Consider the following 51291-nt stretch of genomic DNA (forward strand, 5'->3'; position numbering starts at 1 on the left):
CACACACAGATGTTTGAGATTGAGAAAGAGATTCTTATGTATTTAACAATACATGACTTTTAGTAGATGTTTAGGAAGTGTAATATAGCACCAGAAACTTCTGGGAAAGTTCACCATCAAACTCAAGTTTACCCGCTGTTGTGACACAAAGAATTAAGTGATCATAAAAGGGAGGTCAGGAACAATGAGAAATACACTATCTCCTGCCCCTTTTTTCTTCTTGAAGGAGTTGTGTTTTCCGGGATTCCCAGCATCTTTCCTGAGGACTAGTAAGTAAAAGGGCACACAGACTTTCACTTTTGCCTTACTATCTACTGTCTCAATATGTGTAAGCTACTTCTAATGACTATTAGTAATCTTGTTCATTGGACAACGGTTACCTTGAAGGAGGGAGGAAATAAATAATCAGTCCTTTTCAGGATACTGGAGTACTGTCACAGAGTGTTTGTATTCACTTTTCCAGCCTGATGTCCTAAAAGCCAAACACGAGTTTCATTAACAATTGTTCCCTTTCGTGTACCAGGATTCTCAATTCCATAATTGGTCGAATCAATACTAACTCAGAGAAGGCTTGCTTGTTCTAGAAAACCTCACTTCTTCAGGACCAGGACAAAATGATGCTAAGAGCTATAACCAGAGGCTCTTTCTGGCTGTTTTGGGCTGGCACAGCACAGGTTTTTCAATATTCATGATAGACTTTGATAGTGTTATGACCACTTCATACCTCTAAACCTCAGTATCTTCATATGAGCCATAGGGACACTGACAGACTATCTCACATGGCTGTGGGAATTAAATAAAATGAGGCAGGTATAGTGTTTAAAGCCTGGTACATACTAAGACCTCATTAAAAATGAGCTTCTGAGGCAGTTTTAAGGACTCTCCTGCTGCCTCCAATCTCCTTCTTGTGGCATCTAATTCTCTCTGCACATCTATGCCTTGCTTTTCTCACTGCTGACTGGCCAACTTTATCCCCATATGTTTTACTTAAAATTTAGGAAGGCACTAATGTGATTGATTAAGCTAATTGCTATCTTTTTACCGAGCGAAGTCCCTGCAAATCATCTGTCAGCTAAGGGTACTCACAAAGGGAAAATAATATGAGAACTCTTTTATTACATGATACTTTATTCCTGGACCATTAAGAAATATCAAGCAGTTATTACTAACATTTCCATAGTCTCCTCTATTAATTAGTCTTGCATATTCAAGACTGAAATTAGGATTATGACATGCATATTTGTGTTATTTTACTTATTTATTTTTTCAACTTTTATTTATTTTTAAGTTTTATTAAAGGTTTATTTATTCAAGTAATCTACACCCAGTGTGGGGCTCAAACTCATAGCTCCAATATCAAGAGTCACATGCTCTTCCAACTGACGATGCCAGGCATTCTTTACTTTAAATTTTTGTTTTAATTTCAGTTAACATACAGTATTATATTAGTTTCAGGGGTACAACACAGTAATTTAACAGTTCCCTGTACTCATCACAAGTGTATTACTTAATTCCTATCACCAATTTAACCCATCTCCCCCACCTACTTCCACTCTGGTAACCATCGGATTGTTCTCTATAATTAAGAATTTAGTTCTTGCTTTGACTCTCTCTCTCATTTTTCCACTTTGCTTTTTTGTTTTGTTTCTTAAATTCCCCATATGAGTGAAATCATATGGCATTTGTCTTTCTCTGTCTGACTTATATGCTCCCTAGATTCATCCATGTCATTGCAAATGGCAAGATTTCATTCTTTTTTATGGTTGAATAATATTCCACATATATACTAATCTTCTTTATCCATTCATCAATCAGTGGATACTTGGGTAGCTTCCATATTTGGCTATTGTAAATAATGTTGTATAAACATAGGAGTGTATGTATCCCTTTGAATTAGAGTTTTTGTATTTTTTTGGATAAATACCCAGTAGTGCTATTGCTGGATTGAAAGGTAGATCTATTTTTAATTTTTGAGAAATGTCCACACTGTCTTCCCTAGTGGCTTTACCAGTTTGCTTCCCACCAACAGTGCATGAGGGTTCCTTTTTCTCTACATCCTCATCTACACCTGTTGTTTCTTGTGTTGTTGGTTTTAGTTATTTTAATATGTGTGAGGTGATATCTCATTGTAGTTTTGATCTGCATTTCCCTGATGATAGTGATGGTGGGCATCTTTTCATGTGTCTGTTTGGCCATCTGTATTTCTTCTTTGGAGAAATGTCTGCTCATGTCTTCTGCCCATTTTTTTAATTGGATTTAATGTTTCTTGAGTATTGAGTTATATAAGTTCCATATAAATTTTTCATACTAGCCCTTTATTGGATATATCATTTACAAATCTCTTCTCTCATGCCATAGGTTGCCTTTTAGTTTTGTTGATTATTTCATTTGCTGTTAGCTTTTTATTTTGATGTAGTCCCAATAGTTTATTTTTCCTTTTGTTTCCCTCTCTACTTGTGTTATTTTAAAGCTAGGCTGAGAAAAATCCTCTTTCTACTGAGTTGTGTCTGATTTCAGGCTACAGTTAGAATGCTCTTAGATATCGAGGCTAAAACAGTCCAACTGAAACCAAGGGCACCAACCTTTTCATGAACTGTAACATAGATTCTCTCTAGAAGGAGCAGAACCATTGAAGGGAAATCATGTCAGACTCTGCTTCCTCACTGTGTGCACTTCTAATTAACTGCAGAATTCTTTCCACTCCAAATGGCCCCAAGCACCCAAAGACAATAGTGATCCAAACTAGCTTTTAATTTTTTATAAGTCACGTTAGTGAAGTTCTTGTTATGTCATGTGAACTTCTATACAGCTGTTTGCCAGAGATGTTTAAAGACAGCCCTGTTACTTTTTGGGTGGTTAATACCTGAGGCAAAATCAAGGAAAGAAACATGAAAGTTCTTGTACTACTTGAGATTAATTATCTGTGTGGTGAGGCTTAAGTATCAGTTTATATACAGTTCTGATCTGTTCATCTCTCCATCTACATGGGTGTAACTTGAACTGAAGGTATGTTATTGTTGATGGAGTTGTGGGGACAAATTTCTATGAGTACTATGGATGAGCACAATTTTATTTACTTACTTATTTTAGACTGTATTTTTGTACAACAGGACAGCCAAGAAATAAACCAGGAGCCAGAGAAACTTCACATATGTGAGAAAATCTAAAGCATCTTCATATTAGGGTCAGGACGATTCCCCTTTCTCTGAAAGCAAAACACCTAAATCTCAATTGTCCTAATGTACCAAATGTCTTTATGGAGCATATTTAAGAGAATTATAGGAACAAATGACAGTTCGTTTACTTGCCATTATTGCTCTTATTTTTTACATGAGATACACATTAATTTTTTTGTGGCATTATTAATTTTAAAGGTGAAATTGCTACATTTTAGCTTTATTATTGAGACAGGAGTTAATACAAAGCTGAGTAACTGTGCAATTAATAACTCAATTTGAGAGAATTTATTAGGTTGGAGGATAATTATGAAACCCATGGATATTTTCATAAAACACATAAAGATTACATGTAGTTTCCTATAGAAAACTGTAAATATTATTAGGAATGTTCTAAGTCAACTATAGAGAAAGTGTTAACCAAATAAGCACAGAAATGTCTAGTTGTTCTCTTCTTGAACTAAACCAGAAGAGGAAGCTATGTGGGCACATATCGTCTCTACTTGCTCCCACCCCACAGATAACAATTTGTAGATAATAATATGATATGCAAATAGAAACTAATATGAGTGATAGTGATTATTTTCCATCCCTCACTGAAACAGTCAATATAGGGTAAAATGGCTCAAATATTGACTTTGTGAAGAAACAGTGATCACAGAACAGATGTTATTAGGATTATACTGAGTGTTGAGAGATTTTAAGGATTCTCCTCAGAGTATGTTGCTTTTATAGCAGTATGTATCATGCCATTTGAGTTGGATTTTAAACATACAGTTTAAATATTGAGAATTGTTTTTTGTCTGGATATGGGTCATAAGAATGTCTCTGATTTGAATGAGAGATGGATGAATGCCATAGCTTAGGATGCCTATTTTAGAGTTGTTCATGCTATTTTTTATGTTTCTTTCAGGTGAACACAGTAACTTCCAATTTTCTAAAAAAAAAAAAAAGATTTACTTATTTATTTTAGAGAGGGAGGGAGAAACTCAAGCTGACTGTGCTGAACATGGAGCCCGGGACACCACGGGCTCACAATCTGAGCGAAAACCAAGGAGTAAGATGCTTCACTGACTGCACCACGCAGGCACTCCAATAACTTCCAATATAAGTAAGTGGAGGGTCAGACATAATTTAGGTGAAATCCCACTGCTCATCTCTGTGGACCCTGGTATCACCAAAATATGAGTGTTCAGATGAAGTGGCTGGGGAAAATAAACGTGCCAAATAGCGCACAGGTCTCAGGAGGGACAGGGGCACATAATTAAATTTGTTCCTGTGGCCTCCAGAAATCTTAGTCAACTGATCTCTAGTGTTAACTTTTTGACTTTCTCTTTCAAGAACTCAAACCTCAGAAAAACTAAAGATTCTCCCATTAGTGCTGATTTCTTCAGTAAAATACATATGGTTTTCCATTGTAAAAGAGGCTGCCCAGCATGGAATTGGGTGGAAGGATAAGTAAAGGCAGGGACACTATTAGGTATGTCTTTCTGGTCCTTCCCGAGTGTTATGAAACAGTCATTTGGATAGAAATAGTGACAGGTGAGCCTAGCAGAAAAACTCAAAATAATACATACAAACACATAGTACCCAGAATCCATTATTTTTCTACTGTGCGTGAGAAAGATACAAAAGAAGTCTCAGTCTCAGGACGTCTGTGTGACAGTTGGTTAAATGTCTGACTCTTGATTTCGGCTCAGGACATGATCTCAGGGGCGTGAGACTGAGATCTGTGTTGGGCTCTGTGCTCAGCATGGAATCCGCTGGAGATTTTCTCTCTCCCTCTCGGCCTCTCTCTATGCTTGCTTTCTCTCTCTCATTCTTTCTCTCTCATAAATAAATAAATAAATAAAATCTTTTTTTTTTTTAAGATTTTATTTATTTGACAGAGAGATATCACAAGTAGACAGAGAGGCAAGGAGAGAGAGAGAGAGAGAGAGGAGGAAGCAGGCTCCCTGCTGAGCAGAGAGCCCGATGCGGGACTCGACCCCAGAACCCTGAAGTCATGACCTGAGCCGAAGGCAGAGGCTTAACCCACTGAACTACCCAGGCGCCCCTAAATAAATAAAATCTTCAAAAAAAAAAAAAAAGAAGTCACAAGTTCTGTTTGTATTAAAAACAAAACAAGAAGCACAAACCCTATACCCTCAGGAACAAATAAAAAAATAAAGTACATGGGAAACACAGAAATTAGTAGAGATTTTCCTACATATGTGTCCCAGCTTCCAGGACAATGAAGACTATCTAGTCCAAAAACCCTGCAGCTAAGCTTAAATGATGGTCTATATCACAAAAGGAAAGTCCCTCTAGGGTGGCTGCACACATATTTTAATTCTCTGAACAGAAAAGGTGCCAAGGACAGACAACTGCTTGACAATGCTAGATGTTATCACCTGATAATGTTTTTGAGCACCCTCTGTGCATGAAGCTCTACTAGGACTTTAGCAAAGGTCAGCTTTTCAGAGACTTTTGCAGGGCAGGGATTTACAGAATTTACATTCTAGAAAGTACACATTGACTAGGTAGTAATATACCTAACTCCTCCCTGCTCAACTCTCCTTCCCCTTCTTGCTTTTGCTTTCTCCAGCATGTCCCCCAACCAGCACATGGTTTTCCCCAGATGATTCCAGTTCCCAAGCCAATCCTCACCAAGGTAGGGCTTACAGAAGCGCTATGCAGTGGTGGAGGGAGGTTTTGCAAATGCAAATTGCACTTCCAGACCTTGGATCTGAAGCCCGGACTGGAGCCTTAGTTACCAACAAACTCTCTGATATTCCCCGCCCCCAAACACAGGCACGTACTCGTCTTCTTGAGCCTTCTTCTTGACCATTAGATCCAGCTGCTTATCTTCAAGCCCTGGGGCCTCACCTGAACTCCATCTCAGCTTGCAGTGCTACTGCTCAAGAGCCCATTTCCTGTTGAAACCTGTCTGGCTTCCCTACTCCTGACCACAGAGCACAGGGAACTTCCCCGTCTCTACATGACCAGGTGCTTGATCTTTACATTTTGGGTGGGATTTATCACATTTTACCTTATATCATAGCTACACAAATTTTAGAATGTCAGTTTCTTTTTTTTTAAAATTTTTTATTTTTTATAAACATATATTTTTATCCCCAGGGGTACAGGTCTGTGAATCGCCAGGTTTACACATTTCAAAGCACTCACGAAAGCACATACCCTCCCCAATGTCCATAACCCCACCCCCCTTTTCCCAACCCCCCTCCCCTAGCAACCCTCAGTTTGTTTTGTGAGATTAAGAGTCACTTATGGTTTGTCTCCCTCCCAATCCCATCTTGTTTCATTGATTCTTCTCCTACCCACTTAAGCCCCCATGTTGCATCACCACTTCCTCATATCAGGGAGATCATATGATAGTTGTCTTTCTCTGCTTGACTTATTTCGCTAAGCATGATATGCTCTAGTTCCATCCATGTTGTCGCAAATGGCAAGATTTCATTTCTTTTGATGGCTGCATACTATTCCATTGTGTATATATACCACATCTTCTTGATCCATTCATCTGTTGATGGGACATCTAGGTTCTTTCCATAGTTTGGCTATTGTGAACATTGCTGCTATAAACATTAGGGTGCACGGGCCCCTTTGGATCACTACGTTTGTATCGTTAGGGTAAATACCCAGTAGTGCAATTGCTGGATCATAGGGCAGTTCTATTTTCAACATTTTGAGGAACCTCCATGCTGTTTTCCAGAGCGTTTGCACCAGCTTGCATTCCCACCAACAGTGTAGGAGGGTTCCCCTTTCTCCGCATCCTCGCCAGCATCTGTCATTTCCTGACTTGTTGATTTTAGCCATTCTAACTGGTGTGAGGTGATATCTCATTGTGGTTTTGATTTGTATTTCCCTGATGCCGAGTGATATGGAGCACTTTTTCATGTGTCTGTTGGCCATCTGGATGTCTTCTTTGCAGAAATGTCTGTTCATGTCCTCTGCCCATTTCTTGATTGGATTATTTGTTCTTTGGGTGTTGAGTTTGCTAACTTCTTTATAGATTTTGGACACTAGTCCTTTATCTGATATGTCATTTGCAAATATCTTCTCCCATTCTTTCAGTTGTCTTTTGATTTTGTTAACTGTTTCCTTTGCTGTGCAAAAGCTTTTGATCTTGATAAAATCCCAATAGTTCATTTTTGCCCTTGCTTCCCTTGCCTTTGGCGATGTTCCTAGGAAGATGTTGCTGCGGCTGAGGTCGAAGAGGTTGCTGCCTGTGTTCTCATCAAGGATTTTGATGGATTCCTTTCGCACATTGAGGTCCTTCATCCATTTTGAGTCTATTTTTGTGTGTGGTGTAAGGAAATGGTCCAATTTCATTTTTCTGCATGTGGCTGTCCAATTTTCCCAACATCATTTATTGAAGAGGCTGTCTTTTTTCCATTGGACATTCTTTCCTGCTTTGTCAAAGATTAGTTGACCATAGAGCTGAGGGTCTATTTCTGGGCTCTCTATTCTGTTCCATTGATCTATGTTTCTGTTTTTGTGCCAGTACCATGCTGTCTTGATGATGACAGCTTTGTAATAGAGCTTGAAGTCCGGAATTGTGATGCCACCAACTTTGGCTTTCTTTTTCAATATCCCTTTGGCTATTCGAGGTCTTTTCTGGTTCCATATAAATTTTAGAATTATTTGTTCCATTTCTTTGAAAAAGATGGATGGTACTTTGATAGGAATTGCATTAAATGTGTAGATTGCTTTAGGTAGCATAGACATTTTCACAATATTTATTCTTCCAATCCAGGAGCATGGAACATTTTTCCATTTCTTTGTGTCTTTCTCAATTTCTTTCATGAGTAGTTTATAGTTTTCTGAGTATAGATTCTGTGCCTCTTTGGTTAGGTTTATTCCTAGGTATCTTACGGTTTTGGGTGCGATTGTAAATGGGATTGACTCCTTAATTTCTCTTTCTTCTGTCTTGTTGTTGGTGTAGAGAAATGCAACTGATTTCTGTGCATTGATTTTATATCCTGACACTTTACTGAATTCCTGTACAAGTTCTAGCAGTTTTGGAGTGGAGTCTTTTGGGTTTTCCACATATAGTATCATATCATCTGCGAAGAGTGATAGTTTGACTTCTTCTTTGCCGATTTGGATGCCTTTAATTTCCTTTTGTTGTCTGATTGCTGAGGCTAGGACTTCGAGTACTATGTTGAATAGCAGTGGTGATAATGGACATCCCTGCCGTGTACCTGACCTTAGCGAAAAAGCTTTCAGTTTTTCTCCATTGAGAACGATATTCGCGGTGGATTTTTCATAGATGGCTTTGTTGATATTGAGGTATGTGCCCTCTATCCCTACACTTTGAAGAGTTTTGATCAGGAAGGGATGCTGTACTTTGTCAAATGCTTTTTCAGCATCTATTGAGAGTATCATATGCTTCTTGTTATTTCTTTTATTGATGTGTTGTATCACATTGATTGATTTGCAGATGTTGAACCAACCTTGCAGCCCTGGAATAAATCCCACTTGGTCGTGGTGAATAATCCTTTTAATGTACTGTTGAATCCTATTGGCTAGTATTTTGGTGAGAATTTTCGCATCTGTGTTCATCAAGGATATTGGTCTATAGCTCTCTTTTTTGATGGGATCCTTGTCTGGTTTTGGGATCAAGGTGATGCTGGCCTCATAAAATGAGTTTGGAAGTTTTCCTTCCATTTCTATTTTTTGGAACAGTTTCAGGAGAATAGGAATTAGTTCTTCTTTAAATGTTTGGTAGAATTCCCCCGGGAAGCCGTCTGGCCCTGGGCTTTTGTTTGTTTGGAGATTTTTAATGACTGTTTCAATCTCCTTACTGGTTATGGGTCTGTTCAGGCTTTCTATTTCTTCCTGGTTCAGTTGTGGTAGTTTATATGTTTCTAGGAATGCATCCATTTCTTCCAGATTGTCAAATTTGTTGGCGTAGAGTTGCTCATAGTATGTTCTTGTAATAGTTTGTATTTCTTTGGTGTTAGTTGTGATCTCTCCTCTTTCATTCATGATTTTATTTATTTGGATCCTTTTTATTTTCTTTTTGATAAGTCTGGCCAGGGGTTTATCAATTTTATTAATTCTTTCAAAGAACCAGCTCCTAGTTTCGTTGATTTGTTCCATTGTTTTTTTGGTTTCTATTTCATTGATTTCTGCTCTGATCTTTATGATTTCTCTTCTCCTGCTGGGCTTAGGGTTTCTTTCTTATTCTTTCTCCAGCTCCTTTAGGTGTAGGGTTAGGTTGTGTACCTGAGAACTTTCTTGTTTCTTGAGAAAGGCTTGTACCGCTATATATTTTCCTCTCAGGACTGCCTTTGTTGTGTCCCACAGATTTTGAACTGTTTTAATGTACTGTTGAATCCTATCGGGTAGTATTTTGGTGAGAATTTTCGCATCTGTGTTATCATTTGTTTCCATGATTTTTTTCAATTCTTCTTTAATTTCCCGGTTGACCCATTCATTCTTTAGAAGGATGCTGTTTAGTCTCCATGTATTTGGGTTCTTTCCAAACTTCCTCTTGTGGTTGAGTTCTAGCTTCAGAGCATTGTGGTCTGAAAATATGCAGGGAATGATCCCAATCTTTTGATACCAGTTGAGTCCTGATTTAGGACCGAGGATGTGATCTATTCTGGAGAATGTTCCATGTGCACTAGAGAAGAATGTGTATTCTGTTGCTTTGGGATGAAATGTTCTGAATATATTTGTGATGTCCATCTGGTCCAGTGTGTCGTTTAAGGCCTTTATTTCCTTGCTGATCTTTTGCTTGGATGATCTGTCCATTTCAGTGAGGGGAGTGTTAAAGTCCCCTACTATTATTGTATTATTGTTGATGCGTTTCTTTGATTTTGTTATTATTTGGTTGATATAGTTGGCTGCTCCCACCTTGGGGGCATAGATATTTAAAATTGTTAGATCTTCTTGTTGGACTGACCCTTTGAGTATGATATAGTGTCCTTCCTCATCTTTTATTATAGTCTTTGGCTTAAAATCTAATTGCTCTGATATAAGGATTGCCACTTCTGCTTTCTTCTGATGTCCATTAGCATGGTAAATTCTTTTCCACCCCCTCACTTTAAATCTGAAGGTGTCTTTGGGCTTAAAATGAGTTTCTTGGAGGCAACATATAAATGGGTTTTGTTTTTATACCCATTATGATACCCTGTGTCTTTTGATTGGGGCATTTAGCCCATTAACATTCAGGGTAACTATTGAGAGATATGAATTTAGTGCCATTGTATTGCCTGTAAGGTGACTGTTACTGTATATTGTCTCTGTTCCTTACTGATCTACCACTTGTAGGCTCTCTCTTTGCTTAGAGGACCCCTTTCAATATTTCCTGTAGAGCTGGTTTGGTGTTTGCAAATTCTTTCAGTTTTTGTTTGTCCTGGAAGCTTTTAATCTCTCCTTCTATTTTCAATGATAGCCTAGCTGGATATAGTATTCTTGGCTGCATGTTTTTCTCATTTAGTGCTCTGAAAATATCATGCCAGCTCTTTCTGGCCTGCCAGGTCTCTGTGGATAAGTCAGCTGCCAATCTAATATTTTTACCATTGTATGTTACAGACTTCTTTTCCCGGGCTGCTTTCAGGATTTTCTCTTTGTCACTAAGGCTTGTAAATTTTACTATTAGGTGACAGGGTGTGGGCCTATTCTTATTGATTTTGAGGGGCGTTCTCTGAACCTCCTGAATTTTGATGCTCGTTCCCATTGCCATATTGGGGAAATTCTCCCCAATAATTCTCTCCAGTATACCTTCTGCTCCCCTCTCTCTTTCTTCTTCTTCTGGAATCCCAATTATTCTAATGTTGTTTCGTCTTATGGTGTCGCTTATCTCTCGAATTCTCCCCTTGTGGTCCAGTAGCTGTTTGTCCCTCTTTTGCTCAGCTTCTTTATTCTCTGTCATTTGGTCTTCTATATCGCTAATTCTTTCTTCTGCCTCATTTATCCTAGCAGTGAGAGCCTCCATTTTTGATTGCACCTCATTAATAGCTTTTTTGATTTCAACTTGGTTAGATTTGAGTTCTTTTATTTCTCCAGAAAGGGCTTTTATATCTCCCAAGAGGGTTTCTCTAATATCTTCCATGCCTTTTTCGAGCCCGGCTAGAACCTTGAGAATTGTCATTCTGAACTCTAGATCTGACATATTACCAATGTCTGTATTGATTAGGTCCCTAGCCTTCGGTACTGCCTCTTGTTCTTTTTTTTGTGGTGAATTTTTCCGCCTTGTCATTTTGTCCAGATAAGAGTATATGAAGGAGCAAATAAAATACTAAAAGGGTGGCAATAACCCCAGGAAAATATGCTTTAACCAAATCAGAAGAGATCCTAAATTGTGAGGGGGGAGAAAAGGGATAAAAAGAGGTTCAAAAAGAAAGAAAGAAAAAAAAGAAAAAAAAAAGAAAGAAAAGAAAAGAATTAAAAGAAAGAAAATGAATAAAGAAAAACATAAAAAAGAAAAAATATATATATTAGATAAACTAGTTAAAAACGTTAAAAAAAGGAAAGAGTAGAATTTAAAAAAAATTTTAGCAGAAGAAGAGAAAAAAATGAAAAAAAAAAATCAACTGCAAGACTACAAAAATTACAGGGAGAAAGCCATGAGTTCCGTGCTTTGCTTTCTCCTCCTCTGGAATTCTGCTGCTCTCCTTGGTATTGAAACTGCACTCCTTGGTAGGTGAACTTGGTCTTGCCTGGATTTCTTGTTGATCTTCTAGGGGAGGGGCCTGGTGTAGTGATTCTCAAGTGTCTTTGCCCCAGGCAGAATTGCACCGCCCTTACCAGTGGCCGGGCTGAGTAATTGCTTGGGTTTGCTTTCAGGAGCTTTTGTTCCCTGAGCGCTTTCCGTAGAGTTCCAGAGGACGGGAATACAAATGGCGGCCTCCTGGTCTCCGGCCCGGAGGAGCCCAGAGCCTGGTGCCCCACTACTTAGTGCGCCCTCAGAGAACAGCGCCCAGTAACTCCCGTCTGCCTGACCTCCGGCCGCGCTCTGAGCTCACCGAGCCTGCGACCGGTTCAAGGTAACCCTGAGCTGTGAGCTTACTGTTGGCTCTGTCTCTGTAGCCGGTTTTCCTGTTCCAATACCCGCAAGCTCTACGACACTCAGACACCCCCATCCTTCTGTGACCCTGCGGGACCTGAGGCCATGCTGACCCCACGTGGGCTTCGCCCTGGTTTGGCCTCTGGAGCAATGTCCCTCAGCGGAACAGACTTTTAAAAGACCTGATTTTGTGCTCCGTTGCTCCACCGCTTGCCGAGAGCCAGCCCCTCCCCCTGGGGTCTATCTTCCCGTCGCTTTGGATTCACTTCTCCGCCAGTCCTACCTTTAAGAAAGTTGTTGTTTTTCTGTTTCCAGAATTGCTGTTCTTCTCTTCGATCTGCTGATGGATTTGCAGGTGTTTGCAATCTTTAGATAAGCTATCTAGCTGATCTCCTGCTAGCTGAAGTAGTCTCAGCCTGCTTCTTCTCCACCATCTTGACTCACCAGCACCCCTAGAATGTCAGTTTCTTAATGGCAATACCTTTTCATCTTTGATTTCTACACAGTTCCATAAAGGAAAGAGCTAAAGTTCTCCAAGTCTTCTCTGGCCTAATCTGTGTCTTGCATGAGTAGAGCTGCAAAAAATATTTGCCAACTAAATGACTCTTGTATTCCAGAGTTCCTTCAGCTTGTAGCTGTCAAGCCTTGCTAGTGACTATGAAAAAGTAGTCGATCCTACACACAGTTGTTTTAAGGAAAGCACACTGTGGAAATGAAACTTTGTATCTCCAAATTCTCCAACCAGTGGCCATCTTGGAGGATTTAACAAGAGTGGGTAGGTGACTGAAATGAATGTTCATCCTGATGCTTTATTAGAACTTTTGCAAGAAAACATGAAGACACTGTAAAATTCAGTGTGGTATTTAGATATTCATTCACTTATTCATCCACTCACAGGTTACTTGCAAAAAAATAATTATTTGTCAGATGGTATTGTATAATATATTAGTCACTAGTTCAGCACTTTGATTCAACCTATGCTCCAGTTATTTTCCTAGAATGCCTCTTGAACTTCAACATGAATACAGATCACCTCGAGGGGCTGGGTTCTGGTGAGAATGCAAATTCTTATTCCACTGGATCAGACGGAACTTGAGATTCTGCATTTCTGATAAATTCCTGGGTGATGCTGGTCCTGTTGGTCCACAGATCACATTACCAAGAAGGAAGGCTTTAGAAGACCGTGTTCTGTTCTGAATTTGCTTGAGTCTAACAGAAAGACTTGTGCATAAATTAGGTTCTTCCTTCCTGGGACCTGGGAAAAGGTGCCTCATCTCTTTGAGCATCTATAAAAATGGGACGATAATATTCACTACACCTCTTTTAAATGAGTTGTTAAGATCATTTGAAATGCATGTGAATGCATTCTATAGATAAAAGCATCATGATTTATATGGATAACGATTTATATAGATAAAAGCATCATGATTTATATGGATCATGATTTATATGGGTAACACTTGAAATGTGAAGTCCTGAGTAATGGAAACTTCATATGGGAAAAAGATATTATAACAAATATTTCACTGGTCTGACTTCTTGACTGACCAGAGAGTTGAGTGGCTTCTGACATGGGGGGAGTGGTGCTTGGGCAAAAGACATGTTAAAGATGGCTTTTGGAAGGTTTTGCTATGTGTTGAAACTGGACCACTTTCTTACACCATACATAGATATAAGTCCGAATGTATTAAAGACTAAAACGTAAGACCAGAAAACATTAAAGTCCTAAAAGAAAACATAAACAATAATCTCTTGGACATTAGTCTCAGCAACATTTTTCTGGATATGTCTTCTCAGGCAAGGGGGAAAAAAAGCAAAAATAAACTTGGGATTGCATCAAAGTAAAATACTGTACAGTGAAGGAAACCATCAACAAAACAAAAAGGCAACCTATTGAATGGGAAAAGATATGTGCAAATAATATATCTAAAAAGTGTTAATATCCAAAATATATAAGAACTCATATAACTCAATAACAAAAAACCCTAATAATCCAATTAAGAAAGAAGTAGAGAACCTGAATAGAAATTTTTCCAAAGAATGCATACAAATGACTAATACACACACGAAAAGATGTTCAACACCACTCATCATCAGGGAACTGAAAATCAAAATCATAGTGAAATAATCACCTCATACAGTCAGAATGGCTAGTATTGAAAAGACAAGAAATAACAAGTGTTGCTGAGGATGTTGAGGAAATGGGACCCTTGTTCACTGTTTGTGAGAATGTAAATTGGTGCAACCACTGTGGAGAACAGTACAGAGATTCTTCAAAAATTTTTAAATAGAAATACCATGTGATCCAATAATCCCATCACTGGGTATTTACCCAAAGAAAAAACACTAATTTGAAAAGGAATATGCATCCTTATGTTTATTGCAGGCTTATTACAATAGCCAAGATATAGAAGGTGTCCATCAATAGATGAATGGATAAAGAAGATGAGGTATGTGTATACACACACACACACACACACACACACACACTTGAATACTACTTACCATTTAAAGAGAATGAAATCTTGCCATTCCCGGCAACATGAAAGGATGAGACCTACAGGGTATCATGCTAAGTGAAATAAGTCAGATAAACACAAAAACAGTAAATAGACTCATAAATATGGAGAACAAACTAGTAGTTGCCAGAGGGAAAGGAGGGGGTGGGCAACATAAGTGAGGGTATTAAGAGGTAGAAATTTCCAGTTATAAAATAAGTCACGGACAAAAAGTACAGCATAGGGAATACAGTCACTAATATTCTAATAATATTGTATGGGGACAGATGGTCACTACCTTTATCATGGTGAGCACTGCATAATGCATAGAATTGCTGAATCACTATGATGTACACCCAAAACTAATATAACATTTTATATCAACTATAATTTAAAAAAAAAAGACTTGAGATAGATGTTAACTAGACTCACTGTGATGATCTTTTTAGAATATCTACAAATACCAAATGTTGTACACCTGAAACTAATAAATAATGTTATATGTTGATTATATTGCAATTTTTAAAAAGGCTGCTATTTCTTGTAACGAGCACCAAAACAAAACAACAAAAAAGAATACTTTCCTGTCTGTTGAGTGGGGATGATTTCTCCTTGACCACCAGTAAATGGAATGTCAATAAAGAAGGGAATTCCACAGAAGGCTTTGGTGTTGAATGCTGAGTTTACATTTTTATCTCAACTGACTTGCAAATCAACCCTGGGCATCGATCTTATTTATTCCCTTTGTAAAGGTTAGGACCCATGAGCTCCATGAAAGCAAGGCCTGTATTATTTAGCTCATTGGTATATCCTCAGTAGTAGCACAATGTTGAAACAGGCTAGGCATCCTAAACCATTTGCTTAATGAATGAATCAGACTCAGAGATGAGGTATTTTGCTTAAGGTCACACCCAGTTAAGTGGTAGAGCAAGGCATTGTCCCAGATCCATTTGGCTTCTAAACCAAATAAATGGCTTGATGCCAGGAGTTTCTCATTCAGCAGGTTTAGGCTGAGCCCAATTATTTGTATTTTTATTAAGCACCCCATTGGACCCTTCGACTCACTCAATATTGAACATGTATTTATTAAGCAAGTAACATATGTCACTCATATTCTGGGTGTTGGGACTCCATCAGCAAACAAACAGACAAGAATCCCTGTCCCTGCAGAGCTTAAGTGCTAATGGCACATCAGGCCAGTTTGAGAAACTTTGCATTGCACCATGATGACAATGGGTTCTGTATATTCAGTTAAAATTGGCATTCAAGGGAGATTCCATTCATCCTTTCACCCATGTTTGTTATGGGAGCTAAGAGCATCCTGGGCAGATGAACTATAAAAGGTCCTCTTTTGACAAGGAGTCAGGACTTTTTGTGCGGGGAAATCTTTTATCTTGTGGGCTTGTTTGGCACCCCCTCATCCTCTTTGGGGCACCTGAAAATATCATGTCCCCCTTTCCTTTTGAGGAGCACTGGAGGCGCTGAAGAGGCAATGTACTGCTGGTTGGGGAAAGCCCCAGATGAGGATCTGCTCATCATTAGAAGGCCTTTCAGAATCTAGAGAGGACTTTCTGAGTCCCCCTTCTGAAGATCAGGCTCTATTCAATTACGTGGAGATACTATATCAAGACAATATTGTATTTTAATGATCTGTAAAGCTCCCATGTATCCCCATTTTAGATGTTTGAACTATTGCATTGAAAGGTCTTGATTGCTATCATTGAACATGCATTGCCTCCCCCCACTTGAAAATGTGAATAGGAAATTCAAGCAGGTGAAGGAAAGGGGCAATGACTCCCTTCGTTTTAAGTGTATGCTACTTTAAAAACCTGTAGTTACTTATTCACTTAAATGAGTAACCTGCATAATTGTCATATTTTTAGTCCTTAAAAATCTGTTTTTGCAATGGAAATCTTCATGCAATCAGTATAATCAATTGCAAAATTAATAAACTGGGGCGATCTTTAACACAGCTTTTTCTGCTTTGAGAAATGAGAGGAAAACTACCTCCATGTGTGGTTTAGACCTGAAAGACTTTTAGTAACAAATTCTGAATTGCATGGCCTTACTTTGAAGTTGCTGATGACGCTCATTTTTCTGTCATTTTCTTAAATGTTTTCTGTGCCAAATTCAGCATTTAAAAAGGACAGAAGGCAGCAACTGAGGGAACCTCATTAAGGGGTGGGGGCTGGGGGCACTTGGGGGTTTCTGAAAAGAACTTTGCATAAAATTTCTCTATTATTTAATCTCTATTTTAGAAAAATAGCAAAGCTAGTTCCCTGTTCACAGAGACACGCAGATATGTGGAAAATCAACCGTTCATCTCAAGATTTTCATCTTATTAGATAGGAGATATGCTTCAAACATTATATCAGGAACAAAATGTTAATGCAGGTGCTCTACAACAACACAGAAAGTTCAGATGGCTAAAGCCTGTGACTTCCTATTTTAATTTTACAAAGTATTTAGTGGCAGTTTGTGCTGGGTGGGGAGCAATTCATACTGCTCTGAGAAATGCATTTAGTTGCTGAAAATGTCTCTGTTTAAACAGTCACAATGTAACCACAGCCAAAATGTCTTTCGTAGGTAATATCCAATTCATGTGATTGGCAATGTCACCAGAGAGAAGGCCAGGGATATGTTTTTAGCTCTTCTTGGGTATTGTTTTATGAATATTTAATTTCTTTTTTTATTGCATGATATAAATATGTTCCTTACTGAATGCTCCTTAGTCTTGTTCCTCTGAGTTTTGCTATTCAGCTCTCATGTGATATTGGAATGCCTCCCCCTCAATAAGTCTAGATCGCTTGAAACCATCCTAGAGAAGCAAAATCCAGTTCTTCCTGATAATCCACATGGAGTCTGAAATCAAAATCTGCACTAACTTTTATTTAGTTATTTTTAAAAAAGATTTTATCTATCCATTGAAAGAGGGAGCAAGAGCAAGCAATCTAGCACATACAAATGGGGTGAGGGACAGAGGGAGAGGGAGAGACAAATCCCAAGCAGACTGCGCTGAGCCTAAAGCCTTATGTGGGGCTGGATCCCACGACCCCGAGATCATGACCTGTGCCAAAATCAGGAGTCTGAGCTACCCAGGTGCCCCTGCATTAAATTTTGGACATCTACATCTACAGTATACATGAACCTGGTCAAATTACATAACATATTTTTAAAGGCCTTCTTTAATTTAAGTCACTGACGATGGTGTCCAAATGGAGAGCGCTATCAGGTCACTTTTAAAAACAGTTTTGTTTACTTTTAGCCACTCTCTGAGAATAATAAAACCAAACAGTAGAGTATCTGTTCTTAATGAGGCCCATTTTGTTTTACATAGCACAGAACTGCCTTCAGTTTAATTCTATTAATGAAAAAAAGGGTGGTATGTGGTGCATAATGGCAAATTCAGAGTTAGTTTGCTATGGATAACAAATCAAAATTGGTTAAATCTAGAAGAGAGTTGGTTTTGTGCTCACTTTGGCAGCACAAATACTAGAAGAGAGTTGGTTTTCATTTTGCTTGTTTTGGGAAAGAAAGAAAAAGCATAATAATACAAACCTGCAGCTCTTTGTTAATATTGATATTATAAAAGTGCTAATTACCTAAGTAGAAATTCGCAATAAATATATATGTGGTTATAATATATTTTGTATAGTTGAAATCTAATTTGAATTGTTTTTCTATCAAATGCCAATTAAGAAACACAGCAAATTAACAGACAGCACCATTTAAAATACAGCCTTGTGGATTTTTAAAAAATATGTTCATACTATTGGAAATGCAAAAGTAAAAATAACTTTTTTACATTATAGTTTATTTCTTTAATTTCTTTGAAGGCATAATTGTTTTTTCATGAACAGCAAAGACACAGGACATAGTAAATTATAGTGCTATGTAAAGACAGATATCCTCATTAACAACTAGCTGCTATAAAAATAAATTATACCATATGACTCAGGGAAGTTGTTAATAATTCTACTTTGTTTACATTATGCTTCGAAAGCAACATAGTTTAATGAGATCAGATACTAAGCTAACAGTATAGCTTGGAGTCAAATGTTTTCAAGCTCTGCCAAAACCGTAGGTAGATTAGATGTGGGTAGTTTTTACTGATAGTGTTTTCAAAAGAGGAAATGAATAAGGCCTTGCTTGGTACAGAAGTTATGCATTCATTACCTACGAAAGAGTATTAAGTACATACAAATTACCGAGGTGCTTAGAAAGGGCACAAACAACATAAGTGGGGAAAGTTCAAGAACCATGGAGGTATTTGTATTTAAGAACTATGCATAATAATAAAATTAATAATAAAAACCTACAAAAATCACATAATAACAAGTGACCAAGTATCCAAAAAATCATATGGTCATGTTGCAAAGCAGGTGAGCAGTGTATGGAATTCCAATTTTCTACAACATAAAATTTCTTCATACTCCCTAAACTCTTTGCATGGATTAGTTAAAATGAAGTGGGCCATACTCAGATTTTCACTTTTCATGATTCCAAAAAACATTAAACTTCTTAACCTTGGAGTTGCCTACTTGATTTTTAAAATAAATGTGATATTCAAGTAGATAACATTTGTTCTCATCCACCCTTTATTAAGGACATGCCAGAGCAATTTCTCATTGTCTTCATGAAAAATGCAAAAGTAAAAGTTACTGTGATTTTAGTTGCCACAAGCCTGGATGTCTCTAACATATAACATTTAACGAGTACAATCACCCTTGTATAGCAGGATATGTAAACAGCAGATTCTTTTAGTCGGTTTGATTTTTAAAATTGACTTGGTATTATTTTTACCCTATCCCCCTTGGCTTTGAAAGGGACCAAAAAAAAAAAAAAAAAAAAAAAAAAAGAAAGAAAGAAAGAAAGAAAGAAAAGAAGGCAGCAATCCCAAACACCCACTTTGCCAAATTAGTTGAGAAGGCAAGATGTATGAAATACAGAAATTACCTGTTTTGCACCAGTAGAACATATCAGCTGTATGCACATAGCTGCCATGTTAAGCATTTGCACTTTTTCTAAGGGAAAGGTACAGCATGTGTCAGTACATTCAGCTTTAGGTAAAAATAAGTATGTTTCAAAATAAATAAGACAAGGGCAATGAGAAAAAAATTCTGTAGAGCTTATTGCTAACTAGTGAGGAGATAATGGTGATGCTATATTGTTCCTACATCTAGAAAGTGACAGAATTTCTAGGGGTGGAAGGCGTGTACATAGTATAATTTAAACCAGATCTAGATCCAGAAAAGCATTGCCTGCCTTGAAGATGACACTGTCAGATGAATATAAGCTGGCAAAATCTGGTGTTATAAGAGGTGTGTGTATATTATTAAGCCATATTATCTCCAAGTTTTTCTATGAAACTAGTTCAAGTTAAAGGAACAAAAGGAAGTGAGTATTATGGTGGCCAATCTAGAAATTCCTATCTTGCTAGTGATTATAAAAGTCTCAGAGAATTAAATTCATAGGCTGTTTCTTCTATGTTATAAAGAACAGGGTCTGTTTATTGCTGCATAACAAATCACCCTGGTAGTTAATAGCTTAAAGCAACAACAATCGTACTATTGTCTCATAGTTTCTGTAGGTCACAAACTTGGAATGGGCTCAGTTAGGTGATCTAGCTTGGGATTTTTTTAGATGGTTATAGTAGCTAATGGTTTGGAGCTGCTGGGAGCAGGCCAGCATCTCTCCTTATCTCTTTCTCTATCTCTCTATCTTTCTATCTGTCATCTTCATACAGTGTCAGGACTCCTCTAAGTTATCCCTCCTGGTGGGCTAGTTTGGGATACCTTACAGTAGGGTGGCCTCAGGCCTGTCTGATCACATATAATGGTGGCTCAGGATTCAGTCTAAGCGTTCCAACAAGACAAGTGGGAGATATAACATCTTCTCCAACCTACACTTGGTAGTCACTCAGATTTACTTTATTGACTATATTTTATTGGTTATAAGGTAAGAGAATAATTAGATTCCACTTCTGAATATGGGAGTGGCAAGGTTTAGAAGATTTTGTGGGATCAGAGATACGGAGATGGCTATCTTTGGAAAATATTGCCACAGTGTCTTTTACTATGAAATGGTTATCTTTGCTAAATTGGTGATATTGTGAGTAAAAATATAGCCTTTGCTAGTAGATGACTGAAGATGAATTATTATGGTAAAAAATAAAAATAAAAGAAATCTACTAGTGTCTAGATATATTATGTGTTTTACATATATACATATCTATATATACATATACATATTATTTATGATACTCCATTCCATGGGAATTCCAGTAGTTTCCCACACCATTTCTAGGTCTCTGTTATCTCTTCAGACTCAGGCCTGCCAGAGGGTCTGGAATTGTATCTTTAGTTGATACAGATTCACTTCTATTACAAAGATCCAGAAATAGTGCGAGTAACAAGGTGAAGGCCATTTGGCTCAGGTAGGTGAGGAATACCTACCAATATTGAATTGACAGGGGAGATGGGCTATTTTATGCTAGTCTGGTAATCTCTCTTGGTGTCAATTTCTCCCTCTATGAAATAGGGAAGAGCTCTCCTGACTTGTCTCACAGAACAATGGTGAAGCTAAATTAAGAAAAATATTTGGGAAACATTTCAAACACATGGGTCTGTCTGGATGCCAACTGGGATATCTGGATTGGCTTGTCCACATGTCTATCGCAGGGCTTTTGTCTTTGGAAGATGAGACCACAGACCTATCACCCAGGCAGTTGCTTTGAATGTTTTTTTTTTTTTCTCTAGTGAGGATTAATTTCCCCTAAGCCACCCACATTCCTCCATGGTCTTCCTCTCCGACAGTGGAATGTACTTGCTTGGTGGTTGGCAGGGTAGCTAAACCCCTCCTAAGAGAAATAAAATACACTGAATTTTATGACTTTGGTCTATTAACAGCAAATTTTAACCAAATGAGAAAAAGGATCACAAAGGTCTGTAAAACCTTCTAGTCAAAAGCTTAACGAAACCTGATATAAACACTTGAGAATCTACAGTACATAGGCACTCCCATACTTGAAAGCAGAAACAAGAATGTGGAAGTGTAAAGTTTTCATCTGCAGGCATCAGCAGCTTACCTTAAAAAGGTAACCCAAAAGGACAAGGATTGTTTCACTACTTGGGGTCAGAGAAAATTCATCCTCTGTAAAAGGGTTTGGTGGTGTCCAGTGAAAGGGCCAGCTCACTGATTTCATAGTACTATGGAAAATTTGAGTTGGAAGCCATCTCTTCAAAATCATTAGTCTTGACAAACTGAAGCTCTTTTGAACATGATCTTTTGAGATAAACATCTCTCCCAAATCTACGGGATACATAAAGTATATTTATTGCAAGGCCTCAGAGGCCAGTTGTGGGTTGTGGTCAGGATGTTGTAAGGATAGGACAGGCATTTCTTCTTGATGTTTAGATGAAGATGACCATTTATCTTTGACACTCTCACCTATCTTCCCATTCTTAATAAAGAATTCTTTTGAAGATACGGGGAAGGTGTCAAACTCCAATTGATCTTTAAAAAGCAGATTAGAAATACAGCAATTAACTGGATAAGGAGATAAGAAATGTTTCTAACAATCAAGTCAAATTATTTACTTGCAAGAGGCTCACCTGTATGGCAAGCACAGCTTGATGCTTTTGTAAAGTCCTCTAACTCTCTTCTAAAAGAAGCCGTATTTAAGCAATCATCCATTTATACCATTTATACCGGCAGATAACTGCACACCAAGCAACACTTTGTACTTCTCTGAGAAAATTTGAAAGAAACAGATTTTCCTAAAATGGGATTTCAGTGATATTTTGGGTTAAACACTGTGCTTCTATTGTTTCTGTACTTTACAGTCTTTACTACCAGTGAGAAAGACAAGCAATGATTCCAGAGACTCATAAGGCAGATCATATAGATGGTATTTCACACTCTTGCATATCCCTAGTAAACATCTATTGGGCTAATTAGTCTTGGAAAGAATTTCAACTCTGTGTACTACATTGTTGAAAGCTAGGCATAAGAACAAGGAAGCCACCCCTTGAATAAATAATATTCCATGGAGTCTAGATGCATCAAGGAGACATAATCTCAGACTGAAAGACTGAGTTGCTCTGGATAGAAAATTGATCTAAAATTTAGGATTTTGAAACTAAAAACCTGTCTGCCTTTACTTAGCGATTGTTTGCTGTGGTTTTTCAATGTGAGCTCTGTATAAACAGATTAACTTTGTTTTCTAAGTGTTTCCAAAGAGCTTGGAAACTAAGAATTAAGTACTGCTTCTCATTCCTCCAAAACTGGCAAACTCTTCCCTAAGCTCAACACCTGTTGTTTGAAAATCTACCACACAGTGGTCTTCATCCTCTATGCCAACAGATGTGAAGATGCCCAGAGGTTTCTCAGATGTTTGAGCTACTGAGTTTCGTGGGGGCACCAGGAAGGGGAGGGGAAATGGTTCTGGAATTCCAAAGGTCACTACTGGATTGAAATAATGAAAATTGCCCACATGTTGAAAAAAATTCAGATGTGATTACTGGAAAATCTGGCAATCAGACCAAGAACTAACTGTGCCTAAAGTTACATTTATACTTTGAAAAAGAGAGAGGGAAAGGGAGAGAGAGAGAGAGAGAGAGAGAGAGAAAGAGAGAAAAGGAAGGTGTGCCAGGGTGAGAGAGAAATAATTACTATGGTCTTTAGCCTTCCAGCTACCACAATCAACAAGTTCAAATATAAAATGGAAGAAATACATACTTCTACCAAAGGGGATCAAGTGTGAATTATCACCTACCCAAGCACTCACTTCTGAAAACAAGTCTAAGAATTTATTTTAAGTGATTGAAGAAAGTTGGAGTTAGAGCAATTATTTTTATAACAAAGGAAGACTATGATACATATTTAAATTATCTTTCAAGGCACTTACTGTGTCTGATAATCATTTCCTTACAAATATTTTGTTCTAAGGACAGCTTTTTTTTCTAAAATCCCCCCTCTTTTCCTTCAAAGATGCTAGAAATCTGTGTGGTGATGGGAACATGATTGCATGTGTAAAAAGATGCACTTTCTGCATAAAATAAACTGAACAAATACATGTCATGAATCTGCTTTGTAATCTTTTTACTCTGGGTTATTTAGTAGGTGGCCTAGAGGCATCACAGTGTAGTACTCACGGGTAGAGCCCATCCGGTTTGGAGGCTCAGTCACAGGGTGGCCCCAGCTAGCTGTCTGATCTTGGGTAAGTTTTCCTGTATTTATTTATTTCTTCACCTAGTAAGCAAATATAAGCATGCGCAAAGTGACAGTCTCTGCATATACCTTGTAGTTACAGTGATTGACATCTCCTCCATTCCCCCCAAGAACTTTTAGGGAATTTCAATACAGTAAGCTCTGTTCCAGAACAGAAGCCTGGTCTGTAGGCTCCTACAAGGGTTCACTAAGTGAGTACCGAGGGCGGGCTGGGATGAGGAGGGAAAGTCAGGGACTACTCATCAGATGTGAAGACGGAGAGACTCAAGTAGGAGTTAGCTAGTGAAGAGCCAGGAGACATTGTGGAAAGAGAGTTTTGGTGAAAGACAACAGTACATGTGAAGACCCCAAGGTACTTGATCTGCAAATACTTTCTGGGTGGCCTTCTAGGTCAATATATGTATGGGTTTGAAGAAGAGAGATGGAAAGTTTTTTCTAGAACTAGAATTTTTGGAGGCAAATTGCAAAGGTGAGAAACTTATGACTAGTTTCTGTTGTAGTTATCGGTTTATTCTCATTTAGCTTTCCTCTTTTTAGTTCAAAACCGTCATGGGAAAGTACACAGGTGAAAGCCTAATAAGGCTTTGTTTAGAGTGACAAGTGGGAACTTCTCAGATTACACCAGCACCCCTGAAGCTGTAAGGATGCACACATAAGCTTCTCCATGTCTGATACATCTTCCAAAATAAACACATATTTAGGAGTGATGCTTCTAAAATTTTAATTTGCATAAAAATCACCTGGGATTTTGTTAGAATACAGATTCTGATTCTGTAGTTCTGGGTGGGCCTGAGATTCTCTAATGCTCCTAGTGATGCTGATCCCTCTGATTTGGGGACCTCACTTTAAATGGCAAGATCTTAAAATACTTAAGGAAGGGCCAATGGACATCAATGTCCTGTAAGTTTCAGTATTTTGAATAATGTACCTTAAAAATATATTCTCTCATTCTCCTTCCCTCTCTGTCTCTGTGTCTGTCTCTATCTGTCTGTCTGTCTCTCTCTCTCTCACACACACAAATATACACACGGGTGAGTATACTTTATGTTCATTCTGCTGATGATACATTAATGTACAACAACTGACCAACTAATAGAGTATGTAATAACTATTCTTATTATTACTACTGTCTACAAATAAGTTAGACATATCTTGTCCACCATCACCCTTTCTAATATTTGTGCACATTTTTTTGGTTATGTTTGAGTGTGACGATGAAATGTCAAAGCAGAACACTTAAATATATGCTGCCTTCAAAATCTAAGAAAGTCCACTTGGTGTTGAGCCTTTCTCTTCATGAGGGGAGGATCAAGGTGTATCAGTATGTTTTTTCTTTAAAAGAAATATCCTGAAATGATCTGTGCAGTGGACTCATAGAAACTACCCTATGGGATAGAACCTTGAACTTCCATAGGTTTATTTCCCTCTCTCTGGGACATATGTCTCACTAAAGCATTTGAGGTGCTTGCTTTTCCCCACTCATAAGATCCATTTAGCATAATGTCATCAGATACTGGGCTGGGGTGGTGTTCTGTGGGATACCAATTCAGTCAAGGCCCCTGCAATAATGATTTAGAGATAGCTATGAATTTAAAGCTATCACCCTTGCCTGTGTTTGTCTAAATATCCCACCCTAACCATCAGAGCCCCACTCCTTCCCAACTAGTCTCCCATCTTAGTGAACGAGACCTGGTAGACTGGTTTATTTAAATGAAATAGCAATTTCCATTCTTATAATCAAGCCTTGGCCTGATTCTCAGCCATGTATGCCCTGTCCCTACATGAGATAAGATAATAAGGCACCATAGAAGCTTTCTGGTTCTCCACCAATGCTTTGGGTTGGAAAATCAAGACTTTATGCTTATCTTCTTCTTTACATACACTTTCCAGAGCAGTCCTAAGTAGTCACTCCACCTCATCATCTTGGTAATCACTACTGTCACTTTAGCAATTAAGTGCCACAGCCACTATCTGCCAGTTCCTTGATCTCTACCTTCACTCAATGCCATCACTGGTGATAATCTGAGTGACCATGATGCTACTGTATGCTATGGATTCCCAATGCTTTCTATCCCTCTGACCTTGACATAACACTCTTCACATAGGACCAACTCAAACTCAGAATCCAATTTTGATGCTCTATTTGACATGCTGCATACCTAGTACCCATTACAGCCTCACTTAAAACCAGCAGCAAGCATGACATACTCCAAAGGTCTAATGATAATTTAAAGCAGGACTAACCCAGTTGTCTTCAGAGATGCCTATCAATATGTGCTGGCTCAAAATAACCTATACTTTTATTAACTATATAGTGTTCTCTTGTGCAAGTTATTTTTATAAATCGTCTAGAATTCACTTTTGTGTATCATATAGATTTTTTTGCCATAGAATAAGCCAGTTTGCTATCAACCTTCCTAAAAATCCATTACATCTCTACTGATTTGTAATGCCACCTTTAACATATATCAAATTCTCATATATGCAGATGTCTGTTTCTAGACTCTGTATTTTAATCCATTGGAATATTTATCTGTTGCTTTTATTATGCTGGCTGTGTAGTGTGCCTGAATATCTGGTAGGTGATTCATCCATGTACATGTCAGATTCAGTTTATTAAGTCCTTCAAATAATCCAGCATGCTTAACTACCAATAGATGATTTTAAACTGTCACCTAGGGAAGGTGAGTCTGGAGTTTTGCTAAACAAGGAGTACAAGTCAAAGATAAGCTGAATTACTCATTTGTCACATGTGATTTTCCTTCTCTACCCTTTTCTACACAGGGTTCTATCTCTCCTCTCAATAAACATTGACTATGGGCTGAATTATTCCCCATCTCCAACAAATTCACATGTTGAATTCCTAATCCTCAGGCCCTCAAAATGTGTTATATATGGAGATAGGATCCTTAAAAAGGTAATTAAGTTAAAATGATATCATTAAGGTGGGGTTTAATCATATTATGGTATCCTTATGAGAAGAGTAATTTTTATTTTTATTTTTAATTTTTTTAAAGATTTTATTTGTTTATTTGACACAGAGAGATCTCAAGTAGCAGAGAGAAAGAGAGAGGAAAGCAGGCTCCCTGCTGAGCAGAGATTCCTATGCAGGGCTTGATCCCAGGACCCTGAGATGACGACCCGAGCTGAAGGTGGTGGCCTAACCCACTGAGCCACCCAGACGCCCCTAATTTTTATTTTTTTAAAAGTTTTTATTTATATATTTGAGAGAGAGATAGGTTGAGCAGGGGGAGGGACAGAGGGAGAGAGAGAAGCAGACTTCCCCACTGAGCACTGAGCCCAACTCAGGGCTGGATCCCCAAACCTTGGGATCATGACCTGAGCCCAAGGCAGAGGCTCAGCCAATTGAGCCAGCAAGGCACCCCAGAAGAGTAACTTTATACACAGAGATGTACAGAAGGAAGACCACATGAAGACACCAGGAGATGTCAGCCTTCTTTGAGCAGAGGAAAGAGACCTCAAAAGAAACCAACGCTGCTGACACCTTCATCTTAGACTTTTAGTCTCAAGAACTGTGAGAAAATAAATTTCTGTTTTTTAATTCAGTTAGTCTATGGTACTTTGTTATGGCAGCCCGAGCAAACTAATGTAATTAGATATTGAAAGAATACTGATTTAAAGGAGTGTAACCAATGTTAGTTAGCCTGGTTCTCTAGCCCTGTCTAAATCTATGGCTCTAGTTTTGGCCTTTTCCCCCTGAGAAACAGACGTGTTCTCAACTGTATTTTTGCCAATCCTCCATATCTATCTGGTACCTGGAGGTCAAATGCTCCAAATCTAGGTCATGATATTTTTCTTTAATTCTGCTAATCTCTGGGGTCCCTGTCTTACACAGGCTATAGAGAAGCCTAGGAGTCACTCTAGACTTCTGCTCCCACCCTTCGATGCATCCTTTTGAATACATCTTAAGAGAGTTAGTTTATCCAGGTTATTTCAAATCTTGGAAGTGTTTCTTTTCCCAGCCCCTTTTCATCCCAATTACCACAGTGCTGGGTTAGGCCTTCATTATTTTTTGATATTGCTCTCCCCAAATCCATTCTCTCCGTATCTCAATGGAGATGTCCCAATTAACCCTTTCATGAGTCCATTATTTAAGTGAAAAAAGTTCTAAATTCCTTAGCAAGGCATTCAAGACCTTTTATAATCTGGACCAATTTACCAGGTACACTTATTACCACATCTTCCTCTTGCCAAGTACCTTTTATTCCTGCCACACCAATCTATTTATACTTCCTCCAATATAAAACATAGTCTCACAGCTTCATGTTTTTGGTCGTGTTAACCTCTGCCTTCAATGCCTTTCACACCCTATTTTATTGTTAAAACTCCACACATTCTTGAGACCCATATAAATTGGCATTTTCTTCAGGAAACTGTCCTTGGTACTCCCAGTTGTGATTGACAGTTTCATGCTTCACACTCCCAGTTGTGCTTTATGAATCCCACTTCTTTCATATTTATCACATTTTATTTTAGTTTGGAATCCTTTTCCTTCTCCAAGAGGTGGTTAGCTCTGTGAAGACAGGGGCAATATTTTGCCCACTTTTCTATACCCACAAAATATATAGTGTAAATCTTTACACATTATAGGTGATCCTCAAACATCTGAATGAATAAAGAGAGTTTGCCAGGTATCAGTCTATAAGAGTTTTGAATTTGGAAACATGTCGCCATTTAATTAATTTTAATCCACTTATTTTGTGGAAAATATGGCTTACTCATTCACAGACCCCAAATATTAAAGGGCTCATTTCTTTTTTGGCTTTAAAGTACCTCTTAGAAAATATTATGAAAAATGAAGTGCAAATTAATCAGAGAAGGGAAAATTAAATTTTTCTTGAAATGTCCTCAGAATTAAAATTCAGAGAAACCATTCAGAGGGCAAAAATGTGATTGCACTTGCCAAAATCTAAGATATTTTTAGTAATATTTTATGGTGACTGCCAATCTTCTTAGGGCTCAGACACAGACTATGGAAGTAGTAGGACCACTTTTTTTCTGAATTTAGAGGAAGAGCTATTTGGAAGTGAAAGTGGCCTTACAATTTGAGAGACTATTTAGCAAAGCATATAGCATTTGAGAAGTGGCTAGCACTAAACAGACTGAAACCTTTCATTATCTTTACCCTTTTCTACAATTATTTTTGAAAGCAAGTCTCATATAAGTACCATTTACTGCTTGGATAAGATACTGTGGAGTCATGGTCTAACCCATTAAACACTCTCAAGTTGTGGGATCCTTATGCATTAGATTTTGTTGTTGTATTTTTATGTTTTGCTTTCATTTCTGACCCTACCTCATATTAGAGTCCAATTAGGGTTGGAGAAAACAGGGGCTGGTTTAATTTAATTATCTTTTATATTAAATTTTATAGTAATATATTAGTTCTATATTAAAATTAGCTTTTATATTAAAAAATATTTGTTTTTTAAAGGACTCCCAGTGATGCCTGTACAGCCCTGGATCTTCAGAGACCAAGATTTGAAGAATGCTGACTTAATAACTTAATTCAATTTTAGGGAGGAAACATAATATTTATTTTGCTCTGACAGCATGAGGTTTGAATATCTCTACTCCTGAGTAGAGGCAACTCTTCTCTATGTTTCTTGAATCTCAACAAGGAGAATCTCTTCTGGTGGTGCTTAAATGAAGTCCAACCAGGAAATTTCATAGAAGAAGGCAAAATATTTGACACACTCTACTTACTCAGGTATAATGCTCTCTGAAGATGTGGATTCCATTTCTTCATCTGAGTTTACATAAACTGTAGAATGAATAAGGAAAATCTTGATGAGAGAAAATTCAAATAATGCTATAATCTCAGAGGATCCTTATAACAGCCCTGTAGGGTAGATATTATTGGGTAAAACCATGTGAAACTGCCATTTGTCTAAATTAAAAATAGTTGCCACCTGCAATTTCACATGATTTAAACTTTATTATTAATATCTCCATTTCACAGATGAAAAAAGCCTGATGTATAGAGGACAAGTTATGTACTGAAAATTACAGAGCTGTTAAGTTGCAAAGCCAGACCCAAGACCTAGAAACCTAAGTATGTCTGCCTCCAGAGCCTTGTTCTTTTCTTCCAGGCTGTACTGCCAGGTCAGGAATGCAATTAGATTAAGAGAGAAAGGTGCATACCTCACCCTCTGGCCCCACTTACTGACACAGCAGAGAGATGGGTAGCATTTCTTGGTTGTAGTTATATTTATGAGTCATAAAGACAGATCCATACTTGTGCAAGTATATACATTCTAGTCACCTCCCCTATGAGCTTTAAACAATGGTGTTACAGCTCTTGATCCATGGGGATGAAATTGCTTAAGATATGGACCGCGATGGTTTTGAAATATGTAATGTTTTAAGTCACCAAGGCAGTGACTGGCTGAAAGGCTCTCATACTGGTCTGGTGTTGCCTCATATGTTTTTCCTTTTTTGTTACAAACTGCTTAAGCACAGCTACCCTTTTTCCTTTGAGACTCCTCGGTCAGCCTAAATAAATGATTACTGACCTTTAGGACAATGGTATCAGGCTGGAAATGGTGGTGGCCCAACTATAGACAAAAATATTGCTGCCCAGGTAGAGCAATTCAATGAAAAAGTTTTATGCACATACTCTTGCTTTGAGTAAGGTCCACTATATATTTCATTTCACTAGTTTTGCTTTCCTTTTTGGAGGGTTGCTTTTAATTCCTTTCTCTTTTAGTTTGGCAGCTTTGTAGCTACATTCAATCCTCTCCACTCTTGCCCCAGGCCTACCAGACTAAGGGCAATTGACTTATGCATCAAAAGTCTGATAGTATATAGAAGGTCATTCATTGAGAACTAAGGGGCTTGTTTAAATAGTGGTGGTCATGCAAATTAGTGTGATTGCTGGCCCAGGTCCTGAAAGAAATTAAGTTGAAATGAATAGAAACCAAGCTATGAGAAAGTTTGATTTTAAATAAGTTTTGAAAGTATACATTTTTATCCTGGTGCCAGATTTTTTTTTCATGTCACTATCATGAATTCTACCAGTTGGATGAAATTAAGAAATGTGTATAATAGGGCTATAGAGATTGGTTGGGGATGAGTTTCTGGTAATAGCATTGTTGCAGGGAGATAGAAGTTTTCAGTTGCATCTTCACTTTTTCTTTTTTGGACAACATGAATCGATTTTGAGATATAGCTTTATTTTATTTTTTAATGCTCCCCTATCTGCTTCCCTCATCCCATAATGAAGCCTGAGACCAAGTGAAGGAACAACAGATGGAAGCTTTCCCAGGGGCCAGGATTCCTTTGATATTGAGTCTCTGTGCAGAGTTTTATTTAGTATGACCAGAGTTTTCTTTTCTTCTTTTAATTGAGATACATTTTAAAAAATTGTTTTAAGATTTATTTTATTTATTTTAGAGAGAGCTAGAAATCAGGAGGAGGAGCAGGGGGAAAAGGAGAGAAAGAACCCTTGAGCAGACTCCCACTGAGGAGAGAGCCAGACCCGGGGCTCAATCCCAGGACCCTGAGATCATGACCTGAACCAAAATCAAGAGTCAGACACTTAATCGACTGAGCCATCCAGGCACCCTTAATTGAAATATATCAGCATATGGGGGGAATAACAGAAGGGGAAGGAGAAAGAGGGGGAAAGAATCTCAAGCACACTCCAAGCATGGAGTCTGACATGAGGCTCAGTCCTACAACCCTGAGATCACAACATGAGCAGAAACCAGAGTTAGACACCCAACCAACTGAGCCACCCAGGTGCCACCCCCCCCCCCAACCATTATTTCTTTTTCTGTGGAGGGAATAATTACAATCTAGTCTCTCCTTAAGTTTGATGATGATAATACAATATTGTTGCCTATTTTCACTACACTATACTTGGATCTCCAGGACTTACTTATCTATTACTTGTAAGTTGTGAGTAGAATTATTTTTAAAGGTGCTATGGATTGTTTCCCTTCAAACTGGCCTTTCTCTGTCTTTGGCTGTCCTGCCCCACCTCTTCCAACAATGGGCACCTTGGGCAATTGATAGGGCGAAGCTCGAGAAGTTCTGGATTTGTGCTGTGAATAACAGGAAGTGGTGCAAGATACCTTTGGTTAATTTCTCTGAAGTTCCACCCCTCCATTGATGTCCTTGTCCTATTTCTACTTGACAGTCACTGCCCAGTGTCTCAAAGAGATGGTAACTTGATTTAGTGTGACTTCCCTATATCCCAGAGTCATGGCATTATTAAACTCTCATGATCCTACTTCTACTTACATAAAACCTTTATTCTCACATTGAAGATGAAATTTATAAATAACATCAGGACAATATCTATATTGAATCAGATATAGAGGGTGTGAAAAAAAGACACAAAGTTCTTACAGGATACACGTCTTCCTTAGATTGATTCTTAAATTCTGAAATGAATACAGAAGAGTGTATATAATATAAATGTATAGTAAAAAATCACAAAATGAACAGCAATGTATGTTTACCCTGCTTGAGAATTAGAACAATATCTTTGAATTTTCTTATGTCTTGAGTTCTTTCTCAATCCTACCATCTCTTGCCTTTCAGAGGCAATCACTAACCTGAATATCATGTCATTAATTTCCTTGCTTTTCCTTACAGTTCTACCACATATGTATGTATCCTTAAATAAGAAATCACTTAATTTTGTGAGCTTCTGAACTCTATGTAGGCTGAATCCTATAAATATGTATGCTCCCATGACTAGCTTTTTTTTCTTGCTTAACATTGTGGTTTTGAGATTAATTCATGTTGTTGAATATAGCTGAGTTTCATATATTTTTATTGTTATACAGGGTTTAACTGTTTGACTTCAATTTTTATAGTCATTCTCCTGTTGATGGATATCTGAGTTGTTAAATTGCATATTAATACTACATTAAGATATTACATAGAAATACCTAAACCAGATATTTCTGAATTGCTTAGTCAGATTTCCTTTCTGCCTGAGATGCCTATATGCAATTCCTAGTCGAGACTTTTCAACGACAATCTCTTAAAATTCTTGATAATCATCATCAACAAAAAACTTCATCATACATTTGGCAATAGAGGCTTTCTAACCATTTTTACAACAATGTTATTTTAAGGATCTGTTACCTATCATTTTCTTTCATTAACAAATGTAATATTGGAGTTCTTGTTATTTTGTGGCAGTTACAGAGGGATTTCTAACTTAGCTGAGCTTTTCCCTAATTTGTAGATTGTTCAGGTATTATCATAGCTGTCACTCTGAAAGGATACTAGTGATGTATTGTTAAAAGACACATCAGCCACAGACATACAGAAATATCCTCTGAAAAGAGTTGAAAAAGTGTCCCCCTCAAAATCCACCGTGCCCATCAGGGATCTCATTATGTGAACTTTTTTGGAAACAGGATCTTTGTAGATGCAATTAGCTAAGATGACATCCTGGATTATTGGGCTTTAGTAAAACCAATAACTGGTGTCCTGATGAGAAGAGAGGATACAGAGAGACAAGCAGACACACAAAGAAAGTCATGCGGTTACAGACACAGAGATCAGAGTGATGCAGCTACAAGCCAAAGCATGCTAAGGATTGCCAGGAGTCACCAGAAGCCAAGAAGAGGCAAAGAAGGACTCTTCCCTAGAGGCTTCTGAGGGAACATGACCCTGCCAACACTTTGATTTCAGACTTCTAGGCTCCAGAACTATGAGAGAATAAATTTCTGTTGTTTTAAGCCATCTAGTTTGTGGTAATTTTTAAAAAAGATTTCATTTATTTACCTATTTTAATGAGAGAGTTAGAGAGTGCAGGTGTGTCTGGGGCAGAAGACAGGGGAGAGGGACAAGTAGACTCCACACTGAGTATGGAGCCAAATGTGGGTCTCAATCTCACCACCCTGAGACCACAGCCTGAGGAGAAACCAAGAGTTGGCTGCCCAACCAACTGAGCCACCCAGCCGTCCCTGTGATAATTTATGGAAGCCCTGGGAAACTAAAACACCCTCTGTGAATGGAGATGCACTTTACGGAGTTTTGTCTTCTAGGAGACCTACCTTGGATTCCTGGCTTCCTTACACTCAAGAAGCTGCATCTTTGTGTGCCATGCTCCTTGGGCACCAGGATTCTGACTTCCAACAGCTCCAACAGTTTGAACTGCTGTCTGCAGTGGTCTGTCTGCAGTTGGCTAACAGAATGGATGTCAGGTTGTAGAGCTCATTTTGGGCTGTACTCAGTGAGTCTAGGCAGTGCTGAGGGCAGAATGACATTTATTGGGCCCATTTCCTGCAAGGACTGTGAGGCCACCTCTCACTGAGCCTGAGGAGTCCTCCTTGGAGCTCTGGAAAAGGCTGTATTCTCCTGGATGTGATTAGCTTGCTGGGAGTTCTGGCTGCCCCGGGTCCAGCTGATCACCCTCAGGGCTGACAGGATCCTCACACTGGTTAGGATGCTCAGCTGTCATCCAGGAAGCCTCAGATTTAACTGTACAACAAAAATGGCCTCCAGTGTGTTTTCTTTGTTTTCTTGTTTCTGGACTCTGAAGAAACCCCTTACTTCTTAACAGCTTTGCTATGGATTTTAAACATTTTAAATATTTTATTCAACATATTAACTTGTTTTCTAAGAACACCTAGTCTGTCATTTAGGGGGAAACAGAACAAAGCTGACTTTTCTTTTATTACAATCTAGGTGTTCATGTGTTGTTGTCCCCAGTTGTAGTATGTTGGTATACCCTGCTTGTGAAATCTGCTTGTGGAAGCATAGGAGGCTTATACCCTTGACTTATCATAACCTTATAATGACCACATTTTCAGAATTTTAAATTAGAATATATGATCTGAGAAATATGACTATGTATTTATGACAAAAGGATAGAATCTTTGAAATTTAAACTCTTATGGAACACTTATATGTACTTGTCGGCCATACAATAATTGCTCAATAAATGCCAGCTATCCCTGTTACTATTACTGTTGTTGTTGTCACTGTGCCAGAATAGCTTTAGGTGAAACTTGTAGGAAAAAATAGGTTAGTCTGTCATCTCCTCCTTCTTTTGTCATGTGGCATCCCCTCTCTCTTAGGTCACTGAGCCTCCCAGTGAGATCTAATTCCTGGTACTATCCTTCTCACAATGACCAGGGTTTGTACTTTCATCTTTCTCCTCCCTTTCATCCTATCCTGGTTAAAATATAACTGGACATGCCTCATGGCCACTTTTCTTCTGAACTAATTTGAAATCAATAAGAGCCCAGCCTACTTAATGCTAACTGACCATGCAGTACTTAAATTTAACAGTGGTCTTGAGTGTTCCAATTAAGGGAGTGTTTAACATGACAGTTATAGTGAAGGAATAATGCATTTGCAGGCAGGAAAACTTGGTATCATGGAGGCATAATCCATAGACGATGAGCAAAGATGAGACAGGCTATGAAAAGATGAATATCTGTTATTATTTCCATTTTACAGATGAGAAAACTGTTGCTTAAAAGGACATGTTTAATTTGTCTTAGGCTACACAGATATTCAGTAAGAAGGATGTGCATAAGTTCTCTCTAAATACAAAGCCTCAGCTCTTACACGCAAAGCTAGTGAGCATAAATTAGTGAGTAAGATGTGCATGGGAACTCAGTACAATAGGAGAAAAAAACAGAAGTTAAGACAGAGAGCTTTGAGCAATAGAAAACGGGCTTCCAGAAATTCAGAGGGTGTTTAAGAAGCTGTTTATTAATATGCTATTAGCAAATAATATCTTACTATGTAAAGGCACCTGTGAAACTCAAGAATGATACAAAAGAGGCCCAGTGTCACCATTGCCACCCTGAGCCTAGCCACAGGGTCCTGGAATAATTTAGTTGTCCCTGCAAGGAGGTATTAATGGTTACCTAAGGATCACATTCTACTGAAGAAACCTATGTATTGTAATCTGTTAGCTGCTCATGTTCATTCTTTAATTCAATCGTCACCTATGTAGGTAAGCCAGCATACTAGATACTATTAGGAATCCAAAGACAATAGAATTGATTTAAGCCTACTAGCAGACTATATAGTACATAAATCAGATAAGTATCTGGTAATTTTGTTTATACTTTACCCATGACATCATTCTGTGTACTAATTTCTTTGAACATAAATTTCCTTTAAAAGGAAATCTTTTCCATTGTTGTTAAAGCAGACATCTAGATCTGGCTGTATCTGATCATAATGTCTAAGTTTGGGATAACTCATGAATTAATTTACCAGTCACAAAGATATCTGTAACTGGGAATGCCCCAGCTTTAAGCATAATCAGGTAAACTAATTTCACGTAGGCAGCTTCCCTTTTTTGTTTGTAGAGAATGTAGGTGTTGGTTCTTTGTATTCCTTTTGAATGTTATTTCAAAAGCTATTTGTATGCACCATTGGGTGCTCCATTATTCAGGTGCTTTAGCCATAAAAAGCAAAGTTGTCACTAACCTTACAGATACTGGGGGCTGTTGTGACTCTGCTTTTTTGAACCCAAGGAGCCAATTTGATTACAGAAGGGAAACTAAAGGCTCCACTTCTTCACTCTCCTATTCCCTCATCACAGCTGATCAAAGTCCTTTCTGCTGTACAATTTATCAACAGGGGGACTGGTTTGCATGAAATTGTTCAGTGAATGATTAAGAGGTCAGTCTCTGAAATTCAAGTCCTGGCTTTGCAACATACTAGCTGTGTTTCTGTGGCAGGTTACGTCACCTCTTTAAGCCTTTTGTTTTCCTTTTGTATGAAAGAGGGTGCAATAGTATGTCTTAAAGGATTAGAGTAAATATTAAATAGGATAATGCGTGAAGAGTGATTAAATATATTATCTGGCATTAGTTTAGTGTTAAATAAATGTTGGTATGAAGCTGTGACCCGTGTGGTCCAGTTTTATCAGGCAGTATAGCAATCTGAGACCAGAAATGTAAAAAAAATCTAATTCTTTACTTACATTTGATAAGCTCCTTGAAGAGGACACACAGACTTTAGCAACACTTCTTAAACCCCCTTTTCTCTAACACCTACTTTGAGTTACTTGACTCTCCTTAAACTCTGTCTTCAGCCATAGACGAAGACCCTCTCTTCTCTCCAGCCTTTTTCTCCCAATTCTGAATCACAAAATCCCAAGAGAAGATACTTCTCTAGGAGATCTGGGGAAGAAACAGAGTGGGCAAAATAAAAATTCTCTTAGTGGTTGTTAACCATTGTATAATGGTGGCAAAATGGCCAGTGAACTAATACACGAAAATCACTTTTCTCCATATATTTTATCAGTTCTGATGCCCTTTTAAAAATTATCATTCATTCACACATTTTTGTAAGGTCAGATAATTGTATTACTGACCTAATTCATAGGAATGGCAGTTTGGATGGAAGGGAAGGCAGGTAATTTTGGAGCAGAATGTTCTAAATGCTGAGTAATAATGATAAAAGTAATACCATTTGGTGCTGGGAAAACTGGGCAGCTACACAGAAAGAATGAAACTAGACCACTTTTTCATACCACACACAAAAATAAACTCAAAATGGATTAAGAACCTAAATGTGAGACCAGAAACCATAAAAAAAAAAAAAATCCTAGAAAAGAGCACAGGCAGTAATTTCTCTGACATTGGCTATAGCAACATTTTTCTAGATTCATTTCCTGAGGTAAGGGAAACAAAAGGGAAAATGAACTAATGGGACTACATCAAAAATAAAAAGCTTCTCCTTAGCAAAGGAAACAATTATACTCTTCAAATGCAACAACATAGATGGATCTAGAGAGTATAATGCTAAGTGAAATAAATCAAGCAGAAGAAGACAAATTTCACTTGTATGTGGAATTTAAGAAACAAAACAAATGAACAAAGAAGAAAGAGGCAAATGAAGAAATGGACTCTTAAGTATAGAGAAAAAATGGAAAGTCACCAGAGGGGAGGTGGGTGGAGGATGGGTGAAACAGGTGAAGGGGATTAAGAGTAGTTATAATGCGTGTAAGTGCATAGACCTGCTGAATCACTATACTGTATACCTGAAACTAATATAAAACTGTACGTTAACTATACTGGAATTAAAATTTTAAAAATAATACCATTTAAAGCACGATGTACATTTGAACTGCACTTAACAATTTCATGAGTGTTTTCACAGAAGTTACCTAATCTGATTCCCCACAAAAAATCTTGTGAGGTTGGTGGGGTGCGGATAACTGTATTCCTTTTAATAAATGAGCATACTGAACCAAAGGACAATGGTATCATGTAAGGTGCTGCAGTGAGGGGCTTCAGACAATCAGAGAATTAGATAAGAGCTCTAGTTACCTAGAAGGAAGATGGATAAGGGGCACAGGAAGGGGGGGGCTTTAAGTCTACTCTGTCCTGGAACCTTGGGGAGAGTTTATCTCAGTTGGAACCGATGACTTAGCTTGTTAATTCTTACCATATATCCTTCCAGTCAATTTGCGGACATCTTAGGATACTGGCACCCTAACAGAATTTTATCTGCAAACTCATTGGTCTATGTGAAAAAATTCTGTTAACATTTGTCCTTCTTCTCCTGTGATACAAAAAACACAAATGAATTGATCACACAAAAACTTTTTTTTTCTAAGAAAAAGCAAAGAGTTTCTTAGGTTGATTTTTAATAACTAAGGATTGTTAAATATGTCTGTTGTGGTTTTAGAGCATAAGGACACCACAGTTAAGTAAAATCTTTTATCCCCCAGTAGAGAGCAATGGTACATTTTATTCAATACATTAAATTACATAGACATTAGCCACAACATGTTGATTCAGCTTCGCAGGAAATGAAAATCAAAACCATCTGTGTGGATAGCCACTCCACATCACCATAGCACACACTATAATGCATTCACTGCATCTCAGCTCCAAAACCTCACTTTATTAGAATGCCATTATTGTAAGTTTTTTTTAAAAGTCACTTTAATATGCATATAAAGAAATCCAAATCAAGAAGTCAGAGATTTTGAATCCAGATTTCACCAGCTAAATTCTCTCACTGCTTTGAATTTGCCTAGTGTTTGATAAATTCTGAAATTGTCATGGGATATATATCTTCAAAGACTGTAAGATATGGCCCAAGTGCCTAGCATAGAGCCTGACAAAGATATAGCGGGTGTTAAAAAAATATTTACCAAATCAGCATATCAGCACAAGATCAACTATTAATTTAATGACATATCTAGGCAAAAAGAAACGTCTTTTTGCAGATGCATGATGATTTCCAAAATGTGAAAAAAAAATTGTAATTTAGAAACTAGAAAAAGCAGGAAGTCGTTCTAGGAGAGGCAGGTATTGTAAGTGCAGGGCAATGAAGTCTGGAGGACAGTGAGTTTACGTTCAGGCAGAGGGAACAGCTAATTTTTTACTTTAAGTTTTTACTATAATTGTCTGTTAAAATGACCTTTTTTTGAGTGCTCCATAGTTTCTGAGTACAAGTGGCTCAAAGGTGAAAATCTGTTTGGAAAGGAGATGAATGAACAATTAAGGGACTTGCTCTAAAAGTGCATTTGTTTAGGCAGCACATTGATTTTCTTTAGCTCAGACGTTTACTTGGAGAGCTTGGACTGGACTGGGGGTGAAGAGGGGTTGATGTAACTATGTAGAATTTTTTAAAATTTTCCATTATGAAAAATTTAGGAGTGTAGAAATTTATGTCTAGGTCTCTATCTTTTGCTTAGTCTCTATTTGCTTGTTTATCTTTCTTTTTGTTAAAAGTAATACAGCCAAGTTATTGTCTGCCTTTATTAAAAATAACCTCTGTTTACACATATTCTATACAATCATACTTCATCAGTTTCTTCCATATTAGGAATTTCCTGAGAGAGGATCTTTGTCTTAATCATCTCCATATCCACAGCACTTACATTGAGCTTGGCTTTAAGTAGGTGTGAAACCAAGTTACTTATTTAAATAAATGCCCTTGAAAAGCACGGATGGCAGAATTCATTCTTTCCAGTGCACTTACATATCAAATCATCTTTCATTTTGTAGAGAGTATGATGAAGAGAGATTAGAGGCTCAAGCTGGAATCATAAATAAAATTCAGAAGAAAAGCTGAGCTAGAATCCAAAGGCTTCAAGTCCCAGTACTATATTTTGCATTATATTCTCCAAGTTCTAGCTAAAGTCACATGGATGTTCCTTGCATATTTATATATCCTTAATGGGCTTGGGAACTGGGGCTGTTTTATTATTTCAAAATTTTAAAAGTTGGACATGTCCTTTAAATTGATTCTCCTGAGGTCAGTTTTGATCTTTCTTTGAGTTACTCTTACTCACCTTGTGACTTGTCACAAGTTTGCTTGCATAGGATGGCTGGTGGGGGAGGGGTGCATGTGCCTCCACGTAATTACATGCTACGGAGCCTCATCATTTCTGGTTCTTTAATCTAAATTTTGTAACCAACTCCTTTTGAATTGGATCTTCAGTATAGCCATGCCAATCCTACAGCTTCAAAACAAAGTCATTTTTAAGCTATTTGAACATGGAAAAAAACCTGAACGATTTCTGAAAGCACAAAGCAGGTATTTTCTTCAAACTCAAGTAACTGAAATAACTGAAGAGATTTAGTTCAAATTGCAAATAAATTCGCTTTTGGATTGAGACGAGGCAAGAGAAATATCAGACCCAAAGGTCAAAAGGAACATTTTGGAGTAAGTTATAAACAGAAAATAGGGATTTAGAATGGAAAAACTGAACTCAACAATAAGATGGGGTCATGACTCCTTGGTAAGTACTTTTTATTATTTTTTTAAAACTCACTGTGTTAACCGAGGATTTTATTTCCACTGACTCTAATTGAGAGTATTTTAGTGGGTATTTTTCCTCCTGTGTGTGCATATGTGTGTATGTTTAAAAGACCAGGAAATAATATTTTGTGCATTGATATGTCTTGGTTAAGAGAAATTTAAAGCATACTGAAATCTTGTGCCAGGGGCGTTTGTGTGGCTCAGTCAGTTGAGCGACTAACTTTTGTTTTCCGCTCAGGTCATGATCTCAGGGTCCTGTGAGGGAGCCCCACATTGGACTCTGTGCTCAGCAGAAACTCTGCTTGGAATTCTCTCTCACCCTCTCCCTCTGCCCCTAGCCCCCATTCATGCTCTTTCTCTAAAATTAATAAATAAATCTTAAAAAAAATAAAGGGGGGGGGAAGAAATCTTGGGCCGATTTCTTTTCTTAGATTTCTTCTTAGAGTTGAGATTAGATCTCAACTGTATTCCTTGCCTCTCCATAGAAAACTCATTCCAAAAATTATCATTTCTTAGTGTTATTAGTGTGTGGCTGGTATGATCTCAAATTTTCGGGGAGAAAAAACTGTTTAGAGGGACTAATTATCCAAGTGCCCAAATTTCTGCAGCCTTAAACAGTTTTGATGTAAATAAGCCAAAATCAAAAATTTGAAAAGCAGGTATGAGGATTAGATGTGGATGTCCATAAATAATTAGCACAAGCACATTTATGATTTACTGGAAAGTGCAAGGGCAACTGGAATAGGCAGCATGTTGGAGTTGAATTCTGTATTTTCTGGAGCTGCAAGAGTCTGTAGTATGATATCCATCATTATATTATATTATATTATATTATATTATATTATATTATATTATTCATTTAAAGATTTTATTTATTTGACACAGAGAGAGATCACAAGTAGGCAGAGAGGCAGGCAGAGAGAGAAGGGGAAGCAGGCTCCCCACTAAGCAGAGAGCTGGATATGGGTCTTGATCCCAGGACCCTAAGATCATGACCTAAGCCGAAGGCACTGAGCCACCCAGGCACCCCTCCATCATTATTTTAAATGTGTTTTTTGAGAGTCCTCTGATTAGGGATTTGTACTCATTTCAGTTGATGTTGGGTTAAAACTCACTTTTTTTTTTTTAAATTTTTTTTACCAGCTACTCAAAAGCAGTTCATAAAGCCAATGATTCGAGTGAAAACAGATTTAGGAGAACATCAAAAAATATATGTTAATTGAGTGATTGCATAGGATAGTTCTTCTCACATTGCAGTAATCTGCTACTCCTGCCTAACTAGCCAGACTCATCTCCTAATATTGTTACAATTGCACTCTAGAATGATTCTAGCAGTAACAAGAGGCTTGCCTTTCTGGAACCTTCTTTCTCTGCCTGAAGTTTCCTACCCATTAATCCCTTGGGAAAGTCTTACTCAGCTCTGAGTCAAAATCCAAGTGCTACTACCAATGGCAGTATTTAGCTGCATGTCCTGGATAATTGGACACTCTCTTTTCAACTCCCAGCATAGGCAGGAAAAGCAATGCTCTGATTGTATTTATTGGTTGGTTTGCATGTCTGATTCCTTAGTGGACTGAAAGATCTTTAGGGGCAGGTGCATTGTGGGTCTGCATCTTTGTAATCCTAGCACATGACAGAGTGCTTTCCACATGGTATGTGCCCGTAAAGTATTTACTGAGTGAATGAATATATTTTGTGGTATGAATCATAAACATGACTTTATACAACCTATACATCTTCTTAGATTTCTCATGTCTATCCCTTTCAGGAGTCCTTTTCTTTACATCAGTGACATATGCCTAAAAATATTTTTTTAATTTCATGAACTTAGTGAAATTTTAGATCCATGCCACATTACCAATATAGTAGCTGCTAACCACTTGTAGCTATTTAAGTTAATGAAAATTAAATAAAATTGAAAATTCAGTTCCTCAGTAGCATCAGGCACATTTTAAGTGTTCCAACAGCCACATGTGGCTGGTGGCCACTATACTGGACAGCGCAGACAGAGAACATTTCTGTTACTGCAAAAAATTCTATTGCATAGTGCTAACTTAGAGAAACTGGTTGTCTTTGGTAATGTTTCAAATTCTTCTGTATAGTAAATAATCACACTCAAACTTATTACCTTTGAAAATCTGGATGCTAACATGGCCAGGTTATTTAAATAGCCTTAGAAATGTTATACTCTCTGGTAGAGCCAGACATTTTACAAATATTTTAAATAGTCTATCTTTAAATGCAAAAAAGTATTCAGCAAAGTAAAACATTGAGACTGATGAATCAACATAATGACTGACCCAGGTACACCATTACCTCCTCCTCCTGAGCCACCAATAACATCATAGCCCCCCTCCAAAAAAGTTTTAAGTATTACAACTCTACAACATGAAGGGAGTAGGACAAAGAACATCAGTGGACAAGGGAATTCAAGAAATTTATGGAATGCAGAAAACTGATAAAGCAAACTGGAGAAAGCAGCAGCCTCTACTACATCACACCTGGAGGGGTATAAGTCTCCATACTTAGAAACAGTAGACACAAAGGAGGTCAGAAATGAGTCATGCAACAAAACAGAAAGACATAAAAAGTCTGTTAGTTGGAGAAGGCCCAGAGCTTGGCACAATAAAGGAAAAATTGCCTCTGTCTGTCTCATCGAAGTATTTTAGAACATTGGGGATAAAGAGTATATGGAGAGAGATAGAAAGGGGGTAAAACAAAATAACAAGCAGCAGCCTGGCAGGAAGCTTTTCATCACCACTAGGTAATGGAAGATAATGGAGCAAGGCTCTTGAGATTTTTTTTTATCCATTAGGTATGAGGGCAGAATAAAGGCATTTTCAGACATGTCTCATTCACAAAGTTTACCTACTATACACCCTTTCTTAGGAAGTTACTAGAGGATATTCTTTACCAAAACAAAGGAGTGATGAATAAGGCATGGGTTTTTATGGTGGACTGGATGATTGCTTCCCATTTTTCACATCTTTCCTATCATCAACATAAGCATTTACACCTTTGCCAAATGAATGCTTGTCTCTCACTAGAGAAGGTGGAATACATTTCCCTACTATTTTGATGTTGGGGTTGGCTATGTGATTTGTTTTGGCTAACAGAACATTAGTGGATGCAATATTAGCAGAGGCTTTAAACATGCTTATTTGGCCTCTCTCTCTCTCCTGCCATCTCCGATGAGAAGAGCATCCCCCACAAAGCTGCTGGCACCAGAAGAAAGACTCATGGAGAAGTCTTGAGTTCAACTCATAGACTGAAGCAGAATGAAAACAGTCAATGTTCATTATTGCCACTAAGATTTTGGGGGCTCGTTATGCAGCAATATGGCTACACAGCATTTTTGTAGCAATAACTGATTAAAAAGTTTTCAGAATAATTAATTTAATCTATGAAAGCAGTGACATTTTTATTCTAGAATGATAGCTGTGTAGTAGACCTAAAAGCAAATTGGGACTAATGGCTGGGGGGTTGGGAGTGCGGGCTGGGAAGAGTGGAGTAGAGATCTCTAAGAAATAAGACAAATAGAACAGAAGTTAGGGTTGAGACCTTGGGAATATAGTAAAAGTAATTGGAAGAGTACAAAAATGAGAAATACATTCTGACTGAATTGTGGGATCACAGTAGACATTACATTGAACTCTGTAGAAAAGGTATATTTATCCTATCATATTATTAGCTCTGTACTGAACCATAAGTATATAGATATGATTAATTAAGCTCTACTTAGTTTTTTCTAAAGATATACACACTGTATACACTGAACACTTTTTTTTAAAAAAATTTATTTATTTACTTGACAGAGAGAGACACAGCGAGAGAGGGAACACAAGCAGGAGTGGGAGAGGGAGAAGCAGGCTTCCTGCTGAGCAGGGAGCCCGATGCGGGGCTTGATCCCAAAACTCTGGGATCATGACCTGAGCTGAAGGCAGACGCTTAATGACTAAGCCACCCAGGCACCCCTCAAGTTAAACACTTTTTGTATGTCAATCATACCTCAGTAGTTTAATAAAAAAGAAAAAAGAAAAAAAAGGGACGAAAAAAAAGAGCAGAGAAAAAATAATAATAACTGACAAAAAACCAAAGAGGAAAAAATCTAACTGTAGCCAATGTTCTATAGTCATCAAAAACAACCTTCCTGAGCTAGATGGACCCCAAACTGTAGGCCAAGTCAGAGACTTGTATAAGTTTTTGGAATTCCATAAAAATGGCTTTTTGTGAGGTCATAGCAAGAAATGGATCTGTTACAGTTAGGGATGAAACACAATGGTTTCCTCGTTTTCCAGTCTCAAGAAACTTTCCTCTTTATAAAATAAAAGGGAAGGATCCCAAAGGGCTTTTTGTTTATGTGGGTTATAGCAACAGACATTTACCTTATTAGAATTTAAAACCTATACAGTAAGTCAATGGCCTTTTCATTCTTAGTTTGAAGATTTTAATAATTCTTGACTTTTAAAGAGCTTATAAGTGTATACTTAAAATATTCTATTTATTTTCTTTAAATTCTGAATGATTTGTCTCAAAATAATGCCACAACTTAACTGGCATCATGAAATTATATGAAAATCTTCCACTGCATAAGACATAACAATGTACATTATCTGCACCTATAAAATTGAGAGGAAGATAGCTTTAATCATATTTTCATTTCTTATTTACAGCTTTGCTCAGTTTCTTTGCAGTAGATTCCTATCTTCCATGAGCCGGAGAGCTTGCTATGTCCATTCTCTATCTTTAAATGCAGAGGTTGCAGGGTGTTTTGGGTGGCTTTTGGGTTTCTGCTCAGTTCATGATCTTGGGGTCGTGGAATCAAGCCCTATGTATGGCTCCCCACTCAGTGGGGAGTTGCTTGAGAATTCTCTCTCTCCCTCTCCCTCTGCCCCTCTTCTTGCTCGCACATACTCTCTCTGTCTCTCTTAAAATAAATAAATAAATAAATCTTAAAAAAAAATAAATGCAGAGGTTGCAGCTGTGGGTCAAGAGGGCAAGCTGTTTCTGCTCTCTTTTCCAGCTAACTGCCCATTTTGTTTGTGTATTATTCAGCATGGGTAGGGGGATCCAAGTGCCAGGCATGGCTCCAGGAACTCAGAGAAGGGAATGGAGAAGCCTCTCCATTTATTCCTTCTGTAATATTCTTTCTTTATAGAGATCTGAGTCTTTTATTTACATCATTTTGCTTCTCTCTGAGGACTATTTTTTAATGTTTCCTGCCAGGCAGATCTATTCCTTTAATTTTTGTTTGTCTACAAAAGTCTTTATTTTTCCTTCATTTTGAAGGATAATTTCACTGGGTACAAAATGCTAGGTTGGTGGTGGTGTTCTTTCTTGCTTGCATGATTTCTGAAGGGTATTCTGAAGTAAAATCTTATCCTTGTTGCTCTATAAAAAAGGTGTTTCTGGGGCACCTGGGTGTCTCAGTGGGTTAAAGCCTCTGCCTTCGGCTCAGGTCATGATCCTAGGGTCCTGGGATCAAGCCCCGCATCAGGCTCTCTGCTCAGCAGGGAGCCTGCTTCCTCCTCTCTCTCTCTGCCTGCCTCTCTGCCTACTTGTGATCTCTGTCTGTCAAATAAATAAATAAAATCTTTAAAAAAAAAAAAAAGGTGTTTCTCCCCTTTGGCTTGCTTCAAGATTCTCTCTGTCTTTAATTCTCTGCACTTTAATATGATATGTCTAAATGTAGAGTTTTAGGTATTTGCTTACATAGAGTTCTCAGAGCTTTCTGGGTTCATGGTTTGGTTTCTGTCATAATATTGCTTTTTAATATGAAACATTTTTACAATCAAATTTAAGTTTTAAAAATATAATCTATGCAACTTATACATTTAAAAAATAATGGCACTTTCAGAACCAATAATAATACTTTATAACATCTTTTAATATTTTAATACTTTAAAAATCCTGGGTGGCTCAGTGGGTTAAGCCTCTGCCTTCGGCTCAGGTCATGATCTCAGGGTCCTGGGATCGAGCCCCACATCAGGCTCTCTGCTCAACAGGGAGCCTACTACCCCCCGCCCCCACCTGCCTCTCTGTCTACTTGTGATTTCTCTCTTTGTGTGTCAAATAAATAAATAAAATCTTTAAAAACATCTTTTAGTGATTCCCTTAACATAAATATCTACATAAACACCTAATTTGTTTTCTTATTTCTTAAAAGAAAAAAAAGGTCCAAATTCTCACAGTAGTTAAATTTGGGTCAACGCTTTTTTCTATTTTGAAATACCCTCCCCCCAAATCCTCAAGACTGAAATTTAAGTTTATTTTAGTTGCAGAAGAAAAATTTTGTTGTTCTTTTGTGGCAAAATTCAAAAGCTCATTAAAATCAAGTTATCCTTTTGGTTTTAAAAACATGATTGTTTTTAATGTTGCAATAGTTGGATGATGGGAGGCTCACTGGTGCAGGTATCAGGGTGAGAATAGATCAGTTCTTGTTCAGGTTTGTTCAAAGGGAAGTCTCCTCTTTGAGCCTTGGTTTCCATCTGTAATATATGTACAATGCCTGCTCTGACTGCTTCATGGAGAAAGAAAAGGGAAATTCCAGGTTTTTGGAGCTGGAATAGCACTGAGAGATCATTCTGTCCTTTTGATGACAAGGCAAAAGTGAGTTGAAAAACTTGAAAAACTTGAAAAACTTGAAGGTCAAGTTTCTATGTGTTCAAGAGAACACATAGAATTACTGTATTTACATTTGGCATTGACAGTACAAAGCTAATATTTTTATTTTTATAACCCTAGTGAGTCTTGTGTAAACTCATTATAACAGTATGAGCCTTGAGGGCCACTTACATTATAATATTTCTGGGACAGAAATAGCCTGCTGATAAGGAAAATGTCTGCTTTTTAAGTGGGATCAATCCCCATCTCCATAAATTGTCCAATAACTGCATTATCAGTTCCTACATCTTGCCTTTTCTGACAATTACACCAAGTTCTTCTTCATAATATTTATAAGCTGAGTCAGCATTTTGTGTCAAAACTTAAAGAAGTGGGAATTAGCAAGATGGGTAAGATGGTTATTCTGGACATAACAACCCCAAATGGTTAAAGGCACTGAGATGAAAGAGTGGTGTGTTCATGACATTACATGTAATTTGCTATTGGGCTCATCCTCTTCCATGGAGGCCATTCATCTGTGCTCTCCTTCCCAGAGGTACAAGAAGAATTTGGTGGATGGGCGGGGCAAAGGTATCCTTCATATCTCGCCCTTCTCACATTTAATAGAAGTCCTACTGATTTTACTACTGATCCCAACATGTGCCCCCTTGTGCTATCAATTTTGCCACAGTCTTAGTTCAGGCCATCATCACTTCCACTTAAAGAACTAGTTACTAGCCTACAGTTAGCCTCCTAACTAGCTTACTGCCCTCACCCAATTCGTTCTCTGTACTTGGGCTGAGTGATCTTTAAGTGCCTGTTCTGGCCTCAACCTGTGCTTTTGGCTTCTGATCATTCACACTGCTCTAGTTTACTGGCCTTTGCAGAGTCAGTAGCTCATCTTATGATGCCTCCTTACCCTCCTCTTCTCCTCACCTAGCTAATGACGAGTTAACTTTTTCTCTCCTTCCATCCCTTTTTCCCTTCCTCCTTCACTTTCTTCACTCCATAAATGTTTATTGAGAATCTTCTATGTGACAGTCAGTGAAGATGCATTAGAGAGCAAAACAGGCAAAAGTTCTGCCTTCACAGACCTCACATCCATGTGTGTGTTGAGGGTGACAGAAAATAAGTGTAGTACCTAATAAATAATACTGTATTTTAGAAGATAATAAGTGCTGTGGAGAAATATTGAGCTATAAATAGGAGAGAGGGGATGCTGGGAGAGATGTCATTTTAAATAGAGTGGTCAGGGTAGGTCCCACACAGAAGATGACATTTCAGCAAAGAGTCTGATGGCATCAGGAAGAAATCTGGTTATCTGGAGGGAAGAATGTTATTTTTTATTTTTTTAAATAGATTTTATTAATTTGACAGAGAAAGACAGCCAGAGAGGGAACATAAGAAAGAGAAGTGGGAGAGGGAGAAGCAGGCTTCCTGCCAGGCAGGGAGCCCAATGTGGGGCTCTATCCTAGGACTCTGGGATCATACCTGAGCTGAAGGTAGACACTTAATGACTGAGCCACCTAGGCACCCCAGGATGTTCATTTTTGAGCAGATGGATACACAGTTGACCCAACAACATTTGTTAGACATATGATCCTTTCTCTATTAAATTGCCCTTGCAAACATGTTAAAAATCATCTAGCCATTTTTTGGTGTGAGATCTAGGTCTGTGTTCTCTATTCTATTGCACTGATTTTATGTGTTTGATTTCTCTCTTCATCAATACTACACTGTCTTAATGATTAGAGCCATATAGTGAGTCATAAAATTAGTTAATATGATTCCCTCAATTTATTCATCTTTTTCAAAATTGATTTACCTATTCTAGGTTCTTTGTCTTCCCAGGTAAGTTTTAAAATAAGCTTTTCTATATCTTAAAAAAAAAAAAGTCATGCTGCAATTATGAATTCCATTAAATCTCTAGATTAATTTGGGAGAGATTTGACATTATTAGTGTATTTATTCTTCTAATCCATGAACATTGTTTTTATATTTCTTTAGATCTGCTTTGGTTTCTTTCATCAGTTTTTTGTAATTGTCAGCATACAGACTCTGTCATGTTTTAGGTTTATACCTAAGTATTTTCTTGGAGTTAAAATAAATTAAGTTTGCATGTATTTAATTTACATATATAAATTACATATATTAAAGTTTTAGTTTCCAGTTGATCATTGCTACTACATAGAATGTACTGACTTTTGCTTTGTTTATGTTGTATCTTGCCATCTTGCTAAAGTTACTAATTAGTTTTAGGACATGTTCTATTTTTTGGATCTTTGGAATTTCCTATATATATAATCACATCATTTTAGAATAAAAGCAATTTTATTTCTTCCTTTATAATGTATATGTCTTTTGTTTCTTTTTCTTGCCTTACTACAAGGCAGTCTGAGTAGTGATAATTGATAGCCTTGCTTTGTTCCTCATCTTAAGGGGAAAGTATTCAGTCTTCTACCATTAAATATGATATTAGCTGTAGGTTCTTTCATGTTCTTTATTGGGTTGTGGAAATTCCCTTCTATTTCCTATTTGCTGAAATATTTTATCAGGAATCAATGGTGGTATTTTTGTCAAATGCCTTTTCTGCGTCAATTGATATGATCATGTGGTTTTCCTTCTTTGTATTATTAATACAGATCACACTGATTAATTTTCAAGTATTAAAACTTCAGCCTTACAGTCCCAGTTTAAAATCTACTTGTTCACACTATATTATTCTTTTTACATATCGATAGATTTTATTTGCTAATGTTTTTTTGAGGATTTTTGTGTCTGTGTTTATGAGAAATTAACCTTGGAAAGCCACTTAATACTTCTGAGTTTTAGGTTCACAAGTTCTAAAAATTAATCTCGTTGCCCCTACTTATGCCATAGGGTAATTGTGGAGACAAAGCAGATACCAGTGAAACGACAGCATTCTTTAACATGTGGAGTGCTATGTAATAGGTACTTCAATCTTTGCTTTGTCTCCTAAGTTAAAGAGCAAGCCCCATTTTGTAGTAGTCTCTTCAGGTTTGGTACTCTTTTCTTTTGTACAAAAGCACTCTGGGAATGCCTGTGTGAACTTCTCAACAAACCTAGGTATTGGGGCAGGTCACTAGGATCTTGGAGAACTGGTGTGGAGAGCTTTGGAACTCCTGGGAGCCCAGGAATAATACTCCCAAGTAAGGAGAGGACACAGTGGCCCCGGCTTGGTCTTTGGAATGTGATGTTCCTACCATTGCAGGAAATGTACCAGGAGATAGGAGAAAGGCAAAGATGGATGCCTGCTGTGGTGCTCTGTTAGGCTCTCAACAGGAAGAATACAGACAAATGCCTCACCAGGTGCTGTCTCTCAAACACCTCTAACCTAGTCCCTGTAAACTTGTTTCAAGGCCTTAGTTAGAAGAGACTGTGAGGTTTAAAGAGGCCAGGGTTTGATCTGGTCCCGTGAAAGAGCTCACTGTGGGAGCATGGACAGGATTTGGGGCAGAGATGGGAACTGCTTTCGCCAAAGAAACCTCTACCTTTCTTTTTTCACCAAAATCAAAGCTTTTGTGAAAATCAATACAGACAAATCAAATCCTCTAGGACTTAGACCACTGGAGCGGATGGGACCCTAGTAGCTGCCACGGCATCCCTGGCTAATGCTCCTCTCCTCTACAGGCAGTTTTAAGAAGTGGCAAAATATCTGTTCTATTGGATGGTTGTTTGTCTGTTATTATGATTCTTTCTCCATCTAAAATGATCCTAAATTGGTACTCAGAGATCTGTGCCAATTCCTTTATTAATCCAAATGGGAGGGCTGGTGTAAAATCTCTTCAACACTATCTACAGCATCAGTGGAAATTTAAAATCCAATGTCATTATAAATAAAGATAACCAGTAAAATGATGGAGTAAATTAATTCTAAATCTTGCATAATAAGGTAAAACAAGATACAAATATGGGAAGTTAAGTCCTCCACAAGTATACGTGGGGTATGTCCCTTTCTGGGTGAAAATCAAAGATCAGTGTGCTTCCTAATAATTTTATG

At 37.8% G+C, this 51291-nt stretch overlaps 1 long non-coding RNA gene across 1 annotated transcript; it reads left to right on the forward strand.

Moving 5' to 3' along the window:
• The first annotated feature begins 24097 nt into the window (after window positions 1-24097).
• Window positions 24098-29846, forward strand: LOC116568987. The gene is made up of 3 exons (XR_004276811.1): window positions 24098-24279; window positions 27336-27462; window positions 29383-29846. It is a non-coding gene; the product is annotated as an uncharacterized LOC116568987 (long non-coding RNA).
• The last annotated feature ends 21445 nt before the right edge of the window (window positions 29847-51291 follow it).

The sequence above is a fragment of the Mustela erminea genome, chromosome 11, assembly GCF_009829155.1.
Source record: "Mustela erminea isolate mMusErm1 chromosome 11, mMusErm1.Pri, whole genome shotgun sequence".
In the NCBI taxonomy this organism is placed as follows: Eukaryota; Metazoa; Chordata; class Mammalia; order Carnivora; family Mustelidae; genus Mustela; species Mustela erminea.